Source organism: Oryctolagus cuniculus, chromosome 13, assembly GCF_051225735.1.
Source record: "Oryctolagus cuniculus isolate XC-2025 breed Fujian yellow rabbit chromosome 13, ASM5122573v1, whole genome shotgun sequence".
NCBI classification, from domain to species: domain Eukaryota; kingdom Metazoa; phylum Chordata; class Mammalia; order Lagomorpha; family Leporidae; genus Oryctolagus; species Oryctolagus cuniculus.
In genome coordinates this window covers 19392243-19462001 of record NC_142879.1, presented here as the reverse complement: position 1 = coordinate 19462001, position 69759 = coordinate 19392243, and the positions used below count along the sequence as shown (strand labels likewise).

Below are 69759 nucleotides of genomic sequence, written 5' to 3'. Positions count from 1 at the left end.
GCTGCCCCTCTTCCAGGCCAGCTCTCTGCTGTGGCCCGGGAGTGCAGTGGAGGATGTCCCAGGTGCTTGGGCCCTGCACCCCATGGGAGACCAGGAAAAGCACCTGGCTCCTGGCTCCTGCCATCGGATCAGCGCGGTGTGCTGGCCGCAGCGCACCAACCGCAGTGGCCATTGGAGGGTGAACCAACGGCAAAGGAAGACCTTTCTCTCTGTCTCTCTCTCTCACTGTCCATTCTGCCTGTCAAAAAAAAAAAAAAAAAAAAATCTTAATAAAATAAAATAATATTTTAAAAAATGCCACCTTCTGATCACAGTGATAAGATTCACAAAGATCTCACGGTAACTCAAGGAGACTACGGAGGAAATACTGGAGCTTCCAACCACCCTCGATCCATTTTGGTTAGAAACGCTAGCACCCAGAATCAGTACTGATCGAAATATACAGTAATGTGCTGGTCTCACTTAGTCTACACAGCCCTCCTCCTCTCCACCACCAAGATCGGAAGCTACCTGTCAGACCTCCCACTCTGCCTCCCTCAGGCATCTACAGGTCCAAGCTCTGAGAAAAACAAATACTCAGGGCAACTGCCACCCCCAGAAACTTGAAACACCAACAGCTAACAGCACCACTGAGGAAAAGGTCTCTACCACTGGATAGAAAGAAGCAAAGTAAAATTTTTAATAAAATTCCCACTGTATTTATTGTCTTCTTGTAATAACATAAGGGTAATAAAAACAACATGAACAAGTGTTTTGGAACTACACTCGCAATGAAAGGGCACCTACAAAACAAACCAAAACACACAGCATTGCCTTCTCAGTATTTTCTCACTTCATCCATCATTTCTAGTTGGAGACACTTTGTAGCAAAGTAATATTATCTCCTTTTAGCATGATCCGACCTGCAACAAAAAAACACAAAAAAGCTTTTAGGAGTCACCCGCTGGGACATACAATCATCTGTTAGCCTGACTTTTCTATCCAGTTTTTGAACAATATTTTGAAAGCGTTTTCTCTTGGGAAAGTATGCATCCATATTCTTCTGAAAGGCCCTCCAGCTCCATTAGCACCCATGAATCTTTCCAACAGTAACTTAATAAAGAGATTTATTTTATGAAAAGTACAATTTCTACAGATGAAGTCAACTGAACGTAACTTCACATTTCCCAACACTGAAAATGAAAACATCTGTAAACGTGTAGAAATGAGCTGAATGTCAAGTTTGGGAAATGCAGCATATTAGCCCATTCTTTGAGCTCTCAGTACACTAAAAAAACTATCCTGCAATAAATTTATCTATTTATTTGAAAGACAGAGTGACAGAGAAGGACATATCTTCTATCTTGTGGTTCACAATCCCCAAACAGCCGTAACTGTCAGGGCTGGACCAGGCCAAAGTCAGGAGCCCAGAACTCCAGTTGGGTCTCCCACTTGGTACTTGGGCGTCTTCCACTGTTGCAAAGCACATCAGTGGGGAGCTGGATCGGAGGTGGAGCAGCAGGAGTCAAGCCCGTGCTCTGATGTGGAAACGCTGGCACTGCACCAGGTGGTTAACTCGGCACAAGACTGGCCCCTTTACCCAGTATTACCTAAACTTCTTTGAAAAGACATTTTTTTTTTTTCTGAAAAACATCTATAAACATCTTTAGGCACAGGTAAAACCTGTAGAAATGCTGATCAACTCCAACAGAAATTAAACTGTGACCCTGGGACTGGCACTGTGGCCATGTGGCATCCTATACGGCCAGTGGTTCAAGTCCTGGCTGCTCCACATCTGATCCAGCTCCTTGCTAATGGCCTGGGAAAGCAGTGGAAGACAGCCCAAGTCTTTGGGCCACTGCACCCACATGAGAGATCTGGAAGAAGCTCCTGGCTCCTGGTTTTGGACCAGCTCAGCCCTGGCTGTTGTAGCCATTTGGAGTGAATCAGCGGATGGAAGTCTTCCCTCTCCCTCAATCTGTAACTGCTCCAACTCTTTCAAATAAAATAAGCAAATCTTAAAAAAAAAAAAAAAAAGAAAAAAAGAAAAAGAAAAAGAAAAAGAAAAGAAAAAAAAAGAAACCACAAAACTCTGTTTGGGACTTTCCCAGGCCTCTACAGGAGGTGTCAGTCTATTTTACATGGACAATACCACGGGAATTTAACATTTGGCAAATAATTTATAAATAATATGACCTCAAAAAGGTTGGTTTACCCTTCTTCGTAAGACAAAGATCTTTAAATATGAAAAAAAAAAAAAAAAACAAGCTTTCATAAAAATAGCTTAACCAGGAAGAAGCACAGCAAAACATGCCAGCACTTCTCAGAATCTACTGTCCTCTTATCCCGTAGAGGTTCAAGAGAATCCTTGAGGTCTGGCACACAGACACCTGAAACCCACTACTGATGCACCAGTGAACTGTGGATGAGCATTTAACGGACAAAATGCCAAATTAACTTCATGGTGATGGGCTGCGGGGACAAGCCATTCTGTGTCTCCACATAAAATCATTAGTCTTCAAGACTGCACTAACGGTTAAGAAACTGCATCGGGGCCAGTGTTGCAGTACAGCAGGAAAGCCACAATCTGGGCCCTGGTTCGAGTCCCAGCTGCTCCACTTCCCATCCAGCTCCCTGCTATGGCCTGGGGAAGCAGTGGAAGACGCCCCAAGTGCTTGGGCCCCTGCACCCACGTAGGAGACCCAGAGGAAGCTGCTGGCTTTGTTCTGGCCTAGCCCTGGCCATTGTGGCCATTTGGGGAGAGAATCAGTAGAAGGAAGATTTCTCTCTGCTTTTCCCTCTCAAATAAACAAATCAACCTTAAAAAAAAAATCTTTTCTAGAAAGGAAAAAAAAAAAAAAAAAAAAAAAAAAACGGGGCTGGCACTGTGGCGCAGTGGGTTAACGCCCTGGCCTGAAGCGCCGGCATCCCATATGGGCGCTGGTTTGAGACCGGCTGCTCCACTTCCTGTCCAGCTCTCTGCTATGGCCTGGGAAAGCAGCTGAAGATGGCCCAGGCCCTTGGGCCCCTGCACCCACGTGGGAGACCAGAAGAAGCTCCTGGCTTCAGATTGGTGCAGTTTCAGCCGTTGCAGCCAATTGGGGAGTAAACCACCGGATGGAAGACCTGTCTGTCTGTCTGTCTCTGCCTCTCCTCTTTCTGTGTAACTCTGACTTTCAAATGAAATAAATTTCTACTACGTACGAGCCATTTAGTTAGGTACAGAGCATATCAGGGACTGAGAGAGACATGACTCGGGCACTTATGGGCCATCTAGTCTGATGGGAAAGATATTAATAAATAATCCCATCAACGCATGTTTTACTACAGACTCAGAGAGCATTATCACTCCCTACCCTCTCCCCACCCCCAGCAACACCAAATTAAACCCTGAGTTTCTTAGAGGAAGTGATTTTTCACTTGAGTCCTAAAAACACAGGAACAGCATATACAGAATGCATGGTGAGGCAAACCTGCAGACTCAAAGACCTGAAACCTCAGAAAAATGAGGCCGAAAACGATGCGAGATAAGCAGAGCGAGATCAGGTGAGTCCCGGAGGACTCTACAGAACATTTTAAGACGTTTTATTTATCTGAAAGACAGGAAAAGTGTGGGGCAGAGGGAGCCCAGGGAGGATGAGTGAGTCCCGGTCACACGGCAGGAATACGTGACTACACTTCACAATGACCTACGTGTATGAAGAACTAGGAGGAGATGACCTCAAAGACTCCAAACAGAAACAAGTGATAAGGAGGGGGCAGGTGTTTTGCTATCTGTTAAGATACCCACGTACTGGGGGAAAAACAAACAAACAAAGCTACCCAGTTGCTATACTGGAGTGCCTGGGTTCAAAGCCTGGCTCTGGTTCCTGACACCAGCCAGCTTCCTGCTCATGCAGACCCTGAGAGGCAGCAGCGCCGGCTCGGCAGACTGGGCTCCTGCCACCCACACGGCACACCTAGACTGAGCTCCTGCTTCCGGCTTTGCCCCATCCTGGCCATCGAAGGCATCTGGGGAATGAACCCGGCAGATCAGAGCACATTCAATGTCTGAAATTTAAAAAACCTTAGCAGATAGCACTGTGGCACAGTGGGTTAATCTGCCTGCGATGCCTGCATCCCACATGGGCACTGTTTCAAGACCTGGCTGATCCACTTCCAATCCAGCTCCCTGCTAATGCACCTGGGAAGGCAGCAGGCGATGGTCCAAATACATGGGAGTCCTCAGTGTGAGTTCTAGGCCTCTCCCTGGCTTCAGCCTGCTTGGGCCACTGAGGCCGTTTGGGAAGTGACCCAGCAGAAGGAGGATCTCTGTGTCTCCTCTCTCTCTCTCTCTGTCTTCCAAATCAATAATCTTTAAATGAAGAGACAAAGGGGCAGGCTTTGGCACAGCAGTGCCAGAGATGATGCCTATGTTCCACAGCAGAGAGCCTGGGCTTGAGCCCCGGCTCCGCCCTCAATTCCAGTTCCTTGCTAGCGTACTTGCTGGGAGGCGAGAGGTGAAGGCACAAGTACCTGCGTTACCACCAAAGTGGGAGACCTGATCATGCTGCAGGCTCCTGGCTTCAGCCAGGCCTGCCTCAGGCTGTTGGGGCATCTGGGGAGTGAACCAGTAGATAAATGTCTGCTTCTCAAACAAAAATAAATTGAAAAAAGATTTTTTAAAGAGATGGAAATGTCGGCCAGTGCCGTGGCTCAATAGGCTAATCCTCCGCCTTGAGGCGCCGGTACACCAGGTTCTACTATGGCCCAGCAGTGCAGTGGAGGATGGCCCAAGTGCTTGGGCCCTGCACCCACATGGGAGACCAGGATAAGCACCTGGCTCCTGGCTTCAGATCAGCGCGGTGCGCCAGCCTCAGCCAGCCTCAGCACACCGGCCGTGTCGGCCATTGGAGGGTGAACCAATGGCAAAGGAAGACCTTTCTCTCTCTCTGTCCAAAAAAAAAAAAAAAAAAAAAAAAGATGGAAATGTCAATTACTCTGACTCAAACAGTACACGTACACGCTGTATACATGTGCTGAAATCATACCGTATGCCATAAATGTTTATTATGTTAATGAAAAAAGGAGTTAAATGAAGTCTGATGTTGACCATCAGATTTCAAAGTACTTTTGTTTTGATGGTTACTTTATTTTCTTTACTTAAGAGACAGAAAGCTCCTGTCCACTGGTTCACTCCTCAGATTCTTCCATAGCAGGGTATGGGCTGGGCCAAAACCAGGAGCTGGGAACTCAATCCAGATCTCTCCTGTGGGACTACTTGAACCATCAACTGCTGCTTCTGGGGTCTCCATTCAGGAAGGAGAAAATATAAGCGGGGCGGGGACATGAATCGAGGCACGCCAATGTGGGGTGCAGGTGCCCCACCAGTGTCTTCACTGTTAGGCCAAATGCTTGTCCCTGGCCACTCGATTTACTGTCACCAGTCTTTGACGACCTTCACAAAAGCTGAGTGAAAGCTGGCGCTGCGGCTCACTAGGCTAATCCTCCACCTGCAGTGCCGGCACCCTGGGTTCTAGTCCCGGTTGGGGCGCCAGATTCTGTCCTGGTCGCTCTTCTTCCTGTCCAGCTCTCTGCTATGGCCCGGGAGTACAGTGGAGGATGGCTCAAGTCTTTGGGCCCTGCACCCGCATGGGAGACCAGGAGAAGCTCCTGGCTTCGGATCAGCGCAGTGCGCCGGCTGCAGCGGCCATTGGGAGATGAACCAACGGAAAAAGAAAGACCTTTCTCTCTCTCTCACTGTCCACTCTGCCTGTCAAAAAAAAAAAAGAAAGAAAAAAAAAGGCTGAATGAAGAAATACACGCAGAAATGACAGGGTAAGGAGTAAGCAGCAGTGTGTAATACTCTCCCAAATAACTTCTCCAAAGTAAACTCAATTCAAACATGAACAGGGCTGGAGTTCATCCAATTCTGCAAGTAAACGACAGTAGAATTCCATAAAAGCACTGAGATCTTACCCAGTTGTTTTCTTGACTTTGTTTTAGAATGAATCTCTTCTGCATCATCTAATACGAGGTTCATGTATTCATCAAAACCCTAGAAAAGGTCAACTGACAGTCACCTTCAGGTAAAATCACACCCAAACCGTCCTATCAAAATGCAGAAAGCCCAGCCTTAGGAAGTTCATCCCCCTCCCCGCCCCCGTGCACGTCCAGCTCAAACGCCCCTCCCCTGAAGCCCCTGTGTGGACAGCAAAGCCAGAGCAGTGTGAATCACTTCCTCCACACACGCACGCACGCGGGACTTCATTAGACTCGGCAGTACCCTCGCCTCACCCCTTGAAGCCCAGCACAGAGGACGTGTGCACGTGTGGGTTACCCCAAGCCACCCTTCTGCCTCCCACAAACCATCCTACCTACACACTACCACACCTGTCAATCACTCACGTCTAACTGGAACAGCAACGCTGCCAGCCACGCTCTTCCTTTCTTTAAAACACACTCGGGGTCCCCTGCTATCCCGAAGTCTCACTGCCTTAGTCCACCGGGCTCTAGTCAGGCGCCACCCACACGGGGAGCCACGCCCTCCGCTCCTTCCCTCCCCCCACAGGCTTCCGTGCTGTGGGTGGGATTGTCACAGCTCGAGTTCCCTTCTGGTTTTAAAATAATTCCCACCGACTTGAACAGTGAGCAAAGCGCCACAGCGGGCCCTGAACACCTCCCCGGGCTGGGCTCTGGCTGCCATTCTCGGTGCCTGGGCTCCTGCCAACCAGCGTCCGCGGGTACTCACAATGATGCAGCCCTCTATCCGCATGTTCACTTGTTCATACAGCCACACCTGAATGCGAGACCGCTGAAACGACCAAACACAGAAACGTTACGTGACCCAACCAACCCCAGCGCTGCGGTCCGAAACCAGCAACACAGCCCCTAAGAACCACTTCAGCGAGTACGTGCCGGGGCTCCACTCGTCAGCGAAACCTAAGCAGCGTAACCCTTGCTAAGCAATATTTTCGTTTAGCAGACACTCTATTCCGCGTACCCAAGCTAACAGATCTGCCGGTGGTCAGGAAACTCAACCCCACTTCTCACTGCGTCCGGTCCCGACGCACGCAGAGCGACACTGGCCGCGGCGCAGCGCGGAGACGCAGCGGCTACAGACAACGCTTTTTAGAAATGTTCTTGTCTGCTCCCAACCCGACTGTCCCTAGGCTCCGCTGTGCGCGCGCGTCACACGGCTGAGCACCAGCCGCGGGGCCCTCAGCTCCGGGGAGCCGAAGCTACACGGGCTTACGTCGCTGTGCAACCGTGCTGTCCGGCTCCCACACCGAGGCTGCGCACCGCCACGCGCGTCCTACGCTCGCGCTGTCACCACGCGGCGCAGGTTCGCTTCCTCCGAGAGCAGCAGGGAGCGGAGAGGCTCCAGGGTCCTGATCACCATCGAAAGGCCGCGCCCGGCCGCCGCCGTCCCGCCCGCACCCCCCGGCCTCGCCCGCACCCCTTCAACGACAGACAACTTACGTACGTTTTGCAAGTATCTGAAGATGAGGTTCTGCACCACAGCGGTTAAGGAAAAAACGCAGGAACAGCGCGGACTCCGCCCCCCGGCTCCGCTCCGGCTTCTGCTTTCCGAACGCGAGCTCCGAGCCCACCGGCGACCCAGGCCCGCCGGGAGCCCCCCTCTCACTCCACAGCGCCCCAAAGCTGCCTGCCCGCGTCCCCCACGCACGGCCGCCCGGCCCGCCGCCCCTCCGCCGCCCGCGCTTTCTCCCGGGCTCGGCCGCCGCGGGGGCTCACGGGATGCGAGCCCGCCGTCCCTGCCCTCAGGCCCGCTCCCCGCCCTCTCGTGTTCTGGCCCGAACCTCCTCGCCCCGCCACGCCGCGTAAGATACGATGGGCTGCACCATCACCTTCTGCACTTTCTGGCCCTGGCCACGGTACGCCATGGTGGAATCTCACAAAGACCACACCGGACGCACACGCCGCCTGGGAAAGCAACTTCCGGAATTAGGGACCGGACGTGGAAGTGCGCGTGGTCACGTGGGCGGCTGGGCGGGGCCTGGGAAAGACCTCTCTAGCCAGCCGAGTTGCCTCTCTCTGTTTCCGAGCATCCGAGGCGGCTGAGCGGGCGCTCTTGGGAACCTGGGTCGGTCCGGCAGCGCCACCTGGGGGCGGTCGGGGCAGGCGCCGAGGGCCTTCGGGGCACGTTCATTTTGAGTTCACTTCCAAGACCCTAGAATTGCGTCACTGCAGCCTCGTAGAATGTAGTGACGCGCGTTCCCCGAGGCCCGCGCTTTCCTGGGCGCGCTGCGGCAGAAGGGGCAGCGCGGCCCCCGACGCAGGCCTCCCGCGTGCCTTCCAGCGCCCCGCGATGGCGCCGAGCCCGCATCCAGCTCCCGAGCGCTCAGCCTCGCCAGGCCCGAGCGTGGCCGGTTCCAAATGGAGACGAAGATGCACACACGCGCGCGCACACACACACACACCCCGGACACACCCCAGGGTGCGTGGCCGGTTCCAAATGGAGACAAAGATGCACACACACACACCCCGGACGTGCACACACACACACACAGCAGACACACATACACACCCTGGGTGCATGGCCAGTTCCAAATGGAGACAAAGATGCACACACACACACACACACACCCTCTCAGGGCACACACGGAGACGAAGATGCACACACGCGCACACACACACCCCGGACGTGCACACACACACACACACCCTGGGTGCATGGCCAGTTCCAAATGGAGACGAAGATGCACACACCCTCTGAAGGCACACACGGAGACGAAGATGCACACACGCACACACACACACACACCCTGGACACACATCCCAGACGTGCACACACACACCCCGGACACACCCCAGACACACACACACACACACACCCCGGGGTGCGTGGCCGGTTCCAAAATGGAGATGAAGATGCACACACACACCCTGGACACACACACCCCAGACGTGCACACACACACCCCAGACACACACCCCAGGGTGCGTGGCCGGTTCCAAAATGGAGACAAAGATGCACACACATACACACACACACCCCGGTCACACACACACACAAAGACGCACACACACCCCACAAACACACACACACACCGGTCACACACACACCAGACACACACATACACACATGGAGATACACACATCCCGGACACACACACACCCCGGGTGCGGGTGGCGCTGATGCTCTGTGAAGTCCTGGTCCACACGCGCTGCTCGAACCGTGTTGGGGCCATGGCCGGGTAGACCATGGCACCTCGGAACTCTCCCTCTGCCTGCGGACCCCGCAGCGGCTCAATCCGCCGCCCACCTCCCGGAGAAGATCCTTAAAAAAAAAGATATATTTAATTTTATTGATTTGAAAGTCAAGAGTTACAGACGTAGGGAGGGAGAGACAGAAAGATCTTCCATCTGTTGATTGACTCCCCAGATGGCTGCGATGGCTGGGGCTGGGCCAGGCTGAGGCCAGGAAACAGGAGCTTCTTCCCGGTCTCCCACGTGGGTGCAGGGGCCCAGGTGCTTGGGCCATCTTCCACTGCTCTCCCAGGCACAGTAGCAGGGAGCTGGATTGGAGTGGAGCAGCTGGGACTGGAACTAGTGCCCACATGGGATGCTGGCATCACACGTGGTGGCTTAACTCACTAGGCCAGGATGTTGGCTCCTAAAATTTTTTTAACATTTATTTATTTGAAAGAGGGACAGAGAGAAAGGGAGAGGTGGTGAGATCTGCCATTCCTGGTTCACTCACCAAGTGCCCCAACAACCAGGACTGGGCAAGGCCGAAGCCTGGAGCCAGGAACTCCATCTGGGTCTCGTGTGGGTGTCAGGAACCCAAGTACTGGGACCATCACCCACTATCTCCCATGCACATTAGCAGGAATCTGCATCCAAATTGGAGTAGCTGGGCCTGAACTGGGCACTCTGATGGGGGATCTGGGCAGCCCCCCACAGGGCAGCTTACCCCACTGTACCACAATGCGCGCCCCTGTTTCTAGATTGTTATTGTGATTATATTAAGCTCTAGTATAACTTACTTTAGAATCCACGCACAAGCTTTTTGTTTGTTCAAAGTTTCCTTTAAATATTTCAAGTTTATAGAGTTTTGGGAGGCAGAGACAGAGAGGCAGATAAACATCTTCCATGCCTTGTTCAGTCTCCAAATGTTTGCAGTTGCTGGGGGTGGGCCTGGCTGAAGCCAGGAGCCCAGAACTCTCTGGGTGACAGGGACGCAAGTACTTACTGCCTCTGAGGTGCCCATCGTCAGGAAACTGGAACTGGAAGCGGAGTTGGGTCTGGATCCCAGGCACATGGAATGCAGGTGTCCCGGGCAACATCCTAACTGCTGTGTGTGCCAAATGCCTACCCCTCCTCTTCTAATTAAAAAAAATTTATTTGAGCTGGCGCTGCGGCTCAATAGGCTAATCCTCCGCCTTGCAGCACCGGCACCCCGGGTTCTAGTCCCAGTCAGGGCGCCGGATTCTGTCCCGGTTGCCCCTCTTCCAGGCCAGCTCTCTGCTGTGACCAGGGAGTGCAGTGGAGGATGGCCCAAGTGCTTGGGCCCTGCACCCCATGGGAGACCAGGAGAAGCACCTGGCTCCTGGCTTCGGATCAGCGCGGTGCACCGGCCGCGGTGGCCATTGGAGGGTGAACCAACGGCAAAAGGAAGACCTTTCTCTCTCTCTCTCTCACTGTCCACTCTGCCTGTCAAAAAAAAAAAAAAAATTTTATTTGAAGGGAGAGAGAGGGAGAATCTTCCATCTGCTGGTTCACTCCTCAAATGCCTGCAACGGCCAGGGGTGGGCCAGGCTGCAGCCAGGAGCCAGGAGCTCCGTCCGCGTCTACCACGTGTGTTTGGGCACTTGAGCCATCACGTGCCACCTCCCCAGGCACAGTAGCAGGAAGCTGATGGGAAGCAGTGCAGCCGGGACTGGAACCGGCGCTCTGACGTGGGAGGGGGAGGCCCCCAGCAGCAGCTTGATCCCCCGCGCCCATGCCGCCGTCCCTCCTCTGATTTTGCAAAGCCTTTAGTTTTCATCCTAGACTTTGTGAATTTATTCAGCTTAATTCTAGATCTCTCATCTCTGTTGTTCCTAAGAGTCTTTCCCTCAGGGACAGGCGCTGGCTGATTTTTAGAACAGAATGACCAATTTAGCGGCATAAAAATGATAAAAAGTTTTCCATGGCTAAGAAATGACCACAATAAATAAAGTGAAAAGTTCTAGAAACAAAATGTCTGTACCATGTCAGGTAAATGGCTGGTTTTGCTAATATATAAAGAGTTTCTTTGGGGCTGGCGCTGTGGTGCAGTGGGTTAAGGCCCTGGCCTGAAGCGCTGGCATCCCGTGTGGGCGCTGGTTCTAGTTCTGGCTGCTCCTCTTCTGATCCAGCTCTCTGCTGTGGCCTGGGAAAGCAGTGGAAGATGGCCCAAGTCCTTGGGTCCCTGCACCCACATGGGAGACCCCAAAGAAGCTCCTGGCTCCTGGCTTCAGATCAGCTCAGCTCCAGTCGTTGTGGCCAGCTGGGGAGTGAACCAGCGGATGGGGGACCTCTCTCTCTGTCCCTACCTCTCTCTGTAACTCTGTCTTTCAAATAAATAAAATAAATCTTTTTTTTTTTTTTTAAAGAGTTTCTTTCCAATGAGCGCTGTTCTGATTCTCTGTTGCTGTGTAAGAAATATCCCAAAGCTGGTCATAACTCAGGATTTTGTAGGTCAGGAACTTGAGAGGGGCCTGTTGGGGCAGCTCCCCTGCTCCAGGAGTGGCATCTTAGGTCTTGGCACTGATCCCTGTCACTCTGTAGCCCCGGGCGCTTGCCACATCGCGCCTCCAGCAGCTTTCTACAACCCAAGGCCTGGAACTAGCAGTGTCCACACACGGGGCCAGCCCTGGAACTAGCGTGGTGTCCACACGCCAGGCCAGACTCAACCAATGGCTGGAAGAGCAGGATGCAGGCTCTGTCAACTAATTTGCAGGCACTTTAAGTCTGCCACCAAGACCCCAGGTTAGTACTGGCAATGGACGTGAGCAGATGGTAGCCAAGAAGCAGGAAGATGCCACTCCACTCACTGACAGGAAAACTACACTGAGACACCGTGTCCCCCATGAGACTGGCAAACATAAAAAGTGGTGGGAAATCATTAAACTCTAACTTCTATGTCTTTATCCTCCAGGTAACCTCGCAGGTGTGTTATAGTGTAGTCATTGCACGTGGTTTAAAATAGCAACCCAGGAAACAAATGGGTATCAGTAGGGACTAGCTGAACTACTGCAAGTCCATAGTGTAATACTTACTGTGCAACTATGATCAAGATTGAAGAAGGCTGTGTATCTTCTGAGTCCTAACGGAACTGGTAAACAATATACGTGGAGAGAAAAGTCAGGGCTATGGTGTGCTGGCGATGCACTTCAAAGTAACAGTGGAGCTGCAGGGTGCGTCGCAGATGGGGCGCACCAAAGGATTTGAAAGGCAGAGAAAGAACCTTCCATCCACATCACCAGCACCCCCACCCGCCCTTTTGAAAAGCAGTGACAGAGGTCGAGAGCTTCCATCCACTTTCACATTCCTACGTGCAGATACAAACCCGAGACCGAGCACCCCTCAACTCGTGCCAACCAGCTTGGTTGCTTCTTCACTCCAGTCCCACGCCCAGGAACCCACAAGAGTTGGTATGGGAGCCGGTGCCGCGGCTCACTAGGCTAATCCTCCGCCTGCGGCGTCTGCACCCTGGGTTCTAGTCCCGGTCGGGGCGCCGGATTCTGTCCCGGTTGCCCCCTTCCAGTCCAGCTCTCTGCTGTGGCCAGGGAGTGCAGTGGAGGATGGCCCAAGTCCTTGGGCCCTGCACCCCATGGGAGACCAGGAGAAGCACCTGGCTCCTGGCTCCTGCCATCGGATCAGCGCGCCGGCCGCAGCGGCCATTGGAGGGTGAACCAACGGCAAAAGGAAGACCTTTCTCTCTCTCTCTCTCACTGTCCACTCTGCCTGTTTTTAAAAAAAAAAAAAATTGGTATGCATCTAGCTGAACCAGGCTTGGCCATGAATTTGTAATTCGTGAAGCTGGAGACTACGCGGGGCTTATGACACTTCTCTGCTTATGTCCGAAGTGTTCCCTGGCAACAACGAAGTGAGGCGCACCTGGTGTTTTTGCTTATGGCTGCCTAAAATCTCTCTGCAGAACACTGAGACACTCGTCACCTGGGCTTTGGAGAACTGGGTGGTTGGGGCAGAGGCTGTCTTTTACTTTTTGTATATTCTCACATACAAATATATACTTATATAAATATTTATATATATGGTACATGCCTTATATATTCTTATACAAATTCTGAAGTGTGAATGAATGTATCACCAACTCAATGAATTTGTTACTACATCGTGGACAGGCACTAAACCCCATTTTGGGGAGGGAGCAGGGCATTGGGGTGCAGCCCGGGGCTCGCAGGTTAGGTAGGAGTTTGCCAAAAGGAAAGAGGAAGGGGCCCTAGTGGCTCGGCGGTTAAGCCGGCCCCAGAGTAAACCTTCTGAATGCCAAATCTTTTCAAAACCTGAACTTAGGGTATTGCTTATTTCTACCTCATTTTATGTACAGTGTGGAGAGAATGGTGAAGATCAAGTATTCTTGTTTTGCTCTTAACATCATTTTGCAAATTTAAAATAAAATCGCAGTTTGGTGACGATTTTTAAGGCAGTCAGATGTCTGGATTGAGGGAACTTTCAGCGATTTACTGCATGGGTTGCTAAAGCCAGGTTCTTAAAAAGAACTCTTGAAAGTTGAATCAGTCAAAGCCAATGGTACTGAAGCATGCTTTCTCGCTGTCAAATCTGAGCACACGGTGCAGGCGGTATAGGATGTGGTGGCAAAATGGCTGTGTGGAATGAAAGACACACAGCAAGCACTCAACAAACGTTAGTTTAAAAACCTGCTGGGGGCGAGGTACGGCGTGGTGGTTAAGCCACCCTTGGGGTCACCTGCGTCCCACACAGGAGTCTGGGTTTTTGAATTCATGCTCCACCTCCGATTCTCGCCTCCTGCAGAAGTGCAGCCTGGGAGGCAGCCAAGTGATGGCTCAAGTACTCCAAGTCCCTGCCACCCAGAGGGGAGACCCAAATTGAGTTCCGGGCTCCTGGCTTCAGCCTGGCCCCGCTTGGGCTGTTGAGGAGGGAACCAGCAGTTGGGAGATACCTCTCTCTCTCTCTCTGCTTTTCAAATAAATGCAAGTAAACTAATAAAGAACTAGAGGTGGAGCTTGGTGTGTCAGTTAAGCTGCTGCAATGGACATCCACATTCCTCAGATGCCTGGGTTCTGGCTCTTTTCCCACTGCAGCTTCCTGCTAATGCACCCTCTGGGAGGAAGCAGGTGATGGTTCCAATACTTGGGTCTCTCACTCATGTGATACCTGGATTGAATTCTAGGCCCCTAGTTTTGCCCCGGTCCATCCTCGGCTGTTATGGGCTTTTGGGGAGTGAACCGATAGATTTCTACTTCTCTGCCTTTCAAATAAAAATAAAAATTAGAACAAAATTAGTCACCTATTTAATACTTTTTTAAATTTACTTATTTGACAGGTAGAGTTATAGACAATGAGAGAGAGAGAGAAAGGTCTTCCTTCCGGGTTCACCCCCAAAATGGCCACTACAGCTGGTGCTGTGCCGATCTGAAGCCAGGAGCCAGGTGCTTCCTCCTGGTCTCCCATGCAGGTGCAGGGGCCAGGGCCCAAGCACTTGGGCCATCCTCCACTGCCTTCCCGGGCCACAGCAGAGAGCTGGACTGGAAGAGGAGCAACTGGGACTAGAACCCGGCGCCCATATGGGATGCTGGCGCTGCAGGTGGAGGATTAATCAAGTGAGCCAAGGCGCCGGGCCCTGGAGTCACCTATTAAACAGCAGAATCCATGCATTTCTTGACGTTTAACTGCCAAATTCAAAGCAATCAAGTGTACACTTTAAAAGATTTATTTAAGTCAAGAATTAACACAGATAGGGAGAGACAGGGATCGTCCATCCACTGGTTCACTCCCCAAGTGGCTGCAAGGCCAAAGCTGAGCCAGGAGCCAGCAGCCAGCTTCAGCTGGGGCTCCCATGAGTGGCAGGGGCCCAAGCATCTTTGGTACTTCTCCCAGGCCAGCAGCAGGGTGCCGGCTTGGCAGCAGAGCAGCTGGCACACAAAAGGAGCCGACCAGGGATGCTGGTGGCAGCTCTACTGGCTCCGCCACAACGCCAGCCCCACAATCAAGTATTTTTAAATGGCAGAATCACCTTGGCAAAATACAGCTACAAGTTTAGCAAAGGTTCACACAACTTTAATCATCAGATTAGTTTTGGGGCTGGCCTGCAGCATCGACATCCCATATGGGCACTGGCTGGAGTCCTGGCGGCTACACTTCTGATCCAGCTCCCTGCTAATGTGGCTGGGAAAACAAAGGAGGATGGCTCAAGTCCTTGGGCTCCTAAACCCCTGTGGGAGACCCAGCAGCTCCTGGTTCCGGATTGGCTCAGCTCCGGCTGTTGCAGCCATTTGGGGAGTGAACGAGCAGATGGGAGACCTCTCTGTTTCTACCTCTCTCAAATAATTAAAATAAATCTTCAAAAGAGAAATCAAGGTTTACTTTTGCAACTACCAGACACCAGCCTTACCACCAGGTAGTTTCAAAGACTGGTTGAGGTGAAAATTCACTACATCTTGGTGTATGACACACCACCCACCGGGGTTTAGGGTCAAAGTCAGAACTTCCGGGATGAACCCGTGAACTGTAAAACTATCTTCATGTTTCTTGCTATGGCCAAACTACAACATCTGGGCCCTTTCTATATAGTTCAAACTTAAAACCATCATCAAAACTATGCTTTGGGGGCAGGCTCCGTGGCTCACTTGGTTAATTCTCTGCCTGTGGCACTGGCATCCCATATGGGTGCCGGGTTCTAGTCCCGGTTGCTCCTCTTCCAGTCCAGCTCTCTGCTGTGTCTCAGGAGGGCAGTGGAGGATGGCCCAAGTGCTTGGGCCCTGCACCCACATGGCAGACCAGGAGGAGGCACCTGGCTCTTGGCTTTGGATTGGCGCAGCGCGCCGACCATAGCAGCCATTTGGGGAGTGAACCAATGGAAGGAAGACCTTTCTGTCTCCATGATTCTGTCAAATAAATAATAAAACAAATTTAAAAAACTAGGTTTTGCTTTGCTTGTCAAAAGCTGACTTAACCTGTTAGAACTAATTTTATACTAATAGGAAAAATCTGTGTTCTTTGGTAGCTGACAAATTTATATGTATCCCTACAACAATTAAAATCTGAAAAATCCGGCTTCTTTGGAGCTGATTTTCTCACGTGCTACATGTTTATGCTTGGAAACTCTCACTTGCTGAATCTAAGATTACTTTCAGGGCTGGCATTGTGGCACAGTGAGTTAAACTGACCACTGAAAAGCTGGCATCCCGTATCTGAGTGCTGCTTCAAGTCCTGGCTTCTCTGCTTCGGACCCAGCTCCCTGTTCATCTGCCTGGGAAGGCAGTGGATGACAGCCCAAGTTCTGCACCCACGTGGGAGCCCCGGAATGGAGTTCCTGGCTCCTGGCTTCAGTCTGGCCCACCCTGGCTCTTGCAGAATGTACCAGCAAATGGAGGTTCTTGCTGCCTTTTCCCCCTGCCATAAGACATTTTAAAAAAATCACTTTGTAAAAAAAAGATTTATATATTTGAATGGCAGTCAGAGAGTGGGATCTACTGCTGGTTTAGTCCCCAAATGCTCCCAACAGCCAGGAGCAGCTCTCGCCAAAACCAGTAGCCAGGAACTCCACTCAAGTCTCCCATGTGGGTGGTGGGAAGCTGGATCAGAAGTGTGGGCGAGCTGGGACCTGGACTGGCACTGTGACACGGGATGCAGACGGCCCACGCGTGGCCTAACCCACTGCACTACCATGTCCACCCTCTCTCAGGATCACTCTCAAACCTCTCCCCCTTTTAAAAAAATTACCAGCATCACTTCAGTTATGAGAAAGACTAAGCCTCAGGGTCAGGAAAAAAAAAATCCTCACACAGAGTAGCCTGCAGTCTCACCTGAGGCAAACGGAGCCTGCAGGTGAGCCGCGTGTGGGGAGGTCAGGCGATGCACCCTGTGAGAGGCTGCCGAGGTCAAGTGATGTCCATGGACCTGGGGCACAGAGGCCACCAAGTCTGACGGGGCCCTTGGCTAACGTGATACAACACGACTTAGTCACCACACTGAGCCTTTCCTACACCAGTTTTATTTTAAAACACATATGAGTCTTTCTGTAATGGCAAATAGTTCAAATAATGCGAAACATGAATCATTGACTAATACAAGGGGTTTAAATATGAAACAAATTTTTTTTTTTAAAAGGCAAAAGAAAGAGGTTATATACAAAACAAGGACCTGGAATCTATAAGCTGATTCCAAAAATGAAATGAACAGAAATCTGTGGTGAAGCCAGAACATTGCAGCCCTGCTGCAGAGGAGGGCGTCACACAGCATTCAGCCGGCTGACGATGGACTGGGAGAGGTGTGTCTGTACATCAATGCCAAGTCGCGGTTGTCTGTGCAGTCACCCAGCTCTTCCCAAGACTGAACGCGCAGTCCTGTGGCTTTTTTCCTTTTCCACATTCTCAACAAGGCTACAGAAGTTCAACTCTCGATGAGCCGTTCAGAACAGCAGTTCCTTAGGAGCCAACGCGACAGGTGGGCCAGACTGCCGTCTGAGCAACACAAGCGGCCACCTGCAGCCGAACAGCAGAGTGGACACGTCGTCCTCCTTCCAGCGCAGTACCCCATCCCATGTGGTTCCTTCCCAAGTCAAAACCTTGAGGTGAGATGAAGGAGACGAACATCAAGAACAGAAAATCCGTCCAGAAACGAAGGAGCTGGAAGGTATCCAATACACCCCCGAGCGTCTGGGCGCCCTGCCGCAGCACAGCGCGCCGCCACGGGCCACAGACGTTCCTGGCAGCTTCAGGAAGTTCATTTCTCTTTTCTCTCAGCTGGTTAAAGGGCACCAAATAAATACTGGGCAAGGAGAGTTTGCTGGGAAAGTTAGAAATAAAAAAGGTAACCAATTTTTGTCCCTGGGATAATTCAGTGCCGGTAAGAGGCAAGTACTAGAGAAGGGACCACGTCCATACTAAGAAATAGCTCCTCGGACGTCACGTCTCTTACAAAGAATCCAGGGCATCCCAGAAATAGAAAATTAGTTTCAGGGGACCCCGAGGCACTTTAAAGCCTTAAAAAATTACAGTAATAATAAGTTAGCTATTGCTCTTCAGAGGCTCGCGGGGCAGCAGGAGCAGCCACACCAGGCTCAACGAGCCGCTCCGCCCTCTGGAGCTCGGCTGAGTCCCCCGACGCTTACAAAGACACACAACGCAGCACGGACTCCGCGGGCTTTCTGTTCAGTGGCAGCAGGGAATTTGGTCCTCAACGGTAGCAGCTGTCCTCATCCATTTCCAACTCAGGTGCTATCAAGTACATCAGACAATACACAAAAGAAAGGGTACGACAACGGGCAAAAAAGCCAAAGCTGACGAACACCTCAAGGAGCCCCCAGGTCCTCTTGCCCCCTTCCGCGTGGATTCCCCGCTCAGCCTCTTCTGTGGAGTAGGGTACGACAGAACTTCTCCTCAAAGATGCCAGACAGTGGCATCAAGCGGACAAAATGGTTATCAAGGGACTTTAAAAATCTGACCCCAAGGAATCCAGGACACATACAGGTAATTCAGAGGTATACTTCTGATTCGGGGCAAATTCTAGACTAAAGAGATAATCATTTCAGGTAAATATTATAATAGATGAAACTAAGTCCAGTTTTTTGGTGAGTTTTTTTTTTTTTAAAGTGTTCTCACTGCCGACTTCAGCTATCGATCATTTCCGACAGCTCGAGAAGAAGGTCATCTTCATCCTTCCCTGGGTCCAGGTCAATCTCTGCTTCCAATTTGCCTCCTGAAATCTCCCATATGAGCTTCTCGAAGTCGTCCTCCACAGACAGCGGGGGCCTCCCTGTGGAGGCAGAGCTGAGCCGGCGAGTTTTCGTGGCCACCTGGGATGAGGAGGGGCCAGAGCCTTCTGGGGGTGGGGGCTCTGAAGAGGACTGAGCTGGAGGCAGCGCAAGACTGCAAGGAAAAGACAAGACAGATTCTGAGAAGACCAGCCCCTCCAACGGTGACTGAACCCCCAGTCCCGGGACACACAAGCGTGAGCAGTCGCTCTGTCCGAGGACACACGTACAGAACTGTTCTAATGGTTGGAACCCAGCATTTCCGTAACTTACATTCAGCCAGGTATTAAAAACATCTTTTACATAACATAAGCAAGACATGAACAATAGTATAAAAAACAAACTTGAATTTCATGCATTCTGGCAATTACTCTGAAAGTCCAGCAGATTTAGAGGTAGTAGCTGAACAGTACCTAGTTAAAGCTGTTTATTAGTTTTATTCCCGAGACAGCAGACACAGCAACTGTCCCAGAGCTTGGTTAAGAAGAATACGGTGTTACCTGTCTCCAGGCTCTTCTGTCCCAGGCAGGGTGACTGATGTGTCCTCCGTGAGGAGTGGGACGACAGCCTATAGAAGAAAGTGTTACAGGGACTCAGCCGGAGAGCCAACTTTTTCATTTGAGCACATTCAGTTTCTTTCTTTTCTTTTTTAAAAGATTTTATTTATCTGAGAGAGACAGAGTTACAGAGAGAGGGAGAGGCAGAAAGATCTTCCATCCACTGGTTCACTTCCCAAATGGCTGCGATGGCAGGAGCTGGGCCAATCCAAAGCCAGGAGCCAGGAGCTCCTTCTGGGTCTCCCACATGGGTGCAGAGGCCATCCTCAGCTGCTTTCCCAGGCCATTAGCAGGAAGCTGGATCAGAAGAGGAGCAGCTAGGACTTGAACCGGCGCCCATATGGGATGCCAGTGCTGCAGGTGGAGGCTTAGCCTCCCAGGGCACCACAAGGCTCACCTTGGCTATTACTCGTTCAGCCTGGCAGTTTAAGCATCAATAATACAAAAGTTGTTTCGCGACCGGCACTGTGGCAAAGCAGGTTAAGCCACCACATATGATGCTAGTACTCCATACTGAAGTACCAATTCAAGTCCTGGCTGCTCCACTTTCAGTCTAGCTTCCTGTGCACACACCTAGGAAGGCAGTGGGCAATGACTCAGGTTCCTGGGCCTTTCCACACACGTGGGAGACCCAGATGGAGTTCCTGGCTCTCGGCTTTGGCCTGGCCCAGGGGACAGAAGATGTCTCTGTCTTTCAAATAAATATATGAGCGAGTCTTCCGACAGAACCCAGCCCCACTACAGCACTCCTCTCCTTACCACAGCCGCCCTCTTGGCGGGGCTGTCCTCCAGGACACTGCTGGCGCTGAGGGGCTTCACGGCCGCCACGACAGCAGGGTGCATCTCCAGTGCCTTGCGTTTGGGAGCCAACTTGGAGGAGGAGACAACTTTAACCACGGATGGCTTCACATTCACTTTGGGTTTAACTACAAAGGTCAGAAAGTATTGGCTGTAATAGTCTCTCTCTGACATTGACAGTAACTCACAATATCAAAATTCCATCAAATTAGAAATACTACAAATAAAATCAAAACCTATCAGAAGCACACAGACTGAAAACGACCCCCAGCCTTGGTGACAGGCGCTCTCACACACAGGCTCTCCTAAGGCTCGGTACTTCACCACTGTTGTCCCCTCCCTGGGGTTTCTCTTCCTCAAAGCCAGAGGGAAGACAGCCTACCGCACTTTCAAAACAGCGATGCTAAACAGAGAGGAACTCAGCTAGCTCTGCCTTTCTACAGACGCTACAGCAAGACGCGACACACGCATGCAACACTCACCTTTACCTCTTTTCTCCAAGGTCTGTGCTGTACATTTCACATTCAATATCGAGTCCCCAGTCCCTAAGGTTTCCACCTCCACCTTCTGGGCTACCTTTGTGGGAAGCCGCTTGGCCAGGTGCCGTGGGCCCCCGGGCACAGCAGGGAGCACTGGTGACTCCACCCCTTGCGCAGCTCCCGGAAGCGGCGCCAGGACTGAGTTTTCCTTCTGTGCTGCTCCCTTCTCCGGCTGTTTCTGCGTGTGCTTTTCTTTCGTGGTTTCACATCTCTTGTCCTGCATTTTAGTGCTGTCAACTCCAATGGTCTCATCTGAAGCCTGAGGGCAAATCGTACAGGACAGAATTCACATCGAGTCCCTCGAACAGCCTATTTCCTTTCACTGAAGGATGGAGGGGCAGAGAGAGGGAGACAGGAGGGACACAGAGATCGTCCATCTGTGGGTTCATTTCCCAATGACACCAACAGCCAGGGCTGGGGTAGGCCAAAGCCAGGAGCTTGAAATTCAAGCTGGGTCTCCTGTGCGGGTATCAGGGACCCAGCTCCGTGACTCCTCCTCTGCTGCCTCTCACGGTAGGCCCCAGAAAGCAGCCGGGCTGGCACTGAAGCAGTCAGGACTCCAAATCAGGGTCTCTGGTAGCACTGCACCAAAGGCCCACCGCTGATTACTACTGATCAAGTAGCAAGCTAAGATCTAAGTCAGGCAGTCAGACACGACCCAGAACCTCAGGGAAATGTTCTTTATTTGATGTTAATTACATATAAATTATACAGGGCCAGCGCTAGGGTGCAGCAGGTTAATGCCCTGGCCTGAGGTGCCGGCATCACATGTGGGCACTGGTTCTAGTCCCGGCTGCTCCTCTTCCAATCTAGCTCTCTGCTGTAGCCTGGGAAAGCAGTAGAGGATGGGTCCCTGTGCCCATGTGGGGGACCCAGAGGAGGCTCCTGGCTCCTGGCTTTGGGTCAGCACAGCTCCGGCCGTTGTGGCCAATTGGGGAGTGAACCAGCGGATGGAAGACCTCTCTCTCTGTCTAACTCTCTAATTTTCGAATAAATAAAATCCTTGAAAAAAAGTATAAATTATACTTTTAAAGATGAAAGATTAGGATTAAATTTGTGTGGGAAAATAAAACCCCGATTTTTACAGGCTAGACAACCATGGCTCTAAGTCAAACATTAATTTCTAAAAACTTAAGACATAATTTTAAAAAAAGATTTATTTATCTGAAATGCAGAGTTAGAGAGAGAGGGGGCTTCCATCCTCTGGTTCACTCCTCAAATGGCTGCAACGGCCAGGGCTGCACCAGGCCAAAGCCAGGAGCCAGGAGCTTCATCCGGGCCTCCCACATGGGTATAGGGACCCATCCTCCACTGCCTTACCAGGTGTGTTAGCAAGAACCTGTATCAGAAGTGGGGCAGCCAGGACTGCTTGAATCAGCGCCCATATGGGATGCCAGCATTGTAGATGGCAGCTTAACCTGTTACACCACAATGCTGGCCCCTACACAGAGGTTTATGTGAAGATATTTTTTACAGTGTAAGAAAAAAACCTTAATGTTCAGGGGCTAGGTAAGTGGTGTAGCAATTAAGGCATCATGTGTGACGCCTGCATCCCATACTGGAGTGCCTGTTCAGGTTTCCAATGCAGCGTCCTCTTGCTGTGCACGTGGGAGGCAGCAGGTGATGGCTCAATTCCTTGAGCCACTCACATGGGAGTCCTAGATTGAGTTTCAGGCTTCTGGCTCCAGCCTGGCCCAGCCCTGGCTGTTGCAGGCATTTGGGTAATGAACCACAAATGGAAAATCCCTCTCCATCTGTCTGCTTTTCAAATAAAACGGAAACCAAAACCCCCAATGTAGCGCAACAGCTTCAATGTCAGAAACACAAATATTCATATTAATAGAGTATTATGTGGAAGGTAGAAATATTTAAATACCAGAAGGAATTACTATTACTTTCTCCGTTTTATGTATTTATTTGAGAGGGACAGAGGGAGTAAGCACGAGCAATCATGCTGGTTTCCACGTGCTGGCTCATTCCATAAATGCTCCCAACAGCTCAGAGCTGATGCCAGGATCCTGGCAATCAATCCAGGTGTACCTCACGGGTGGCAGGTGGCTGACCGGAGCCATCCCTGCTGCCTCTGCCTGGTCGGCATTAGCAGGAAGCTGGCACCAGGAGCTGGTGTGGAGAACTGAGCTAAGGTACTCTGATGTGGGAAGCAGGCATCCTACCTGACAAGCTTAAAGGTTAGGCCTGACACCTGCCCCCTGAAAATTATAAAGTTAAAAAAGGCTCCAACACGATACGTTGTGAAGTTCTCAATTATGTTCTAAACATGAATTAAACAAGTTAACGTGCATGCATGCATAAACAAAGAGTTTAACGGAAATCCCAAACAAAAACCCCAACTAATGGTGGCTCCACTGGGGTTGTAGAACTAGGGAGTTTGTTCATTCTTCACCTAGCCTTTGTCTGGCGTGAATAAAACCATGTGATCATTAAAAACTCACCTCTTTAGGCTCTGTTCTACTGAGGCTCCTTTGAGAGGCAACTTCACTTCCTTCCTGAAGTTTCTTCTCTTCTTTCACACCTATGTTTACATTAAAGACAGCACTGGCTGTTATTCCTTTTAGGCTACAGCATCACAACAGAGGAAGTTAAACAAACCTTTTCGTAATGAAAATAAGAAGTCAAAGAAAATGAGAAAAAACACTGGCCCTCACAGTCCTGAAATGCACATTAAACACCAAAGGCCCACAGGGTGGTGTTATAAAGCAGCAGCTTATACTGCACTTGATCTAGTTTACAAAATTAGCTGCGTAAGTTCTCCAAGAAGTCCCCGGGAGACGCCCTGGCACGCTGCCCCTCGGAGTCCGACTTGGGGAAGAGGTCCTTCGGATCAGCTCTCCTTACCTGCTCTCTTGGTGATCCGAAGCAGCCGCCGGGCCCCGGGGGTGGCCTCAGGCGGAGGCTGGGAGCTGGTACTGCTCTCGCAGCTCTGCTGCACCCTCAGAGCCTTCTCCAGTTTAATTTCCTCCAGTGTCTTGATGTGCACCTCCTGCATAGACTTGGCTCTACTCGCAGGCTCCTCGGATTGTCCTTTGCTGACAACTACGGCTGGCAAAACCACTGTTTTTTTAGTTTCACTGTCAGTCTTTAACTTGATGCAGGCTGTATCCTTTTTGCCTTTCTGTCTGTCAGCTTCCTGCTGCCGATGTTTTTTCTCAGCCAGGACCTCAGAGAAGGTTTTAATTCGGACAGTGGAGGAGCCTCTTGTCCCTGAAGGAGAATCATCGGCTTTTGAAGGGCCCTCTGTCTTGAGCTTGGTTTGCAATTCTCCACGTTTCTGACTGGCTCTTTCAAGAAGAATTTCTTCTAATGTCTTCACGTGGATCTCACCAACTTTATTAACTCTCTCTGTTTTCATGAGGGAAGAACATGTCATTGGACTTGGAGTTCATATTTTTTTTAATTTTATTTGACAGGCAGTTAGACAGTGAGAGAGATCGAGAGAAAGGTCTTCCTTTTCCGTTGTTGGTTCACCCCCCCCCCCCAAAATGGCTGCTACGCCTGGCGTCCTGCGCTGATCCAAAGCCAGGAGCCAGATGCTTCCTCCTGGTCTCCCATGGGGGTGCAGGGCCCAAGCACGTGGGCCATCTCCACTGTCTTCCCGGGCCACAGCAGAGAGCTGGACTAGAAGAGGGGTGACCGGGACAGAATCCGGCGCCCCAACCGGGACTAGAACCTGGGTGCTGGAGCCACAGGCAGAGGATTAGCCAAGTGAGCCGTGGCGCCGGCCTGGAGTTCATCTCTTACTGATTTACCATTTCTCTTCTCTTGGATCATCACATCAGCCCAACAGAGAGGAATCTTGCAAGCAAGCAATTAAAGTGACAGACTGTAGAATTTGTTTTGTTCTCAATTTTGGATTATTGCATATTTCTGGTAGTGGCCCAGCAAGGAAAACTCTTGAAGAGAAAATTGATTTGTTTGACTATTTAGTTGCTTGGTTTTTTTTTTTTTCTTTTCCTTTTAAAAACATTTTGCTTAAAAAAGAAAGAGAGAGATCTTCCATCTGGTACTTCACTCCTCCAATAGTCCAACAGCTGGGACCGGGCCAGCTGGAAGCCAGGAGAGGGGACTTGATGTCCAGGTCTACCATGTGGGTGGCAGGGTGCTAAGTACTTGAGCCATCACTTGCTGTCTCCCAGGGTGCACATTAGCCGGAAGCTAGAATTGGAAGTGGAGCCAGGACTTGAACCCAGGCATTCCAATGTGGCTTAACCCACTGCTCCATAATGCCTGCCCCACTGAATTATTTCTTTAGGTTTTAAATAAGAAGTCAAGTCCTTGATGTTAAGATGGCAGACTCATCTTGAAATGAGCACTCTTAAGAAAATACATGCTTAGTCACAGAAACCCTGTTTCCCTCCCCTACCAAAATTTTATCAAACTGACAGAGAAGACATTAAAAAATGCAACAAGTAAGGGCCCGAACTGTGGCGTAGGAGGTGAGCCACTGATTGCAATGCTGGCAGCCCATATGGGCACCAGAACTGGCTGCTCTTCTTCCAACCCAGCTCCCTGCTAATGCACCTGGAAAATCAACGGAAGACCCAAGTGCTTGGGCCCCTGCACACATGTGAGAGACCTGGATGGGGTGCCAGGCTCCCGGCTTCAGCTTGGCTCAGTCCTGGCTGTTGCTGCCATTTGAGGAAGGATGCCACTCTGACTTCAAATAAATAAATAAATCTTAAAGTGCCACAAAAAATTCATTTGAAGGACTCAATATTGAAGACAAGGCTGTCCCAAATCAGGTGTTTACAACAAGGCAAGAAAACTACAGCCTGTGGAGTTAATGTGGCCACCACCCAGTTCTGTTAAGTAGACTTTTGCTGGCACACAGCCAACTCATTCATTTACATATCACATATGGTGGCTGTCACACTATGACAGCAGAGTTGACTAGCTGCAACAGACACTGTGAACAGCAAATCTAAAATATTTACTATCTGACCCTTTAGAGAAAAAAACAAAAACCTGTCAATTCCTCATAGAAAACAAAGTTCATAGAAAGGAAGGCCGGAGCCGGCGCTGGCGCTGTGGCATAGCATCCCATATGGGTGCCGTTTCGAGACCTGGCTGCTCCACTTCTGATTCAGCTCTCTGCTATGGCCTGGGAAAGCAGTGAAAGATGGCCCAAGTGCTTGGGCCCCTGCACCCACATGAGAGACCCAGAAGAAGCTCCTGGCTCCTGGCTTCGGATCAGCACAGCTCTGGCCATTGCAGCCAGTTAGGGAGTGAACCAGCGGATTAAAGAACTCTCTCTCTCTGCCTCTCTTCTCTTTGTATAACTAACTTTCAAATAAATAAATAAATCAAAAAAAAAAAAAAAAAGAAAGAAAGAAAGAAAGGCAGGCAGGCAGGCAAGCCAAAAACAAAGGCCAGGAAAGTATAAAGGCAAGGTCAAGAGACATGGAGTTTTTTATTTTTAAAGATTTATTTATTTTATTTGAAAGAGTTACAGAGAGAGAGGAGGAGAGGCAGAGAGAGATAAAGAGAGAGAATAAAGAGAGAGAGAAAGAGAGAGAAGTCTTCCATCCACTGGTTCATTCCCCAATTGGCTGCAAGGGCCGGAGCTGTGTCAATCTGAAGCCAGGAGCTTCTTCCAGGTCTCCCATGCAGGTGCAGGGGCCCAAGGACTTGGGTCATCTTCCATTGCTTTCCCAGGCCACAGCAGAGAGCTGAATCAAAAGTGGAGCAGCCAGGACTAGAACTGGTGCCCATGTGGGATACTGGCACTGCAGGCGGCGGCTTTACCCGCTACGCCACAGCACTGACCCCAGTGCTCCACTTCTGATCCAGCTCTGTGCTAATGAGTTTGGACAATCAGTGGGAGATGGTCCAGTGCTTGTGCCCTTGCATCCAGGTAGGAGACCTACAAGGAGCTGCTGGCTCCAGCCCAACCCAGCCAGGTTGTTCACGGCAGCCATTTGGGGAATGAACCAGCGGATGGAAGATCTGTCTCCCCTTCTCTCTCTCTGTAACCCGGCCTTTCAAATAAAAAAAAAAAAAAAAAATTTCTAAGAAGAAAACAAAAATAAAGGTGAGGATATCTACTTATAGAAACATGAAGAATGTCTGCTAGAACCGAAGGAGACAAGCACTCAGATTCAGAGGTCACTGACCCTAGGCAGAACGAACAGAAGACCTACAGGAGCAGGCGAGGGCTGGGCGCAGTGGGTTAAGCAAAGGCTTATCCAAGGAGAAAACCTCGGGTCTTACCTGTCACCTCCTCGCTGTCTGGACCAGCTGACGTGCCCAATCGCTCCTTCAGAGATTTGGACACTTGAACTGCAGAAAGAATTTCAAAAACCAAAAGCTGGGAGTGATGCTGTGGTGCAGCAGGTTGAGCCCCAGCTTGCAACTCCAGCACCCCGAATCAGAGTGTTGGCTCGAGTGCCACCTGCTGTGCCCGCACACCAGCGCTCTGCCAGTGCCCTGGGAAGGCAAGACAGCCTGAGCACAAACCAGCAGATGGAAGATCTCTGTGTATCTCCCTCTGCTCTCTGCTGCTCTGCCTTTCAAATAAGTCTTTTATTAAAAAAGGAGCCGAACCAGAGGTTTTAAAAAAAATAGGTCAAATATCTTTTTCAAAATTTACAAATTACACTATACTTCTCTTCCAATAACAACAACAACAACAACAAACCACTCACAAGGTCTTACATTTTTCTTCCCCACAGAAAAGATTTTTGTGAATCAGATTGCCTAGCGCACTCTGGAAAGCTTTAAAAAACCCTACTCTTTAGATCTGAAAAGCAGCAATTACCGAAACCAGGGAAATAATTTTGTTACTGTACAATCTCCTAAAATGTTACTGGCATCAAACAGTTTTTTTCCCCCTAAATCTATTTGAAATATACTCTTCAGCTGTACGCATCTTCAAATCAATAGGCAAGGAGGAAGGGAACTTGGCAAAGAATTAGAATAACTTCTGCTTGCTCCGAGAACCCACGAAGGCCTCCAATACAAACATCTATCCATTAAAGCCTTTTGAGCTAAAGGCAAAGCACAAAGAAGGTTCCTATGTTCAAAGCCAAAACACAGTGAGAGGGGAAAAAAGTACCTGTTTATTAGTAAACAATTCCAATATTTGCAGGTCACACAGGGAGGAGCAAAGCCCTAGCCCTTGACTTGTTTCTCTCTTTCAACTACAAATCAGCAGAACTCCCGAATATCTTGATTTAGTCCACATCAATTTATAACACAAAATTTACACCACTACTCCCTTTACTCTGGCTGGTCCCAATAGTCCGTTAATCCATATCCTGATGAGGATGCTTGTCCACTTCCAACTATGCTCACATTTCAGGCAGGGTAATGGTTCTAAAATGCAAATCTGAGCCTTTGATCTCTGTTTACCACCTTTCAAACTCCAAAGCGGCTACAAAAGCTCTGTGTGATCCTCTGGTAACCAAGCTCTTCAGCCCACCCCCATCCTCCGAGTCTTGAGCACAGCGTGCTCTCTGAACTTTGTGCCTCCGCAGGAACACTCTCTGGAACACAGGCCCTGGCCCTCCAACCTCACCTAGCTCTAACTCCTGTCAGTCGCAGGGCTAAACTTCCTCCTCTGCGAACTTTCCTAGCAGGATGGCATTAGGTGTCCTTCCTTGAGCACCAGGTGCTTTTCCCCATCACAACATGTACCATGACATTCAAAGTATTTCCGTTTGCCATTATTCACAAGCTCCCAAGAAACACAATGCCATTCACTTTGTTCAATACTCAGAATCCAGCAGAGTAACTCAGAGTAACGGAATGAACTTAAACCACCAGAAAATAATGGGCTACTTTACTTAAACAGAGGAATGGCAAGCCACAGCTGCCAACATGACAAGAAACAAGCGTTCTGCTGCACACACTCACAAACTGCCTTTACAGCAAGGTACCAACCTCTCTTTGGTGTTTTGTCAGTGTTTGTTTCCGGAGCTTCAACTTTCTTCCCCAGCCTCTGAGCAAGGCTGCGCTTTAAGGGAGGGTCGCTGTCACCACCTACAAATAGGGGAACTTAGTTTATTTCAAGTCAATCTTGAGCAAGGCCAAGAAATACCAGCAAAACAGATAACGCAGAATAATACTGCAGTGTTCATTCACTAGCGTTCCTGCAACTCAGCGTTACAGAGGAATATGTCCCAAAAAGAAGAGGTAAGAAAAGGGGTGAAAAACTAGAATGCACAAGTAAGTATTTCCTAAATAACTGATTAAACTACAAATGAAGGATCGTAAGCACAGGTTGAGGATGACGTTCACTTAGAAATGTGAAAAATCTTCACATACAATTAAATCTTGCCAAGTCTCACCAGAGTTACTGACAAAGGAAACACACAAAACCTTAACCAGCTAATTGCTGAATTTGTGCTAAATGTACTGGGGTGACACGGAGTACAGAAAAAGACTCGTAAAATTTCAAGTTTTCCTGCAATATGAAGACTCTGAGGGTCACACAGTCCCTCTTCAATACCAATTCTGAAAGACTCTGTAACTTGCGCAGCCACCAATCACTTACTGCTTAGTGACAAGCCAAGACCCAAATCAAATTTCCTGACTCCTACTTATTAAAGCTGTTAAAATGTTTAACACAAGTTGTAAACCAGTTTTTAAAGATGCTTTTGGATTGCTTGATTGAAGTGATAGTCTTCACAGAATATGACTGTCACCATTTAAATTTAAATATAAAACACCAAATTGTAAAATGTGCATGTATGCTGATATCACAATAGTTTACTTCTATTTTTATTTTAATCTGAAACTTCTAGGGCCAGCATTGTGGCCTAGTGGGTAAAAGCCTCTGCCTGCTATGCTGACATTCCATACAGGTGCCAGTTCATGTCCCGGCTGCTCCACTTCCGATCCAGCTCCCCGCTAATGTACCTGGGAAAGCAGCAGCAGATGGCTGAAGTGCCTAGGCCCCTACTCTCCATGTGGGAGACCTGGAAGAAGATCCTAGGTTTGGCCTGGCCCAGTCCTGGCCATTGTGGCCATCTGGGGGTTGAAACAACAGATGGAAGATTTCTTTCTGTCTCTCCCTCTCTCTTTCAAATAAATCAATCAATCTTTAAAAAAAAAAAAAAAAAAAAAAAAAGTCTAAATCAGTTTCACCCAAGCTCCCAAGCTGAACAGTTTCATTTTTGGAACCCTGGCTTGGTTTGTGCTCTAAATACACAGTGACGTAATCAAATACTGCTCTTAAAATTGAAGATGGCATTTTCTTGAAACAGAGATTTCTAAAGGTTGCCTCATTTCTAAGTTCTCTTTTTGGAAATGACTACACAATCAATAATATATTCATTTAAAGATAACTTTGGGCAAGTTACTTAAACTCCACTAAGTCTGAGCTTAATCGTCAAGCTGTTTATTGTTATTTACTGAGTGCCAGGTACTACGCCCAGCTTCCACACAGCTGCTGGGATTAGTGAAAACGCATATAAAGCACTGACACACAGCAGATACTAGTAATCCTACATCATTCATAGGTATGATTTCTTCACTGCGAGTTTTTCTTTTGTTTTAAATTACTTGCTGCAATAATGGCCTAGCTGATTCAGTAACACATTCACATTCTCCAACCATCTGCAAACTTGAAATGCCACCAGTTCAGAACAGCTTTGAAGTTACAGCACTAACAGTGTCAAAGAAAACAAATGGAGATTAGATTTTAAGTACATTTAAAACAGTATTTGTTAAGGGACCTATTAAGTCAAAAAATTTTCAAAAAAATTCTTTGAGATGGACACACTAGGGCAGGTATACAATAATTTAATAACGATAAGTATTTCTATAAGCATAAAACAGCACCACTGAATTAATTAAATCACATAAGACTTTTTTAAAAAGATTTGTTTTATTTGAAAGACAAGAGTTACAGAGAGGGACAGATAGAGGTAAGAGGAGAGAGATCTTCATCTGGTGGTTCACTCCCCAAATGGCCACCAGTAGTCAAACCGGGCCAGACTGAAACCAGGAGCCAGGAGCTTCTTCTGGGTCTCCCACATGGGTGCAGGGGCTCAAGCACCTGGATCATCTTCCACTGCTTTCCTAGGGGCATTAGCGGGGAGTTGGATCAGAAATGGAGCAGCCAGGACTTGAACTGGCACCCAATATGGGATGACAGCATTGTAGGCCAGTGGCTTAACCCACTATACCACATTGCTGGCCCCATAATTTTTTCCTAGGAAACTCATGCTTAAACTATCCAAAGAGAAGAGGTATTCTTTATTGTTTTTTAAATCTAGTAACTTCCAAAAAGGTTGCTATGGTCATAATGTAATCAAATTGAAGCACTTTACATTTCCACAACTTCAGGGGCCAGAGTTGCAGTGTAGCAAGTTAAGCAGTCACCTGTGATCATGGCATCCCATATAGGGGGCCAGTTCAAGTCCGGCTGCTCCATTTCCAATCCAGCTCCCTGCTTTTACGCCTACACAAGCAGTGGAGGGATGGCCCAAATACTTGGGCCCCTGCACCCATGTGGGAGACCAGGATGAGGCGCCTGGATCCAGGCCTTGGCCTGGCCCAGCCCTAACCATTACAGACATATGGGGAGTGAATCAGCAGATGGAAGATGCCTGTCTCTCCCTTTCTGTCTGCACTTTTGCCTTTCAAGTAAATAAATACATTTTTTAAAAGATTCTACAACTTCAATGATGCATACAAGAATAACACAAGGGAATCTGTTAAGTGCTTCCAGCCAAGTGTACAGGAGAAAACTGACAAACAGCATGCATGGATCTGTATAGAGTTTGGAGACAGTATGTGTCAACTCACAAACAAGCAGAAAACAGGATATACACAAAACTTATCTCACCTGCAGAGAATTTTCGTTTCCCAAGTCTCTCGGTAAGACTCAATCTAACCAACGGTTCTTCTCCTGAAACAGCAAAAACAGAATTCCTCTACCATTAGCCAGCATTGCTGTATTCAGCAACTACTATGGGTACAAAGTATGTTCTGACTTTAGTACAAGCCCACCCAAAAAGTCCTCTGTAGACCAGGTCTGTCTTAAGGAAGACTGTCACAGTAAAGAAACAAACCTGTGACAATTCACACGGCCCCAGCAGAACCAACAACACAGCAGTAAAGTGTAAGAAGATAAAGTGCTTTTAAACTGGTGATAAAAACCCAAGCTGTACTTCCGCTTATGTACTTGGGCATTAAATAAAATTGTACTCTACTCCAATGCTAACTCTTCCTCTTATCATCCCAGCAACAAGTGAACTCTCCTTCTTCCGATTCTTTGTTGTCTGAATGGCAAAAGCACTTCAATGTAATGACACACTACAGTTAACTTGTGTTGTATAGGTTTAAAACTAGTGAAAAGACTTTTACGGTTTTCTATAATTCAAAAGTTTCTTACAATTCTTTACAAATAATGTAAAGTCAATACATGTGCAAATAAACAGGACATAAATGTACGTGCATCAAGGGCTTAAACAGTGGAGTCAAGTGCACTGATTTTTCTTTTCATCCTTATATCCAATCAACATGCTAAAGTCTTTCTGCAAGTCCATCAAAGCTGAAACACAAACACGGGTATCTTCCAATCATACGAAAGCAGGAGTCTGACAGCTCTGAGACAAACTAACCAGCCCTTTACCTTGTTTGCTGGACAGAGTCACTGTCCTCACCACAGTCCGCACATTCTCTTTTTCAGGACCTGGAACGGACTGAGGTTGGAGTAAGAGACCGGAAACTCCCGAAGAACCTTCTGAATGAAGCAAACAGAAGAACAGTAAGTAAGTGATGGAGAACACAGCTGTCGTAAGTCAAGAAATTGTTTTTGTGACCACATAAACCCAATGCAGCCTGCTATACGATTACAAGCCAGTTAGCCTCTCTGTTTCTTGTCTGGCTACAGGGAAATGCTGCCATTTTGGGGGAAGCCATGAGAATGTGAAAACAAAATATAAAATTGTTTTGAGGACTTACGCACTCAATCACCTTTATCTACCAGTATTATTCTAAAGTTAACCTCAGGAACATAGCAGCCATTCAGGCATCTGCAAAACCTCTCACAGGTTCCTGTAAGAAAGCTTTAACAAGAGGGTTCTTGGAAGCAGCCATTAGCCTTTTTCTCTATATCACATTTCACAGTTTTCACAATTTTTATGATTGAGAACATTAATCAACCAGGCTGAGGTAAGCTCCACAAAGCAATCCTATAGGAAGATCTCTGCTATACAAAATAAGAATTCCCTCTTTTTATGGTTCTTTTTGTTAAGACTTATTTATTTATTTGAGAGGTGGAGTTAGAAAGAGCTATCTTCCATGTGCTGATTCTGCTCTCCAAATGGCCACAATGACTGGGGTAGGGACAAACCAAAGACAGGAGCTTTTTCTGGATCTCCATGTGGGTGCAGGGGCCCAAGGACTTGGGCCATCCTCTGCTGTTTTCCCAGGCACATTAACAGGGAGCTGGATTAGCAGTGGAGCAGCCAGGACTCAAACCAGCACCCATATGGATGCCAGTGCTGTAGGCCACAGCTTTAACCTGCTAAGCCACAGCACCAGCCCCTGTTATGGTTCCTAGATGGTGCTCTTTAGAGACAGATGGCTTTTAGGTGCCTTATTTATTATATGTACTTAGCTGAATCATTAGGAACCAAAACAATTTAAAAAGCAAACACAATTTAAGTAAATCTGTTTTACTTCAAACAGGCCACAGAAATCAAAATTGATACGAGGACTTCAGAAATTAGAAAACTGAATTAAAAGGTAAATTTATTTTAGTGCAAAATGTTTTTGAAATTCATGCAGTTTCTTCAGAAAGCACATTCCCATGGACTTTCTTGAAGACGCCCACTTGTGCTCATGATGGCTGCTGCTTCCAAAAAGTGCCCCTAACATCCTTCTCCAGCCGCAGGCTGGGGCCAGACTGTGGGCTGACTTACCGCCTTGCTTCTTGGATTTTTCCTTCATCTTCTTTGATTTAATTTCCTCCAGAGTTTTTATTCCAAAATTCAAACATTCACCTGAGAAACCCAAATGAAAATCAGATGAGCAACTGCAGCCTCTTTGCCCTTGCATTTCACCTGTACATAGCAGATATTGGAGTATTTTTGGAATAAATGATTAAAACAAAGTACAGATGAGCACAGCATGGGGGAGGGAAGGGACTGGTGAGTGAGTGACTGTGAGCTAAACTTCAGGCAGTCGAAGTGATCTGGACACATCAAAAATAATGCTGAGACTTAGCAACCACGCAGTCTTCCGCTTACCTTGCTTTAAGTTCACCCCAGGTTTCCGGGCAGAAGCCACTCGTAATCCATTATGAACTTCAGGAGTTGGCTGTAGGGTGGGCGTTTTGGTTTCATCACCCTCCTCAGAAAACTGATCTGTCAACATTTAAGACACAGCAACGATTAAACACTCACGTGGAGCTGCAGTTCAAGGTTCCACCCAGCAATGCTGACTACCCATCTGCCATAAGAAAAGAACTATCACTCACCATCATCATCTTCGTCATCATCTGCAGCATTGATTACAACTGGGGGGTGTGTGGGGCTGGGAACATTTTCAGAGCTCTCTACTTTCATGACACTCCGCAGCTGAGGGCAGGGATTGGACTGGACGGACAACTTGTTCTGCTGAGCTGTGAGCTGGCTCGTCTTCACTTCCTCTTCTGGAGACTCGGTTACAGTGGGCAACACAGCTGGACAAACAAAACAGGCGTAAGTCAAAAGCAGAAGATATAATCTCAATTCATCAAAAATCTCCGTCCATCTTCCCACTTAAGTTCCAAACTCTCAGGAAGGGAAATTTTTTTTAGATTTATTTATTTGAAAGGCAGAGTTACAGAGAGAAACAGAAAGAGACAGAAAGAGATTGTCCACCCACTGGTTCACTCTCCAAATGTCTGTAACAGCTGGGGCTGGGCCAGGGCCAGTCAGAAGCCCATAGCCAGGAGCTTCATTCCAGTATCCCACCTGGCAGGCAGGAGCCTAAGCACATGGGCCATCCTCCACTGCTTTCCCAGGCACATCAGCAGGGAGCTGGATCAGAAGTGGAACAGCTGAGACTCAAATCAACCCAGTGCTCATACTGAATGCTGGTGTCACAGACAGAGGCTTAACCTGCTGTGCTACAGTATCAGTCCCAGAAAATGTGCTTTCAATAACTCTTCATGGTACAAAAAGGTTCAAAACAGAATGAACATAGGGCCAGACACTCAGTATCTATTTGCACATTCCAAACATTTACTCCTGGGCGGTTTGCTCAGCAAAGATGTAGCTTTTACAAGTCAGCAGTTGGTGCCAGTGTTGGGGCGCCGTGGGCTAAACTGCTGTCTGTGACACCAGCATTCCACATGAGAGCACTGCAGTTCCAGCTGCTCCACTTTTGACCCAGCTCCTGGCTAACCCACCTGAGAAAGCAGTGGAGGATGGCCCAAGTACTTGGGTACCTGTGACTCACGTAGAACCAGACGGAGTTCCTGGCCTTGGCATGGCCCAATGGCTCTGACCATTGCAGCCAGGTAGGAAGTGAGCCAGCGGCCTCTGTGCCTCACCTTCTTATTTTTTGGAAGATTTATTTATTTATTTGAAAGGCAGATTTGCAGAGGCAGAGAGAGACAGAGAGAGAGAAAGGGTCTTCCATCCACTGGTTCACTCCCCAAGTGGCTGCAACGGCTGGAGCTGTGCTGATCCAAAGCCAGGGGCCAGGCAGGAGCTTCTTCCAGGTCTCCTACATGGGTGCAAGGGCCTAAGCATTTGGGCCAACTTCTACTGCTTTCCCAGGCCATTAGCAGAGAACTGGATTGAAAGTGGAGCAGCCGGGACTCGAACCGGCACCCATATGGGATGCTGGCACTGCAGGTGGCGACTTTACCCACTATACCACAGCGCTGGCGCCTCCGATTCTCTTATGGTCACTTTGCCTTTCAAACAAAATAAACCTAAGAGACAGAGAGAGAGAAACATTCACTCCCTCTTTGGTTGTTTGAACCAAAGCAGAAGAGTGAGCCTACATTTCCCTCCTAGAGGTCAAAGATATGGCATCAAATTGTTATCACATAGATGTGGCCTTTAAATGGTGAAAAATCCCAATAGGAAATTGTTTCAAAGGGATTTTACAAAGAAATAATACTAGTTTTGTATAGGGTATATGTTCTATTTTAGCCCAGAGCAAGTCTGGCAAACTTTCCTGCCACATTAATATTTTAGGCCTTGTGAGCCATAAAGTGTCTGTCTCAATTACAGAATCCTGTAACAGTAGCACAAAACTGACTGTAAAAATGTGTAGATGAAGGGCAAGGCCATTCCAATAAAACTTTATTTTGCAAAATAGGAAGAGCACTAGATCTGCCAACTCCTGGTATGGAGAAACAAGTTTCTCCTGAAAATCTCTGGTAAGAAAATGAAAAAAGAAGTAAGCTGCATGATCTGAGTCAGCATGCTAAGAAATACTTGTTTCCAGGGCCAGCACTGTGGCATAGGAGGTTAAGCCTCTGTCTTCAGTGCCGGCATCCCATATGGACACAGCATCAAGTCCCGGCTGCTCCACTTCCAATCAGCATCCTGCTTATGCACCTGGGAAAGCAGAAGATGGCCCAAGTGCTTGGGCCCTTGCACCCTTGTGGGAGACACAGGTGAAGCTCGGCAGAGCTCTGGCCACTGCAGTCATTTGGGGAGTGAACCACTATATCTCTCTAGCCTCCTCTTTGTATCTCTACCTTGCAAATAAATAAATCAAAAAAAAAAAAAGAAGAAATATTTGGTTCCATGGCCACATGCAAGTCATCTGACTTTCACAGGGTTCAGTTCACCCTTTTGTTAAGTGGAACTACTATTCTCCCATTAAACAAAGATTTCACACAGTACGCATAATAGGTATTCACTAAATATTAATTATTCTTTTAAAATTAAAAAGTGATCTCACTTTTGCTTGGAGGTAGGAAAAGGCCATCAACATAACGTCCTCTGTTGTGGTGGAAAGCGCAGTTTAATTTTTGACATCCCATTGGCTGGTTTTCCCAATAACAAGGAATTTCACTGCGTTTTTTCTGTAAGAGGGAAGAGCATAGTTTTCAAATAAGGTGTGAAGTGAGACCTATATTTTTTCAACAATTCGTTTTGTGGTTCAAAGCCATTCTATTAGAAACAGCTCCAAAATTCTGCAAACAACCAAAACTTGTATCAACACTAGAATGCATAAATACATTGTATTCACACAACATAATGTCCTCCAGTAATTAGAAGGAATTAACTATTGTTACACACTATCACTATCACACAAAGTTACAGAGAGAAAGGGAGAGACAGAGTTTTTCCATCTGCTGGTTCACTCCCCAAATGGCCGCAACAGCCAGGGCTGGGCCAATCCAAAGTCATGAGCCAGGAGCCAGGTCTCCCATGTGGGTGCAGGGGGTCCAAACATTTGGGCCATCTTCTGCTGCTTTCCCAGGCCATTAGCAGGGATCTGGATTGGAAGTGGAGCGGCCAGGACTCAAATCAATGCCCATACAGGATGCTGGCACGGCAGGCAGCAGCTTTACTCGCTCCGCTAAAGCGCTGGCCCCCAACTTCATTTCTGACCCAGTTTCCTGCTAATACACATCCTGGAAGACAACAGGTGACAGCCTGGGCACCTGGACCCCTGCCCCCACGTGGGAGCCCTACACGGAGTTCAGGGCTCCTGGCTTCGGCCTGGCTCAGCCCTGGTTGTTGTAGGCATTTGGGATTTAAACCAGTAGATGAAAAGATTTCCTCTCTGTCCTCTGCTTTTCAAGTAAAGTGAACATTTAATAAACAGAAATTCAAAGAGGCCAATGCCATTAAAAACAAACGCCAGCAACAACAAAAAGTTCAAGTCTGCTTCTACCTGCTGTTCTTCACTAAAAGGAACCAGAGTACACTGGAGAAATGACGGACTCCAGAGCAGGAGCAGGACAAGTAAAAGCCTAGAAAATCTTGTCAGGCCAAACAACAAAGAAGTATTCCAAGAATGATGGATGTCCCATTAATTCAAATAAATAACTGGAAAAAGTTGAAAGAAATGGTTCTTTACAGTTTCGAAATAGTCCTTTACAAAGTAATTATTAAATACAAAAAGAAAAACTTTATAATGAAGCAATCTGACAGATATGATGTTGATCCGGTGATCAAAGGTCATCACCAGTAATGAGCAGGCTGGCCTTGCGGTGCAGTGGGGTAAGCCTGCAATGCCAGCATCCCATGGGGTGCTGGTTTCTGTCCTGGCTGCTTCACTTCCAATCCAGCTCCCTGCTAATGTGCCTGGGAAAGCTGTGGAAGATGCCCAAGTGCCTGGGCCCCTGCACCCACGTGGGAGACCTGGAAGCTCTTTGGTTCAGCTTGGTTCAGCACTGGATGCTGCCGCCACTTGGAGAGTGAAACAGCAGATAGAAAACCAGCATCTCTTTCTCTCTACCTTTCCATCTCTGTAACTCCGCTTTTCAAAGAAATAAATGTTAAAAAAAAAAAAAAAAAATCTGCCTGACTCTTCCAAATAGAAGAGGAATCAAAAAAAGAGTAATGAGAACATTAAAATCATGTCATCTGATGGTGTGTAATCATAATTCTGCTACAGACACAGTCTTAATTTAGTAATGAGGAGATATAGGCAAATGCTAATTTAGGGACATTTGACAAAGTAACTGGGCTATCACTACCAAAAATATCAAGGTCAATGACAGGCAGACACAGATGGATCCAATGCTCTCTGCTGAAGGCGCCTGAGGCGGCAGGATGACAGCATGCAGCACCTGAGTCTGGACTTGCTCCTTCCACAGCACAGACACTGCTGGGACAACTGGCGACTCCGCTGGGATCAGGATTCAATGGAAGTAACACATCAATATTCATTTTCTAATTTTGATGGTTGTACTGTGACTATGTAGGAGAATGTCCTTATTTGTAGGAAATGCTCAAAGTTTGGAAGTGACAGAGAATGGCATTTATTCCCAAATCCCTTAGAAAAGAAATTTTATCCTGTATTGGCAACTTCTGAGTTTAAAATTTTTAAAAAAGGGCCGGCGCCGCGGCTCACTAGGCTAATCCTCCGCCTAGCGGCGTCGGCACACCGGGTTCTAGTCCCGGTCAGGGCGCCGGATTCTGTCCCAGTTGCCACTCTTCCAGGCCAGCTCTCTGCTGTGGCCAGGGAGTGCAGTGGAGGATGGCCCAAGTGCTTGGGCCCTGCACCCCATGGGAGACCAGGAAAAGCACCTGGCTCCTGGCTCCTGCCATCAGATCAGCGCGGTGCGCCGGCCGCAGTGCGCCGGCCGTGGCGGCCATTGGAGGGTGAACCAACGGCAAAGGAAGACCTTTCTCTCTCTCTCTCTCTCACTGTCCACTCTGCCTGTCAAAAAAAAAAATAAAAATAAATTTAAAAAAAAAATGCAGTTAAAAAAAAAAAGGGACGAATTTTCCCAAATTTAAATATACACAACATTTTTAAGCTTACATATACTACCCAACTGCCTTCTAGAAAAATTATACCAATTCCAGTTCCTTACCATTGAGATATTAAGTGAGCATTAATATCATAGGCAGTTTCACTGGATCATTAAAAAAAAAAAATCAACCTCCATGTTACAACATATAAAGCAAAGTATAACTTTGTCCTTTTTTTATTTTTTAAATATATATATTTTTTTGACAGGCAGAGTGGACAGTGAGAGAGAGAGACAGAGAGAAAGGTCTTCCTTTGCCAGTTGGTTCACCCTCCAAAGGCCGCCGCGGCTGGCACGCTGTGGCCGGCGCACCGCGCTGATCCAAAGGCAGGAGCCAGGTGCTTCTCCTGGCCTCCCATGGGGTGCAGGGCCCAAGCACTTGGGCCATCCTCCACTGCACTCCCTGGCCACAGCAGAGAGCTGGCCTGGAAGAGGGGCAACCGGGACAGAATCCGGCACCCCGACCGGGACTAGAACCCGGTGTGCCGGCGCCGCTAGGCGGAGGATTAGCCTGTTGAGCCGCGGCACCAGCAACTTTTGTCCTTACAAGGCCCACCATGACCCCAGACTATTAGTATATTATGATGATGCAAATCGAAACCTACATCAATCTCCATGTGCCGAAACCTGCACACTTGTCGAAAGCAGCGCCCTTCTTGCCATAGCGTGCAAACAGTTTCATTTCCTAGTGCAGCTTCACAGTGACGGAACGGGCAGCTATCACCCTGTAAACAAAGAGTGGACTCAGAACAGAACTGTGGTACTCAAACACAACCCAGTAAAATGCCCACACATTTCCTGCAATCGAGAGAAGCACAAACTGGTAAGGAGCAAAGTAGATGGGATGACAAGGACATGCTGAAAGCAACAAGCTTCCTACAGCATATTCCTTGCTAGCACCTTTCATCCACTCTGACATGAATGACACTTCCCAGTACTCCTGTAAAATACACACACACACACACACATCTTAAAGATGTATTTATTTATTTATTTGAAAGGCAAAATTACAGAGACAGAAGCAGAGCCTATAGAATATATTTTTAAAGAATACTAAGGGGGCCGGCGCCGCGGCTCACTAGGCTAATCCTCCGCCTAGTGGCACTAGTCCCGGTCGGGGCGCCGGATTCTGTCCCGGTTGCCCCTCTTCCAGGCCAGCTCTCTGCTGTGGCCCGGGAGTGCAGTGGAGGATGGCCCAAGTGCTTGGGCCCTGCACCCCATGGGAGACCAGGAGAAGCACCTGGCTCCTGCCATCGGATCAGCGCAGTGCGCCGGCCGCAATGCACCGGCCGCGGCGGCCAATGGAGGGTGAGCCAACGGCAAAGGAAAACCTTTCTCTCTGTCTCTCTCTCTCACTGTCCACTCTGCCTGTCAAAAAATAAATAAAAAATAAAAATTAAAAATAAAAAAAGCATACCTAAGGGGCCGGTGCTGTGGCATAGCGGGAATAGCCACTGCCTGCAGTGCCAGCATCCCATATGGGCGCCGGTTCGTGTCCCAGCTGCTCCACTTCCGATCCAGCTCTCTGCTATGGCCTGGGAAAGCAGCAGAAGATGGCCCACATCCTTGGGCCCCTGTGCCCACATGGGAGACCCGGAAGAAGCTACAGACTCCTGGCTTTAGATCAGCCCAGCTTCAGCCACTGCTGCCATCTGGGGAATAAACCATCGGATGGAAGACTTCTCTCTCTCTCTCTGTGCCTCTTTCTCTCTATAACTCTGCCTCTCAAATAAATAAATCCTTAAAAAAAAAAAAAAAAGACGACCTGAAGGGCTGGCATTGGAACAGCGGGCTACACTGCTGCCTACTGCAATGCTTGCGTATCAGAGATCTGGTTCAAGTCCCAGCTGCTCTACTTCCTATTAATGCACAAGGAAGGCAGCAGGTGGCTCAGGGGCGTGGACCCCTGCCACCCTACATGGGAGGCCTGGATGTAGTTTCCTGGCTCCTGGCTTCAGCCTTGCCAGACCTGGCTGCTGTGGCTATTAGGGGAGTGAACCAGTAGATGGAAGCAGGTAAAAACAAATAAATAATACACATCTAAGGAGCTAAGTATAATTAGCATATAATTAACATAATTATGTTCCTCTATATACTTTATACAGCGGCAATATCTAAAACAAAATGCTACTGCTGTGCAAAGTGCTAATAAATGAAATTATCAGGACATGGATGACATGGACTTTTGAGCAAAGCAAAATGATTTAAGGAAGTTTTTAACAGCATAAATTTATAGAACTAGTCAAAAGCAACAGAAAATAGCAGATATACACAAATAGTGTTATAGAAGTGGGGAAAAAAAAGTAAATGTTGACAAAGAAAAAGCAAAAAAGCAGCCAAAGCATATTTAGAAAGATGGCTTTATACTTTTGGCAGCAGGAAATCTGGAAAAAGAGGAGGTCAAATTCAACCCAAAACAGTTTCTAGAAGTACAATACAATTTACCCACCCAACTGAATAAAATCATATAAAATTAAAGTTAGCAAGGTGAAAGGTCCCATTTCATAGGACTCTAAACAAGCCACAGGGAAGGGTCCCATTTCACAGGACTCTAAACAGGTAACTGTGGAAAACACACATGCAGTGCTGACTGCCCGTCATGGGCTTTCTCTTCTGTAGAACTTGAGAAAATTAGTTAAAAACAACTTAGGATTATCTTACTTTGGTACATGTAGAATAGAAAAAAAAATAGCAATCTTCTCCTTGATTGGGCATGCTGGGTAAATTCTCAGACCAGGAGTGGCTTCTTCAAACAAGCCACTGCTTCCTCAAGGTGAGGACCAGCTCCACGTCCTCTTGCAATGGGTTTATTCTTCCAAATGACAATTCACTCACAGAAATCGTCTTTACAATGTAATCCTAAAATGAGAAGACAATCAATTAAGTATTTCAGGGAAATTCTTCCAACTTCTTCCTCCAAATCACCTCGACTAATGAGACACTGCTAAAATCAAATTTTAATTATACTAACGCTTGGTTTGCCTTATACAGAGTCTTGCAAGCATGCTGAACATGAAGACTGAATACCGTATATTCCAATTGACAAGGTAACACTTTTGGTAAGGACTGCAATACGTTCCTTTCTTTTATTTCTCTAGGTCTTTTTTTTTTTTTTAATTTATTTGACAGATAGAGTTAGACAGTGAGAGAGAGAGAGAGAGAGAGAGAGAGAGAAAGAGAAAGGTCTTCCTTCCGTTGGTCCACTCCCCAAATGGCCACTACGGCCAGCACTGCACCAATCCAAAGCCAGGAGCCAGGTGCTTCCTCCTGGTCTCCCATGTGGGTGCAGGTGCCAAAGCACTTGTGCCATCCTCCACTGCCTTCCCGGGGCCACAGCAGAGAGAGCTGGACTGGAAGAGGTGCAGCCGGGACTAGAACCTGGCGCCCATATGGGATGCCGGCGCTGCAGGTGGAGGATTAGCCAAGTGAGCCACAGCGCCAGCCACCTCTAGGTCTTCTTAACATTGCTTCAGCAAACAATTAAGCACTGCTAACTAAACAAATGATCTGTAGTTTAGATTAGATTATGCCCGCTTACATTCATTTACACATGATACATGCTAAATTTATATTCCTGGGGACCGGCTCTGTGGCACAGTGATCTAAAGCCCTGGCCTGAAGCACAGGCATCCCATATGGGCGCCGGTTCTAGTCCTGGCAGCTCCTCTTCCAATCCAGCTCTCAGCTATGGCCTAGGAAGGCAGAAGATGGCCCAAATCCTTGGGCCTCTGCACCTGTGTGGGAGACCCAGAAGAACCTCCTGGCTCCTGGCTTCAGATCGGCGCAGCTCCGGCCATTGTGGACATCTGGGGAGTGAACCAGCGGATTGAAGACCTCTCTCTCCCTCTCTCTCTGCCTCTACTTCTCTCTGTGTTTAACTCTTGACTTTCAAGTTAATAATAAATAAATCTTTAAAAATAAATAAATAAAAAGAAATTTATAGTTTTGATAAAGTAGTTTCATTAAAATGAAAGAATTCAAATGCCTTCATAAAAGTATTTTTGTGGGGCTGGGGCTGGGGCATAGCGGGTAAAGCCGCCGCCTGCAGTACTGGCTGGCATCCCATATGGGCGCCAGTTCCAGCTCTCTGCTGTGGCCTGGGATAGCAGAAGAAGATGGCCCAAGTCCTTGGGCCCCTGCACTCGCACAGGATACCCAGAAGATGCTCCTGGCTCCTGGCTTCGGTTCGGCACAGCTCCGGCCGTTGCGCCTAACTGGGGAATGAACCAGCGGGTGAAAGACCTCTCTCGCTCTCCTTCTGTGCCTATCCTTCTCTCTCTATGTAACTGTGACTTTCAAGTAAAATAAATAAATTTTTTAAGAAAAGTATGTTTGTATTTAAAAAGTATGTAATTATGAGGTGGGAAATCCTATTCAGATAGAATACTCATGAGGCATCTTCTAAAGCTAGCTTCGAGAAGAAGCTGGCTGAAGAGCTGCACCCCAATTTCAATCAAGGAGCAGCTTCAATCTTCCTGGTTCTTCCCATGGAACAGTGACTCAACAAAACAACCAAACTCGGCCTACTTCCTGCCATTTCCTGTTCTCCACACCTACAGGATCTCAGAGAGCTTCTATGAAAGCGAAAACACTAACAAAACACACAAGAGAATCTGGAAGGGTTTCTACAAAGTCATATACCAAAAGATTAGGTTTCAGAAACACTGACCTACAAACTATACAAAATCTACAGAAATCACATAAAATTCCACATGTCTCCCACTAGGAATTCCTCACCAAGAAGAGTATGCCATGATGATGAGTACCAGCCTTGAGTCAACAGTCTGGATTAGGAGGAAGAGTCTGCACCTAAATATGTACCCAAATTTTTAACACAATTCCATTTCTAGAATTTATCCTGGGGTAAAAATACTGACAAATATTCAAGGTTATAATGCCTAAGTTTGTCACTATGTTGCTTCTACTCATGAAACAACAACCCATAAAACCAAATGCTCAAAAGTTGGAGACTGTTTAAAAAATTTATGATATAGGGGCTGGCACTGTGGCTGGCCTGCAGCGCCAGCACCCCATATTGGATGCGCAGGTTCAAGTCCTGCCTGTTCCACTTCTGATCCAGCTCTCTGCTATGGCCTGGGAAAGCAGTGGAAGATGGCCCAAGTCCTGGGGCCCTTGCACCCATATGGGAGACCCTGAAGAAGCTCCTGGCTCCTGGCTTTGAACCAGCCCAGCTCCAGCCATGAGGCCATTTGGGAAGTGAACCACTGGATGGAAGACTTCCCTCTCTGTCTCTCTCCCTCTGCCTCTCTGTAAATCTGCTTTTCAAATATATAAATAAACCCTAAGAAAAAAACCTTATGACATATACATATAATATGACAATATACAGACATTTCAAGGTTTGGAACCAAAAATGGATGCTGCAGGGAAAAGAATACCTAGAAATGCGGAGTAGCTTTGGAATTGGGTGATGGATGTAGCCTGAGAGTTTTGAGGTCCTGTCCTTGCTGCTTTATAAGAAAATATAAGGGGATGGGGCTGGCGCTTAGCGTAGTGGATAAAGCTGCCACCTGCAGTGCCAGCATCCTATATGGGCACCAGTTCAAGTCCCTGATGCTCCACTTCTGATCCAGCTCTCTGTTATGGCTTGGGAAGGCAGAAGATGGTCCAAGTCCTTGGGCCCCTGCACCCGTATGGGAGACTCAGAAGAAGCTCCTGGCTCCTGGCTGTGGACAGGTGCAGCTCTGGCCATTGCAGCCATCTGAGCACTGAACCATATGGAAGACCACCCCCTGCCTCTGCCTCTCTGTAATTCTGCCTTTCAAATAAATAAATAAATCTTAAAAAAAAAAAAAAAGAGAGGAAAATGATACATAAAAAATGAACTATTAAGAAACCAGAACTTGGAAAAATTCGTAAAATTTCAGCCTTTCAATACTGCAAAAAAACCCTAAGAAGCCTGTTTTGTAGAGAATGCCAAGGATGTTTGCTGAAGAGATGAGCTGTGTGACTATGGATCCAATCAACCACCCCAGCAAAAATCCCTGCCAGCTCAACGCAGCAGCTGAGATGCCCTAAGGCACGCCTGCATCCCGCACCTGACCGTGTGGTTGGAGTCCTGGCTCCTCTGCCTCCAATCCCAGCTTCCTGCTAACGCACAACCTAGGAGGCAGCGGACGACAACGCGAGTACCTGGGTCCCTGTCATCCATGTGGGAGACCTATACTGTCTGGCTCCTGACTTTGGTGTGGCCCAGCCCTGTTACAGGAATCTAGCGAGTGAATCGGTGAATTAAAGACCTCTGTCTCTCTTGCACACCGCCTTTCAAATCGGGGGGAAACACATGCTGTCAGTTTGTACGGAAAGGGACAGACGTGCACATGAGGAAGATGATGTGAAGACACACAGGAAGAGGACGGCCATGTACCTGCTGTCAAGGAATGCAAGAACACCAGAAGCTACAGGAGGCAAGGATGCCACTACCAGTTTTAGAGGGAGAATGACCCTGCTGACCTTTTCAGGAAAAAGATTCCACAACTGTGATGTTACAAATTTCTATTATCTAAAGCAAAAATGTCAATCTAGAGAAAAACCTCTGTCTTTCTCAAAAGTTCAAATGGATTACAGATCTAAATATAAAATACTAAACTACAGAACTCTTACAGACACAAGAGACAAGTGACCCTGAGAATGGTGACGACTCTTCATATTTAACACTGAAAGCAAAATTCTTGAAAGAAAGCTCCTTACTGGACATCACGGAAATCACAAATGTTGGCTCTGTGAAAGCACTGCTAAGAGAATGAAAGGAGCCACAGGCTTTGAGAAAAAAATGTTGCGAAACACTTATCTGATAAGGACTGATACCCAAAATCCACAAAGAACTCTTAAAACTCAACAAGAAAACAAAACGCCAGATGGTAAATAAGCACATGAGAAGATCCCCAATTTTGCCGCTGCCTATGACACCAGCATCCCACATGGGCATCCCAGCAGTTCTGCTTCCGATCCAGCTCCCTGCTGATGACCTGGGAAAGTCAGCAGAGGATGGCCCAAGTGTTTGGGCCCCTGCATCCACGTGGGAGACTGGAATGGCTCTGGATTTCAGGCTGGCCCAGCCCTGACAGCTGTAGCCATCTGGAGAGTGACCCAGCAGATGAAAGATTTCTGTCTCTCCCTCTCTCTCTGTGACTCTTTCAAATTAAAAAAATAAATAAATAAATAAATAGGATCCTCCATTTCATCTTAATAGAGACCGCAAATTCCTTTTTAAAAGGCTAAAACTCAAATCACTGACAACAGTAAATGAGAATGAAGATGTAGAACAGGGAAGTACCGAGAATATACACTATAACGTTAGCAGCAGTTACTGCCATGGTGGTAAGAGCATAGGGTATTATTTTGACAATCAGAATAACATGATGCTCTGTCTGTAAATGCCCTTCCAGTAAAATAAATAAGTCTTTAAAAAAAAAAGGAAAAAAAATAACATGGGTTTGGGATTGCGGTATAAAGGGTTCAGCTTAGCTGCCTGCAATGCCAGCATCCCACATCAGCACTGGTCTGAGTCTCAGGTACTCTACTTCTGTCCCAGTTTCCTGCTAATGCACCTGGAAAAGCAGCAGAGGATGGCCCAAATGCTTGGGCCCCTGCCACCCACATGGGAGTTTCAGACTCATGGCTTTGGCCTGATTCAGTCCTGGCTGCTGCAGCCATCTTGGGGAGTGAGTGTGGACTGAAGATCTCCCTCCCTTCTCCCCCGTAACTATGCCTTTCAAATAAATTCATAAATCTTTTTTTAAAAATTAAGTTTTCTTTTATTTTATTTTTGACAGGCAGAGTGGACAGAGAGAGAGACAGAGAGAGAAAGGTCTTCCTTTGCCGTTGGTTCACCCTCCAATGGCCGCCGCTGCAGCCGGCGCACCGCGCTGATCCGATGGCAGGAGCCAGGATCCAGGTGCTTTTCCTGGTCTCCCATGGGGTGCAGGGCCCAAGCACCTGGGCCATCCTCCACTGCACTCCCTGGCCATAGCAGAGAGCTGGCCTGGAAGAGGGGCAACCGGGACAGAATCCGGCGCCCCGACCGGGACTAGAACCCGGTGTGCCGGCGCCGCAAGGTGGAGGATTAGCCTATTGAGCCACGGCGCCGGCCCAAAAATTAAGTTTTCTAATATAATATATAATAAGGATTTAAGCCTGCTCTAGTTGGTCTGACCATTATTGATTTGCTATAGCTTGGGACAAGGGCTGGACCTCACTGATCCACTCAGTAGGGCTCCCTTGATCTGAAACCCAGGGAATCCATTCTAGCATGTGTCAAAAGGTAACTTAAAAAACCACCTCAGGCCGGCGCTGCGGCTCAACAGGCTAATCCTCCGCCTAGCGGCACCGGCACACCGGGTTCTAGTCCCGGTCGGGGCGCCGGATTCTGTCCCGGTTGCCCCTCTCCCAGGCCAGCTCTCTGCTGTGGCCAGGGAGTGCAGTGGAGGATGGCCCAAGTGCTTGGGCCCTGCACCCCATGGGAGACCAGGATAAGTTCCTGGCTCCTGCCATCGGATCAGCGCGGTGCGCCGGCCGCGGCAGCCATTGGAGGGTGAACCAACTGGCAAAGGAAGACCTTTCTCTCTCTCTCTCACTGTCCACTCTGTCAAAAAAAAAAAACAACAACAACAACAAAAAACCACCTCAAATAATCCTGACTCTAAAAGATATCCAAATAATTACAGTGACACATGTAAAAGAGAAAAGTGTTCATCTGAAGAGAACGAGCAGTATTTTTTAAAGGGAATGAAAAGCCTCAGAGGTGAATCTCACTCCTGAAACCAAAAAGCCAAAGAACATATTTGAAACTGCTTCTGGCTCCAGGAATACAGCAGCTCTGAAACAGCAACAAAATAGAATGAGCTAGCAATTTTTTGGCAATTATTATTTTTTTAAAATATTTATTTATTTATTTGAAAGGCAGAGAAAGACAGGGACAGACAGAGTTGCCATCTAGTTGTTCACTCCCCAAATGGCCACACTGCCAACACTGGGCCAGCCAGGAGCTAGGAACTTCCCCCAGATCTTCCACATGGGTGACAAGTGCCCAAGCACTTGAGCCATCACCCACTGCTTTCCCAGGTGCCTTAGCAGGGAGTTGGACTGGAGGCAGAGCAGCTGGAATACAAACCAGTGCTCATTGGAGACAGTGGCACTGCAGGCGACGGCTTAACTCAGAATGCTACAATCGTCACCCCTTGGGCAATTATTTGCAATTTACACCTTCTGAAGCTCCCTCAGTGTCAGGCAGGTGTGAGAAGACTGATTCTGAGTGGATGGGCACCCTTTCACTAATGTTTCCAGAGAAAAGTTCCTCCACAGACCTGTTTTACACACTGTGTTTTTCTAACTTTCACTAGGAAGGAAAATCTAACTGCTATTCAACAAAAATGGCTATTTGAAAGTAGGACGCCAAGATGAATAACTCCATTCATTCAACTCTGGCCTGAGTTAATTTAAGAAAAAGAAAAAAAATTTAAAGATTTATTTATTTGAAAGGCAAAATAACAAAGAGAAACAGAAAAACAGAGAGAGAGAAACAGTGAAGAACAAGATCTACCCACTGGTTCCTTCCCCCAGGGGCTGCAATGGTGGCCAGGGCTGTGCCAGGTCAAAGCCAGGAGCCAGGAACTCCATCCAGGTCTCCCAGGTGGGTTGCAGGAATCAAGCACTTGGGCCATCTTTAGCTGCTTTCCCAGGCCATTAGCAGGGAGCTTGATGGGAAGCAGAATAGTCAGACTCCACTGGCTAGCACTTGAAAATGGGATGGCAACATGGCAAGTGCTGGCTTAACCTACTGTACCACAACATCAGTCCCACAGGAGAAATTCTTTTAGAACTTTATGTTCAGGCCGGCGCCGCGGCTCAATAGGCTAATCCTCCGCCTTGCGGCACCAGCACACCAGGTTCTAGTCCCAGTCTGGGTGCCGGACTCTGTCCCAGTTGCTCCTCTTCCAGGCCAGCTCTCTGCTGCGGCCAGGGAGTGCAGTGGAGGATGGCCCAAGTGCTTGGGCACCTGCACCCACATGGGTGCAGAAGCACCTGACTCCTGGCTTCAGATCAGTGCGGTGCGCCGGCCGCAGCGCACTGGCTGCAGTGGCCATTGGGCAGTGAACCAACGGAAAAGGAAGACCTTTCTGTCTGTCTCTCTCTCACTGTCCACTCTGCCTGTCAAAACAAACAAACAAAACACAACTTTATGTTCAGGGCCGGCACTGTGTAGAGGTGGGTAAAGCCACCACCTGCAGTGCCAGCATCCCTTATGGGCACTGGTTCGAGTCCCAGATGCTCCACCTCCAATCCAGCTCTCTGCTATGGCCTGGGAAAGCAGCAGCAGATGGCTCACGTCCTTGGTCCCCTGCACCCACGTGGGAGACCCAGAAGAAGCTCCTGGTTCCTGGTTTCAGATCAGCGCAGCTCCAGCCGTTGTGGCCAACTGGGGAATGAACCAGCAGATGGAAGACCCCTCTCTGGCTCATCCTCCATTGCTTTTCTCAGGCACATGAGCAGGGAGCCGCATCTCAAGTAGAGCACCTGGGGCTCAAACCAGCGCCCCTATGGGTTGCCGGATGGTGCCAAGGGGTTGGCTTTACCTACTATGCCACAACACTGGCCCCAGGACTTAATTCTTTAAAGGGATTGTTACATGCCAAACAGAACTTTTCTCTGAAGACTTCTCTACTATTCACAGAGGAATTTTTGAATTCCAGTGATGATACAAACTTCCAGGGGGGGGAAAAGACTGATAACAAAATTACATTTGACATTATCAGTTTTTTCCATTTGAATAATGTCAAAGATGTCTGCCATACACGCAGCATTTAAAACACATTATGGGGGCTGGTGCTGTGGCACAGCAGGTAAAGCCACCACCAGCTGTGCCGGCATCCCATTTGGGCGCAGGTTCAAGTCCAGGCTGCTCTACTTCCAATCCAGCTCTCTGCTATGGCCTGGGAAAGCAGCAGCAGATGGCCCAAGTTCTTAAGGACCCCTGCACCCATGTAGGAGACCTGGAGGAAGCTCCTGGCTTCCTGATCGACACAGCTCTGGCTGTTGTAGCCAACTGGGGAGTGAACCAGCGGACGGAAGACTCTCACTCTCTCTCTCAATTTCAAACAAATAAACCTTTAAAAAAATAAAAAAAACCACATTATGACCTTTTATTTAGATTTGTCCCCAAAATAAGAATGGCTTAACATTAGAAATTCATTATTTTAGGGCCAGTGCTGTGGCATAGCAGGTTAAAGCCCTGGCCTGAAGCGCCGACATCCCATATGGTTGCTAGTTCGAGTCCCAGCTGCTCCTATTCCGATCCAGCTCTCTGCTATGGCCTAGGAAAGCAGTAGAGGATGGCCCAAGTCCTTGGGTCCCTGCACCCGCGTGGGGGACACAAAAGAAGCTCCTGGCTCCTGCCTTCGGATTGGCGCAGCTCTGGCTGTTGCGACCATTTGGGGAGTGAACCAGCAGATGGAAAACCTCTCTCTCTGTCTCTACCTTTCTCTGTAACTGTCTTTCAAATAAATAAAAATAAAAGAAATTAATTATTTTAACAGTAACAGGGGATTAGAAAAAAATTAGAAAATATACCAACTATTAAAAAAAAGAAAATACACAAAAAGCAGTAAATTTCCTCTATTCCAGCAACCATCATTCAGGTAAAACACAGAGTCTCATTCAAAACAAAACTAGAAATCATAGCGCAATAGTGTAAGAGCCACATTACAAAGAAAAGCAAAAAACTATGAAATTACTACTAAAGCACAGAAAACCTGGATAACACACATAAATGGAGTAGAGTTTTAAAGTACCACCTCTCCCCCAAATATATGTTGAACACATTTCAAGTCAAAATTACGATACGAGTTATTACTGGAACCTGACAGACTGTAAAATCATCCAGAACACGTGTTTGAGAACACATTAAAAAAGGAACTGGGGCCGGCGCCGCGGCTCACTAGGCTAATCCTCGCGCCGGCCGTGGCGGCCATTGGAGGGTGAACCAACGTCAAAGGAAGACCTTTCTCTCTGTCTCTCTCTCACTCTCCACTCTGCCTGTCAAAAAAAAAAAAAAAGGAACTGGAGAGTCTTACTACAGACAGTGAATCTAACAATGTTCAAATATAACAAATAAATAAGTACACGGATCAGCAGAATTCAGGGGAATTAAAAGTAGAGTTTGCTAGTGAGAAAGAGTCTCAAGAATTCATGACTGCACTCAGCAAAAAGGCACAGCACACCTGACACTGTCTCCTACGCCTGTGGGAGGAAGAGAGTAACACCTGCTCTCCAGACAGCACTGTTCACACACGATACACAATCATCGGAGCACTGGGAAAAGTGCATCAGCTCAGGGTGAAAAACCTTCCAAAGCCAGAGAGATCAAGAGATAGAGAAGATGCAAAGCATTCACACAGCAAGAGATCCACAAGCACCATGGCCAAAGATGACTGCACCTACTGAAAGGGGCCCAAAGGCCTCAGGAGTGGTTCGGGAAAACTGATGCAGCCCCTTTACAGATTAGCTTAACAACTGTAAACATCAGCACCCAAGAGCTGCTTCTCAGGCATTCACAGAGGGGTGCTGAAGGCTGCTACTCTTTTTGTTTGTAATGGTCAAAGTTCACCGGTCCCCTAAATCCTGATCCATCCCCACAACAGGAACGCTATGCAGTCATGGAAAAGCAGATGCAGAGCAAAGCCGTGCTGTGAGCAAACATGACCGGTGTCTTCCCCGAGGAGGTGTGACTACAAGGAGATGTCTCCAGGGCTAGTCTTATTTTTCTTTTACAATATGCATATATAGGCCACCTAGCGGCGCCGGCACACCAGGTTCTAGTCCTGGTCAGGGCGCCAGATTCTTTCCCGGTTGCCCCTCTTCCAGGCAGGCTCTCTGCTGTGGCCAGGGAGTGCAGTGGAGGATGGCCCAAGTGCTTGGGCCCTGCACCCCATGGGAGACCAGGAGAAGCACCTGGCTCCTGCCTTCAGATCAGCGCGGTGCGCCGGCCGCAGCGCGCCAGCCGTGGCAGCCATTGGAAGGTAAGCCAAAGGCAAAGGAAGACCTTTCTCTCTGTCTCTCTCTCATTATCCACTCCGCCTGTCAAAAATAAATAAATAAATAAATAAATAAATAAATAAATAAATAAATACATATATAGTCCAAAAAGGAAAGAAGGAAAAATGATGAAAATCTAAAAGTCTGTATACAATCACAAGGAAAAAAAATGGACAACCTTTTAATTTCTTACTGATCCAGGAAAATTAGGCCTGAAATTATAAACATTCACTCTTTTACTGATGAAAGATCCCACTTACATTAGCTGGTTGCTCTCAACAGGAACGTCTGTGTCTTCACTGAGTCCAATCTATCACGCCTGTAGGTCGAACCAACACTCAATCCATGAATTAATAATAATGAGGCAGAAAGAATTTTCCTCCTCACATTGCCAAGGAAACCTCTCATCCACAATTGAAACACAGGATGTGTTTTAAAATATCCCCCAACTACTGGGAGATTAAGTCCATTCGAATAACCTTTGTCAGACTGGAGACAGCTAGGTTTAGTTATCTCCTCAAAGCCAAAAAACAACAAGACGAAGAAAAAAAGAGTTCATTTAAGGATGAACTTGAGGTTAAAAGTTATATATATATAAAAAAAAATCCATCTTCCATAGCCGAACAATGTAATTTTAAAAAGAAAAAAAAAAGAAAAAAAAAAAAAAGAAAAAGCACACCAAAATTCAATAAGATCCAATTTCTGGTCTTCAAGATTTCTTCACCTATTAAGAAAAAAACAGAAACCTTCCCCCATCTTTATTATCTGTATAATAAAAGCATAATTGTATGTAAAAATAAAGTGTTTTATGTATAAAATATACATATACATATACACTAACTGGCTTAAACACACACATACATATACACAAAGGTGTAGAAATAAAACATCTGGGTAAGTTTCCCCTTTTAAAATACACTGTAAAAGCCTTTGGATTTGGGTTCATTGTAAAAATAGTGAACTTACATCAAAGCACCATGAAGTTAACATTACACTAAATTTTGCACAGCCCACAAAATTAAGAAGGGAAACCCCTTTCTATAGTTTGAGGTGTATAATATAGATGCATGTTTTATCATCACCATCAGGGAGTGTTTAACCAAAAAAGATAGAAACGCAGAGTTACAGAGTAACTGCAGAGCAGTGCAGCGAGCTGTGGGAGGCAGAGCGGCGGCAGAGCCATTCCGACCCGGCCCGCGCTGTCAGAGCAGCGCCTACGGGGAGCTTCGCTTCTCACAGCAGCACCAGAGTCGCCGGCAGGACAGTCAATACCGGCCCTGCAAAGGCTTGCTCATGCGGTCTAGTTCCAAATTCTTTACTAGTGACGGCCAAGGCTGAAGACTTTGTTATTATCCATTTGTTCTGCTCAGTAAAAGGGTAAACTTTTGGGAGTTGAAATTTCATTTCACAATGGTACAGTTACCATTTAAGAAATTTTAAAAAGACAAAATTAAAAAAAAAAAAAAACTTTCTTGATACATAAAATGAGTTCTAAATTTTTGAAAACAGCCCAGTAACAAAGCAATTTTGATTTTTACGTAATAAATACTACATAATTTCTAGGCTAAATCTTGCCAAATACTATCCAAGACAAAACTAAAATCAAAACTTAAAAAAAGTGGACACCTTTTACTCACACTTAATACTAGTCAATTTTCCAGGATTTTTTTGGGCAGGGAATATCCCCAAATCTAAAATGAAAAAAAGGAAAAATTGGGATCTTACATTAGTTATTCAGTCTGAAACTTCTAATAGACTTTCACTAAAATTTCCTGGCCTCCCACTCAATCACTGAAACCTATTTCCAGGGTGGAAAGGAATCTTAAAGATCACTGCGATCGACTCACTCGCTTCATCAATGATTCCTGACGGAGAACACTGACTGCTTATTTTTAGTTAAGAATACAGCATTATGGATTATTAGGTATGTTCTTTAAAAGAGCACCTGAAGTTAGAGAAACATTCTTTGGGAAATGCATAATGGGTTTGTCAAAGTATGCTCGGAGGACTTTCATTTCAATTCCCATTCAATTCTTACAAGCTTCCTCTTATTTACCCATAAAGTATACAACGCACCTGTAAAATCTTATTGTTTTTATACTACTTTATAAAGGTTAAAAAAGGCAATTCCAGGACTAAACGTAATTTTTTCCTAACTGGTTTCTATTGCTTTCATTTCCCATAGATCCCATCCTAAACATAGAGGCTAACTATCACATTTGGTAATTTGAAATCATAAAGCTGACCAGTATGAGGAGGTAATTGTAAATTTCCAATCATAAAACAATTTGCGGATTTTCTTTTGGCCAAGTTGTAAGCACCAGGGTTTTAATGAAAGAGAAAAATGGAGGGGGGCGGGGAAAGGAAATATCATCTTAGTAGCCTGTTTTTTTCCCTCTCGTTTCATTGGTTTCTGAATAATCAAACTTCCCATACTGGGGGAAATTTTTACTTAAAACCAATTACTAGTAGATCAACCCACCAACCAGAAACAGTCTAAGGCTTTTCAATGCTGCACTATATTTTTTTTTAGTTAAAAAAATATATTTTCTCTCTCAGTCAATATAAAAATTTCAAGTGCTAGCTACACTGAGCTACAACTGTGAAGTCTTTCTGAGGTTAACTTTATCAATATCATATTGCCTCTGAGGAATTTTCAGCCCCTTCTGTGTTTTCAGGTTTCCCCAGATTTGTTTTATAAAGAGTGATTAGTATGACTATATGTAACAACTATAACAATAAGGATATGGTAACATAGCAAAAAGTTCCCATTTTAAATGGAGAAAGGAAAAAAATTAAGGTAGTATTTCTTTTTCAGTCCTTTGAACAGCTTCATTCTCAGGATCCCAACTCAGAACCAATGTAGAATAATCATAGTTAACATTTTTCAAGTTCATTTTCAGAAACATCAGCTGTTCTACATTGTCGAAGTCCAGGCTCATGATCTGCTTTGGATGAAAGTGGCTGTTGGTAGTAAAGATACATTCAGACTGCCAGCTACACATGGGGCAGCTCAGATACTGAACCGCAACTTGGGTCAACGCTGGCCAGAGGCTCACCTTCCCCTGCCAGTACACCAAGGGGTCATCGCCTCCCGCGGGCTCTGAGTACTCCTCCTGGAAGTACTCGTCCACTACTGCTGCAGCACAAGGGAACAGGGAGCTTCTGCTTCCAGCCGCAGCACCGCCTGCAGCTGCGCTCTCGAGGGACACTGAACTGGAGGCGCCTTCTTTCAGAGCGGAGCTAAATGAATCGGCCCCTACTGCAGCTAAGGGCCCAGAGCCTCCTGAAGAGGCAACCTGGCACACCTCTGGTGACGATGCCATGTAATTACAAACCTCTTCCGCAAGGATTTGTTTGTAGGTTTCTAAATCAGCACCTTGAGGGAAAAAGTCTTCCAAACTGTTTTTAAAGCAAGGATCTAACAAAGCAGCCAGGATACAGGGCTTGGATCTGAGCATGGCACTCAGCAGGGTGTCGGTCTCGAGTTTCAGAGATAAACTGTCCACCAGATTGAGGGCCTGAGTGATGCCTCTGAGCTGAAACTCCTCTCTGAGTCTCTGTAAGGAAAGCAGCAGGTGGCGGATCAGGGGCAGCACCTGATTCAGTCCTGTGGTCCTCACGCTCACTTTCTGCGTGGCCTCCTCAAAAGGCTTCAGAATATCACAGACGTAGGTCATCAGAGTCCACTGCAGGGAAGTCAGCACAACCCCACTGGCTCTCCCAAGGCTGTGGTGCACTGAGTAGCAATGCTCCAAGAGCCACTTTAACATATGGAAGGTGGAAATCCAATGGCCAGCTTCATCCTGCTTCAGGTTCTTCCATGGAAGTTGGTGATCATTTTGGAACTCCTGCAGTATCTGACGGGCCTTGACGGAATGGCTAAAATGATGACATGTTTTCCTAGCTGCCACTAACATATTCTCAATGCTTTTGTGCTCACAGAAAAAGTCCTGAATGACTATATTCAAGCAATGCAGGAAGCACGGCACATGGGTAAAACCGCCATCTCTGATTGCATGTACCACACTTGAGGAATTGTCAGAAACAATGAAGCTAGGGATAAGGAAATTAGGTGAAAGCCACAGACCGATCTGGTCATTCAATTCTTGTAAAATGTTGGTTATCAAACAGTCTTTGGCTAAACCTGTAACACAAAGCACCGCCCACTTCCTAAAACTGGGCATCCTGTCATCATGGGAAGAGGCAGTTTCCAAGGAGACCCAGTGTACAGTCACGATGAAGTAGTCAGTGGATGGGTCGTGGGTCCATATGTCAACAGTCAGGTGGATCTTTTGGCTCTGAACATTCTCCAGAGTCAAGAAAATTTTTTCTCTGACACAGTCGTACAACTGAGGCACAGCCTTAGTGAAAAAGTAAGTCTCTGACGGCAGTCTGTAGTCTGGGGCCACAACCTGCAGGAAGCGCTGGAAGGCCGGGCTCGAGAAGTAGCTGTAGGGGTGCATGTCCTCCACGATCATCTGAATGACGGCCTGACTGATCTGACTGGAGCCTGGGTTCTCACAACGCGCGGTCTGCTTCTCCGGCACGGGCTGCAGACTGCCCTGCTCGACGGCAGGAACAGGACTCTCGGGCCTATTCTCAACCTCCAACACGGGAGGTTCGTCTGAATCAGAGTCACTGAGGTCCTCGGCTGTGAGCTCCTGGCTGCCGGTGGACTTCTCTCCGTGCACAGCATCACTTAAGAGATCATTGCTTTCAGTCTCTGCCTCGTCTGAGCCGTTGCCAACAGCTCCACTGTCCTTGTTGGCAACAGCCCAGTGGATGGGGTGCGTGGCCTGCAGGTGTCTCTGAAGGGTTGAGGTTCCCAAGTGGGAGCCTGGCCTGCCCCGGCTCACACTCCTCTTACAAATATTACACACAGCTCTGGAAATGTGCTGAGGATCGGTGTAAAAAAAATTCCAAACTGCAGATGTCTTGGCTCGGGTTCCAGGAATCAAGGCATGCTTGACAATGTTACTTTTGATGAGAAATCTCCCTCTTTCTGCCCTCAGGGCATCAGACGCTGATTTATCACGTTTCTTACCCATCCTAGTATCATCTAATGGGTCGGTGGGAATATATTCAAAGCTTCCATTGCTTCCAGGAGAAGAGGGAGACAGAGATACATCCAAGCTGAAGTCCTCCTCCCCACTAGTGACTCCAAATTTGTTGGCCCTGGTCCAGTGCGGCGAATGCCGCGCCTGCAGGTGCCGCTGGAGCGTGGACGTGCCGAGATGGCTGCCTGGCTTGCCCCTGCTGACGCTCTTCTCACAGAGGTTGCAGATGGCTCGCCAGGTGTACTGGGGGTCCACGTGGAAGAAGTGCCACACGATGGAGGTCTTCGCTCTGGTGCTGGGTAGATAAATCTGTTTCTCTATGTTGCTCTCGAAAAGCCCCTCCTCATCCTGCTCAGGGGCACTGGGAGCCAACAAGGCAGGGGTGTCTGCAACAGGCCTCCCCGAGCCCAGGTCCTTACTGAACTTCTTAGCAAGAAGCAGCTTTTTTCGGCGCCTCTTCCCTTTGATCCGCAGCCCCTTCTTTCTCTTCTTTTTAGCAGGCAGTTTTGCCTCTCTGTCCACTGCCTCTGCCACCATCTTTCCGTCTACCACGTCATCTTCATCGGTGTTAGAATGAACAGGAACGCACCCCAGAATCCCAGCACCCCCGAAGGTGCTGCACCTTCTGCCAGGAGAGAGGGAGGAGACCGGCACACTGAGAGCACACACACTCATCCTCTCCACGCCAGGCTCGGCTCGCGGGTCTACCACTCTGGCTGGCGTGCAGGGCCTGTCCTCCGGCTTCTACGGCGGTCAGATTCCCTGCGGACCAATGACTTCCAAGCCAGCTTACTTGTGCAGGAAAACTGAGGGCAATGGAGAACATTCCCACACACTTCCTTAAAGGGCTCTAAGATCCCTTCTAACTTTCTGAGCTCTGAATTCAAATCGTTCAGTGTTGTCATGCTCCAGAAATCAGAGCTGAAGTCCACTCTCCCACAGGCACAGAGCTGGTGGCAGCAGCTAGAAGCCAGGTCTCCCAAATCCCAGGCTCGTGTTCCTTCTGCTTCATCAAGAACTCTGTCTGAAATGCCTTCGGCTTTCAAGACACGTGTTTTTATGATGCCTCGCCATAGCAAGCAACATCGACTTTCCCTTAACTCTGCAATTAATTATTTTCAGCAAATTTCATTTAAACAAAAACATAGTGCATCATTCAGCATTCATCAGAGGACTGAGATTTGCCAATGCAACCCCCAAAGTCAATTCTGGAAAGCTAAATCAGACTCCACATACTGGTCATTAACAGCAAATGCGCGTTCAGCTCTTTGGGCTCTAACTAAAAAGTAACACAATTTTTAAAAGTGCGGATAGCTGGAAAAAACGCTGTGATAGAAAAGCCAGGTAGCAAGGTGCATTTCTGACTCCCTGTTTGTACCTCTGGGGCGCAGGTGTGCTTAGCCCGGAGCAGCATCACAGCTCACCACCGGCCGGGGCTCCTGCACTCCTGCTGGGTGGCTCCCTCCCCGCCCAAGGCCTACGCACGTTCACCCTAGAAAGCATCGCTACCCCCTAGCCCCACCGCCTCCTCCTCCAGCCCAGAGCCAAGGCCTGGAAGCTGTCAAGCACAGAGGCCTGCCCGCTAAGAATCCGCACCGCTTATGGGAGCCTAGGGGCGCTCCTCAGCACGGTCCCAGCGACCCCTCGGGGAGACCGGCAGTGTCCCTGCAGCTCCGGACTCCGATGCTGCGGGCGGGGGCGGGAGCGTGCGAGCGTGGGGAATGGGGGTAGGATACCGGAATGCGGTCGGTGGCTTTCTGTGTGTGGAGTTTGAGAAAACCTCCAAAGTGCTGGGGCCCTGGAGAGGAAGGAGAGGAGGTAAATTCAGCTCCCGGCACCCGGCCTGACGGAGGCGGGGAGGCAGGAAGCTCGCCGGTGTCAGCTCACCCCCCCCGGAGCCGCGGGAGCCGGCCAGCGGGGCTGCTCCCGGGTGCCCGAGTCGCCGACACCGGATGTGGGGGAGGGGAGGCGGCCGCTCGGGACCGGAGCAGGCGCCGCAGGGAGGGTGGGGGCGGGGAGACGGAGAAGCGAGCGGGAGCCCGGGGCTCCCCGTGCGGGCCGCGGCCGGGGGATGCGGGAGGGTCGTCCCGGCGGGGCTGAAGGACCCCCGCTCTGACTCCCCCGGCTAGGCCGCGACCCAGGGGCGAGGGGAGGCCGCTGCCACTCCCCTCGCCCTCTCCCCCACCTCCCCGGCCCCGAGCCTCCCGGGAACGAAAAAACGGGTCTAGTTACCAGAGAACAGAAACTTTACCGAACCGATGACACTATCCCCGACTCCTGCTCGCTGCCACGTCTTTCTTCTTTCTTAAGCGCTGCCGCCCGCCGTCCGCCCAGCAGCAAAACCAGCAGAAATCCAAGACTGCCAGCGTCAAAGATGGCGCCCGGCTACAGACTCGACTCTAAGGCCCGGCTAGTGCAAGTGCCAGCGCGACGCCGCGCGCGGGGATCCTGGGAAATGTAGTTCCTCTGTGAGGCCGGAGGCCTAAGATGGCTTCCTGGGTCACAGAGTCACGTGAGGGGGCGGGGCGAGGCGGCCGTGCCCGCGCCCGGAGTGCACGTCGGGAAGTCGCTGGGCTCCTGGAGTCGGTTTTTGGCGCAGTTCGGGTTTTGTTTTTCTTCTCACATCAGCTAAAGCAGGGAACTTCCAGAGCCGTGTGGACGCGCGTCTTAGTCTCACGAAAGTGTGCTGCAGGAACGAACCGTCTACACCGTGGCGCGTTTATTTGCAGCAGTGCAGTTGGGCCCTGGGGGAATTTAGTTCTGAAGAGCGGGTTTGTCTTGCTCATTAAGACGTCCATGAGGACGGGGAGGTGTGAAAGGCAAACCTCCCCTTCGCTGTTAAGTCACCCCGTGGTTTCCCATTTGAGGGATTTGTACTTTATTTTTTTTCCTAATTCTAAAAGTGACACACAGGCGGCTTTTAAAACATTTAAATAATGCAAAAGTACCTAGAGCGGAAAGCTAGTCTCCAGTCCTCTCTTCCCCGAGACACAGCCCTCTCTGCGATGGGTCCTAAGTTTTTTTTTTTTTTTTTTTTTTTTTTTTTTTTTTATTTTTTTGACAGGCAGAGTGGACAGTGAGAGAGAGAGACAGAGAGAAAGGTCTTCCTTTGCCGTTGGTTCACCCTCCAATGGCCGCCACAGCCGGCGCGCTGCGGCCGGCGCACCGCGCTGATCCGATGGCAGGAGCCAGGAGCCAGGTGCTTTTCCTGGTCTCCCATGGGGTACAGGGCCCAAGCACCTGGGCCATCCTCCACTGCACTCCCTGGCCACAGCAGAGGGCTGGCCTGGAAGAGGGGCAACCGGGACAGAATCCGGCGCCCCGACCGGGACTAGAACCCGGTGTGCCGGCGCCGCTAGGCGGAGGATTAGCCTAGTGAGCCGCGGCGCCGGCCAGGTCCTAAGTTTTAAAAGGCGAACACACTTGGCTAGCTTTCACGGATGTCACAGGAGCCCAAGCCCCCGGCCGGGGGCTCCGCAGACCCGGCTTGCGCGGACCAAGGACAGGCAGGTGGGAGCCCAGGCACCTGTTTCCAACGCGGTCGGCCCTCGGCGGCGCTGGGTGCGGGGCCAGGCAGCGCCCCACGTGGACCTTTCTCTCCTTGTAGCTGAGAAGCCGCATCGGAACCCCGGCGGCCTCCGTGCCCTGCAGGACAGAGCTCTGTGATTGCCATGTCAACCACACCAACAAGCAGGTTCCTGGTAACCGGTTTCCATGCGGGCCGAGCCCCGGAGGTTATAAAGGGCTCTCAGAACCTTCTCCCAGGGCAGAAGGGCCCTGCCTATTTATAGTTCAGAGCTGCATCACATTTCATCAGATCTAATCTGTCCTGGATTTCGTAAGGTACACTCAACTCGCAGACGTCTAAGGGCAGAGAAAACACACGCCTGCCAGTTAACCCCCCCCCCCAGGCCATTGACTGATGGGAGCCCTGCAGCGTAGCATGAGTGAGCAAGACCAGGCTCAAACCCCGCATCGGCCACATCCCTCATGTCTGGCTCCACTCCACACGCTGGAAGGCTCCTCACGCGGTGTTTCACCAGTCCCTTGTTGGTGGAAATCATTGTATGGGGGAAAGAAAGAAAAATAATAGGGTCATGGGGACATTGCGAAGGCGGACGTTCAAGGCCTGGGGCTGTTCAAAGAGGGAGAAGGAGTTGGGCAGCACCGGCGAGTCCAGGCAGGAGGCACACGCGTAGCACTCGGGCGGAGGCCGCCCAGCCACTGTGTGTTTCAAGATGTAAAGTCTCCCCACCAAGGGCACTTTTTTTTTTTTTTTTTTTTTTTTTAAGATTTACTCATTCAGTTGAAAGAGAGAAGGAGAGGCAGAGAGAGATCTCCCATCTGCTGGATCTCCCATCTGCTGGTTCACTCCCCAAACGGGTGTTATGACCAGAGCTGGGCCAGTCTAAAGCCAGGAGCCAGGAGCTTCATCCCGGTCTCCCATGTGGGTGCAGGGGCCCAAGCAGTGGATTGGAAGTGGAGCAGCTGGGACTCGAACCAGTGCCCATAAGAGATGCCTGTGCTGCAGGCGGCGGCTTAGCCTGCTGCACCACAGTGCAGGCCGCAATGTTGCTTTTAAGTTTAAGATTTATTTTTATTTATTTGAAAGGCAGAGTTACAGAGAGAGGGTGGGGCAGATAGAGAAATCTTCCATCAGCTGGTTCACTCCCTCAGGTGACCACAACAAAGCCCGGAGCCTGAAACTCCATCAGTCTCTCATGTGGATGGCAGGGGCCCAAGCCCTTGGACCATCTTCTGCTGCTTTCCCAGGCACATTCGCAGGGAGCTGGATTGGAAACAGAGCAGCCAGGACTGGAACCGGTGCCAATGCTGAGGGAGGCTCAACCCTATGGCAATACTTTTGTAATGTAGGCTATAAGAGAGTGTGAAAAGATAATCCCATCTTTCTTCTAATGTGTTTAATAAGTTTATCAATGATAAGTTAGAGGAGTTTCTTTCAACGTCACAAATGCAAATGATGAGATTGTTGCAAATCTGGGAAAACTTCTATGTGGTTCCTTACATGAATAAGCCTGAAGGCTTTGTTGAATTAGGAGGGGATTATTTCTTAGATGATCGACCAAGAGAGAACTACTGTGGGCAGCCACAGGTAGTGGCTCCCTTTGTTTACACTTAAACATATGAATGGAGACTTCCCGGCACAGACAATTAGGCTAGGGGAGATTCCGGGAAGAGGCAGGGAGAACCTAAACCTTTCACAAGAGATGATACAGATAATCAGTCACACCTGTAACCTGCATTTATCACCTCAGTGTTTTATTGTACCCTTGTAATCAATAATTAAGAACCTTATTGGGAACTCTTTGTAACCTTAAGAGCCTTTTTGATATGTAAATCTTTTGTGCTCCTTCTTGTAAACAACTGGTCATGTTTAAATACTACTGGATTTATTCAATAAACGAGCCTTGATCAGGACTTGTCTTGGCTCCATTCTTTGCGTCCTTGTCCCCGCATTCCCACTCTGTTTCAGGAAGACCCACTTCATTGTGCCGCAGGCCGGCACAAACTACCATTATTACTGAGTGGGTTAGTTGTGCCTCGCTGTAGAACCAATCGACCCTCCTGTCGCTCCCCCTCTTCGTGGAGGAACGACACTAAACCCTGCCTAGGTTTCCTATCCGAGTCACGGCACCATTATGTCGCTCCCCCTCTTCGTGGAGGAGCCACACAGGACCCTGCACTGTTCTTTTGTCTGCTCGGTCCTTCCTGGGTTTGCTGCTGGTTCTTCCCGGGTTGGCTGCCGATCCTTCCACCTCGGTGGAAGGGCGGTTCCCCCTGCCACTTTCCCCACTTCCGCGGGGGAGCGGCACACCGCCGGCCGGCTCTCTCGGGGGCTGCTCAGATGTCATCCGGATGTTCCTTCAGATGTTCCTGGTGCATGTTGTCTCTCTCCTCCTTTATAGTCCTCTTCTACCAATCCCAACTCTGCTACCCACACGCCGAGTACGCTGCTCTCCTCCAATCAGGAGCAGGATCAGCTCCTGCAGCTCAATCAAATTGGCGAGAGGCAGCTGTGTAGAAGCTGTTTACTCCTTTCTCAGCGCCATATTGTGGGAGAGCAGATGCATAGAATAAGTCTTAATTCCAGTAACTTAGTCTAGTCCGAGTTGCTCCCCACACCCTCCAATGCAGTAGCTTAAAGTGACATTCATTGGCTCACCTGGTGAGCCGGGAACTCCGAACAGCGAGGCTGTGTGCAGTCAGGTTGTCGGCTGGGTGTGTGTCCCAGGAAGGACTGGCCGGGTTGCAGGGGCCATTTCCAAGCTGCTAACAGGAGACCTCGTGCTTCCCCCAGAGTAAGTGAAGAGAAAGAAGAGACGGAGAGGCCCCAAGACGGAAGCTGGGGGCCATCGTGCCTCTCACGACCCGGCCTGGGAAATGGCCAGCAGAGCCGCAGGGCCACTGACGGGGCGGGGCCCACACAGGGCACTGGGGGCTGGTGTCCCTACCAGGTGTGAGTCATTGCTCAATGCTTCACCCGAAGAACTTTCCGCGGGCTTCGGGCCCAGTGCATATGAAACCTGGCCTCTGCTCCACCTCGTCCGGTCCATCCGAGTGCTGCAGGGCAGGTTGATGGCGGGCTACAAGTGTGGGTGGCCCAGTGGGGGAGTAGCTGCGTACATTCTACATCTGCGTGCCGAGCACTAATGTAACTGCAGAAAGTGACTGTAAGCCCTGATGGACCAAGGACATAAGCTGCAGCCATTCTCCCTCATTGCCCAAAAGAGATAAACTCTGGAATGTATTCCTTGCCCTTGAAACTCAATTGGGTCTCACACCCTATGGCCTTCATACCCCACCCTGCATTGTGTTCCAGGTTCCCAAGCCCCCACCCAGTTCCTGGAATTCCCCTCCCAGCTGCCCCCTACCCCTGCTCCCTGCCCTAACTCTCCTTAAAAAGGCCTGGTGGTCAGAGCCTTCTGCCACGTGCTCCATCGTGTACACACAGGCAGATGGTCACCCACCTCTGCAGATTTATTTTCTCTGAATAAATTCAGTCTGGCTGTAAATTCATGTACTGCCTCCTCTCTGTTCTGCGACTCTTTTCCTAACATTTTGGTGCCCCGTGTGAGGAGGCACAAATCTGCAGCCTTTTTCCTAACAAGCCCCCATGAGAACATTCCAGAATCAGCTTACTGGCGCTCAGGCTCCTCTAAGCTAGGTCCCCAATGCCCAATAAGAGAAGCTATTGGCGCATTCAAGTGAGGAGGAAAAGGACCCTTAATCTTTGCCATTAAAATCTTGCTTTTGCAAAAAAAAAAAAAAAAAAATTAGGACTGACACTTGGCAGTGCCAGCATCCCATATGGACGCCAGTTCGAGTCCTCGTTGCTCTACTACTGGTCCAGCTCTCTACTATGGCCCGGGAAAGCAGAAGGAGGCCCAAGTGCTTGGGCCCCTGCACCCATGTGCGAGACCTGGAAGAAGCTCTTGGCTCCTGGCTTCAGATTGGTTCAGCTCCAGCCATTGTTGCCATTTGGGGAGTGAACCAGCAGAAGGAAGACCTTTCTCTCTCTCTCTCTCTCTGCCTCTGCCTCTCTGTAACTTTGCCTTTCAAATAAATAAATCTTTTTTTTTAAAGATATTTTAAAAAAATTTTAAACATTTCTTTATTTGAAGGCAAAGCAACAGAGAGTGAAGGAGATCTTCAATCTGCTGGTGCGTTCCCCAGGTGCCCAAAACAGCTAGGGCTAGCCAGACTGAAGCCAGGAGGCAGGAACTTCACCCAGGGAGGAGGTGGCCCCCATGTGGGCAGCAGGGACTCAAGTCCTTGAGCCCTCGTCTTCTGCCCCCACTGAGTGTGCATTAGCAGGAAGCTGGATTGGGAACGGAGGTGGGACTGGATCCCAGGCAGCCCAATATGGACTACTGGTGTCCCAGCGACAGCTTAACCTGCCGCACTACAACGCCTGCCCCTGCTTCTGCAAATTGTAGAATGACCACCCTGCTAGGGTCCTGCCCAGGGCCTGGAACGTCCATAGATGCATAGATGTCCTCATGGCTTCTCCCCAGAAAGCTGCAACAGCCAGGGCTGGGCCAGGCTTCACACCCAGACCCTGCAACTCCAAGCCGCTGCTCACTCTTGACCCCACTCATCACGCTCTGTCTGTGAGCTCCCCTTGCTCCAATTAAAGGACAAAAGTCGGGACCGGCGCCGTGGCTCACTTGGTTAATCCTCCACGTGCATTGCCGGTATCCCATAGGGGTGCCAGATTCTAGTCCCGGTTGCCCCTCTTCCAGTCCAGCTCTCTGCTGTGCCCATGAGGGCAGTGGAGGATGGCCCAAGTGCTTGGGCCCCTGCACCCGCATAGGAGACCAGGAGGAAGCACCTGGCTCCTGGCTTCGGATCGGCTCAGCGCCCAACAGAAGGAAGACCTTTCTCTCTGTCTCTCTGTCTCTCTGTCTCTCTCTGTCTCTCTCTCTCACTGTCTGTAACTCTACCTGTCAAATAAATAAATAAAAATCTTAAAAAAAAAAAAAGGACAAAAGTCCCTCTCTTTTTCCTTCCAGACCCCCTGGCTGTCCGACCTCCGGTTTCTCCGCAGGTCCCCCGCCCCCACCCCGGATCCACACCTGGTTGTCGGTGTGGCCCAGGGTGCAGTGCTCGGCCCTCTCCATCCTCTCCCTGGGTGTCTTGTGCGTTTCCCCACACCAGGGGACTCCCAGGTCGTACCTCTGAGCCAGTCTCTGTTTCACTGCCTGCAGGTTCTCCAGTGGGCTGTGTCACAGGCACTTGGAATTCAGTATTCCAAACACTGATGTCATCGTTGTGTCCTGGACTCTCCTGCTAGCCCTGAAGTCTTTGTTTCCGTGCATGGTCACTGCCACCTTCGCTTCCAGAGGCCAAAGCCCTGGCAGTCACGAAGGTCCCCTCCCTTTCCCGCACTTCCCATATCCAAATACCCGAGAGCAGTTCTTAAATCGAATCACTTTGCCTGGCTAAGGCTTGTTTTCCCGATTGCTGTGACGGCCGCTCATTTATTGTGTGGCCATGGCTGTTGCCCTTTCTTTAATGGCCTTGCAATCTGCCATGCAATTTCTCTTTCTAAAATCCAAGTATAGTCTAAATACCACACACACAAGCTTGTGCATAGAGAATTTTCTGCAAGGATTACTAACCATGTTTGACTAAGGTGGAAGGAGACTTACTTTTTATGTCTTTTATTCTTCTGTGCCATTCAAATCTTGCTTTCTCATAGATGTGTTATTTTTATTATATAAAAGCTAGGTTTTTGGGTTCTGCGCTGTGGTGTAGTGGGTAAAGCCACCGCCTATAGTGCCAGCATCCCATATGGGCCCGATTCAAGTCCCGGCTGCTCCATTTCCAATCCCGCTCTCTGCTATGGCCTGGGAAAGTAGTGGAAGATGGCCCAAGTCCTTGAGCCCCTGCACCTGTGTGGGAGACCCAGAGGAAGCTCCTGGCTCCTGGCTTTGGATTGGCCCAGCTCCAGCCATTGTGGCCAGTTGGGGAGTGAACCAGCAGATGGAAGACCTCTCTTTCCCTCTCTCTCTCTGCCTCTCCTTTTCTCTCTGTGTAACTCTTTCAAGTAAAAATAAATAAATCTTTTTTTAAAAAAAAAGCTATGTTTTTAAACATCTCTACACTTTGATCCAGAATTCCACATCTAGAAGTTTGTCTTGTCTTTTTTTTTTGACAGGTAGTTATCGACAGTGAGAGAGAGAGACAGAGAGAAAGGTCTTCCTTCCGTTGGTCCACTCCCCAAATGGCCAATATGTCTGGAGCTGCACCGAACCAAAGCCAGGAGCCAGGTGCTTCTTCCTGGTCTCCCATGGGGTGCAGGGCCCAAGCACTTGGGCCATCCTCCACTGCACTCCCTGGCCACAGCAGAGAGCTGGCCTGGAAGAGGAGCAACTGGGACAGAACTGGCACCCCAACCGGACTAAAACCCGGCGTCCATATGGGATGCCGGTGCCGCAGGTGGAGGATTAACCGAGTGAGCCATGGCGCTAGGTCCTGTCCTGCCTTTTATACTCACACATGAACCTTTGGTGATACAGTTTAAATACTTCAGTTGTATGCCTGAAATTCTAGGCCATAATTAAGAATGTTGTGCTTTCTACTATGTATCTTGATTAATGCGTTAATGTATGACAATTGATGTATTAATATAGACAGGTGTGCAGAAACGTCTTATAAAATGTTGTATCTCACAGAACTGGAAGAGTGCACAAGAGACCTGAGCAGTAGTCGCATCTGGGGCAAGCCAAGGGGGTCAGGCAGAACCAGGTGGATGGGCTAAGCAGAGCTTGCCCCCCCCCCCCCCCCGCCTTGTGGTGCTTCAATTTTATACCGTGTTTATGTATTAAGTACTCAAGCATTCTAACACAGAGTTCAGTGTGTCTCAGAGGAAGAGGTGAGAGTCACCTGCATTGTCTGCCCCTGCCCGGAGGCCACAGATAAGCTAGCAAGCTTATCTGTCACTGACCCACAGCATTAGGCAAAATGAAGGGTGGTGGCTCTAGTCTTGTGTTTCCTGATGGGTGGGCCAACTACTGTTTTACGGAGGATAGACCCTGGCATATACAGTATAATTGAGTCTATGTTGGTCGTGTGTCTAGCTTTCCTTCCATGTCTGCAAACACACAATCCCTCTGTATTGCAATATCTTTAAAACACATTATAGACCTGGCCCTGAACTTGGACTTATCTATGAATCAAAGCATCCTGAATGTCTGTGTTAAAATTATAATTTACTACCCTATTAAAAACCCTTTTTATATATCCTTTGCCTTTAGGGTGGCTTTTAAGCTGCTAATAAAGCCCTTCCAAACCTTACTGCTGCCTGCCTGTTCATCCCAGAACCTTACTTCTTCACTCCCCTCCAGTTCTTCCCTGGGTCCCGCGATTCCCTCACCGCGTTTACCGTTTACCGTCTCAGGCCGCCAGGGCTCTGCCCTTTCTCCCAGACTGCTTATCTCTGGGTTCTGGCAGCGTGTGACGGTGTCAGGTGTCACGGTGTCAGGTGTCACGGTGTCAGGTGTCACGTGGGGTGGGGCTTGACCTACAGGTCCCTGGCTCCTCCAGTACTGTGAGCTCCTGGAGAAGAGCGGGGAAGGTCCTGTCATAGCCCTGGGGCTGAAGGCATCCCGTGAGCCCTGAAGGGTGACTGTTAAGATGGGGGGGGATAAGGGAGCAGGTTTGAAGGCCAAGGGGGTTACAGAGAAGCACCATTGTGCGGAAGGGAGTAACTCCTGAGATGGACCCAGGCCGGAGGGGAGAGATTAGTGTCTTAAAACAAAATGTCAACAAATCAGGTTTAATGAGTTAATCAGTCCATATTGGTGAGTCAGAAAGCGAGGCCAGAGGCCCATCTGTGGAACACAGGAGGTGGGCTGTGTACCCTTCCCCCACCCCCCAAAACACAAGGCTGAAGAGAGCAGAAACAAGGAACGAAAAGCAGAGTGGTCGTTTTTAATAATACACATCTGAAAGAAACATTTTTCTTTTCCATTTCCTTATTCTCATTTTATTTACAAAGACACAGATAGGAGCCCAGAACTCCGTCTGGGTCTCCCACGTGGGTGGCAGGGACCCAAGGACGTGGGCCATCACTTGTGTCACCACCCAGGGTGCACTGAGTGGGGAGGGGAATACCTCAGCAAGTGCAAGGACTCAACCCCGGCGCTCCAGAGTGGGGGAGCCCGCCCCAGCAGGGACCCAGGTGGGCCATCGGTAAATTCGGTAAATGGCCTTCCTTACAGGGCCAAAGCAGAGGGGACTCACTCTCTGGCGATAGTTGCTGTGAATGTCTTTTTTTTTTTTTTTTTAATTTTTTGGTAAATTTTTCGTTCGATTTCTCGGTTTAGTTTGCTTGCGTGGCACCTGCACAAGTGACCCCACTGTGGTTTAGTCTGGTCTGTCGGGGAGTGCCTGCCTCTGTTAGGACCTGTCAGGCCACCGAGGCCTCAAATCCCCAAAACAAAACTGGGCGCAGATCATCTAAGGATAGTGGGATGTCTGCTGCTTGAGAAAGGTGCTCAGCTGGACATTCCAAATGGCTGAGACAAGACATTGTGGGGGGGTGCGGAGAGGGAGAGTGAGGAAGAGGGAAGGAGAGGGAGAGAGGGAGAGGGAGGGGGAGAGAGAGGAGGAGAGAGAGAGAGGGAGAGGGATAGAGAGAGAGGGAGAGGGATAGAGAGAGAGGGAGAGGGAGAGGGGCAGAGGGAGAGAGAGAGAGGGAGAGAGGGAGGGGGAGAGAGAGAGAGAGGGAGGGAGAGGGCAGGAGAGGGAGAGAGAGGGAGAGGGAGAGGAGGAGAGAGAGAGAGGGAGAGGGAGAGGAGCAGAGAGAGAGGGAGAGGGAGAGGGACAGAGAGAGGGAGAGGGACAGAGAGAGAGGGAGGGAGAGGGAGAGAGACAGAGACCGGCC

At 48.7% G+C, this 69759-nt stretch overlaps 3 protein-coding genes across 24 annotated transcripts; all 3 read right to left on the bottom strand.

Annotated features, from left to right (window-relative positions):
• Positions 1-675: 675 nt before the first annotated feature.
• Positions 676-7928, bottom strand: SNRPE (small nuclear ribonucleoprotein polypeptide E). Of its 6 annotated transcripts, none has more exons than XR_016218839.1 (5): positions 7812-7928; positions 7441-7476; positions 6710-6772; positions 5938-6069; positions 676-902 (listed from the first exon to the last, which is right to left on the bottom strand). XR_016218839.1 is itself a non-coding variant. In XM_089311344.1 (5 exons), the coding sequence occupies exons 1-5, from the start codon at positions 7863-7865 to the stop codon at positions 847-849; spliced, it is 288 nt and encodes a 95-aa protein (XP_089167470.1). In that variant the 5' UTR covers positions 7866-7928; the 3' UTR covers positions 676-846. The 6 variants fall into 6 exon arrangements, 5 of the variants coding, with proteins under 5 accessions (XP_089167470.1, XP_002717622.1, XP_089167472.1 ...); XM_089311344.1 differs by having other exon boundaries at positions 5938-6016; XM_002717576.6 differs by having other exon boundaries at positions 5938-6016; positions 7445-7471.
• Positions 7929-17154: 9226 nt separating this feature from the next.
• ZC3H11A (zinc finger CCCH-type containing 11A) lies at positions 17155-59806 on the bottom strand. Of its 17 annotated transcripts, XM_089311341.1 has the most exons (21): positions 59599-59747; positions 58944-59145; positions 53925-53978; positions 52548-52606; positions 41896-42093; positions 40652-40886; positions 39840-39959; positions 36705-36828; positions 34276-34479; positions 34046-34162; positions 33719-33799; positions 32425-32535; positions 31636-31698; positions 28725-28823; positions 27054-27122; positions 23682-24185; positions 23279-23358; positions 20769-21084; positions 20248-20414; positions 19432-19499; positions 17155-19046 (listed from the first exon to the last, which is right to left on the bottom strand). In XM_089311341.1, the coding sequence occupies exons 7-21, from the start codon at positions 39849-39851 to the stop codon at positions 18788-18790; spliced, it is 2274 nt and encodes a 757-aa protein (XP_089167467.1). In that variant the 5' UTR covers positions 39852-39959; positions 40652-40886; positions 41896-42093; positions 52548-52606; positions 53925-53978; positions 58944-59145; positions 59599-59747; the 3' UTR covers positions 17155-18787. The 17 variants fall into 17 exon arrangements, with proteins under 17 accessions (XP_089167467.1, XP_089167461.1, XP_089167469.1 ...); XM_089311335.1 differs by lacking the exon at positions 40652-40886 and having other exon boundaries at positions 53914-53978; positions 59599-59776; XM_089311343.1 differs by lacking the exon at positions 58944-59145 and having other exon boundaries at positions 53914-53978; positions 59580-59764.
• Positions 54177-58851, bottom strand: ZBED6 (zinc finger BED-type containing 6). The gene has a single exon (XM_070055124.2). The coding sequence runs from the start codon at positions 58020-58022 to the stop codon at positions 55083-55085; it is 2940 nt and encodes a 979-aa protein (XP_069911225.2). The 5' UTR covers positions 58023-58851; the 3' UTR covers positions 54177-55082.
• Positions 59807-69759: the final 9953 nt, after the last annotated feature.

Excerpts from the sequence above, each read along its gene's own strand:
- ZBED6 (XM_070055124.2), bottom strand. The coding sequence starts at position 58,022 with ATGAGTGTGTGTGCTCTCAGTGTGCCGGTCTCCTCCCTCTCTCCTGGC.
- SNRPE (XM_089311344.1), bottom strand. The coding sequence starts at position 7,865 with ATGGCGTACCGTGGCCAGGGCCAGAAAGTGCAGAAGGTGATGGTGCAG. Across the intron at positions 7,477-7,811 it reads AGGTGATGGTGCAGCCCATC|TGCAGAACCTCATCTTCAGA; the intron begins GTATCTTACGCG and ends TAACCGCTGTGG. Across the intron at positions 903-5,937 it reads AAAGTCAAGAAAACAACTGG|GTCGGATCATGCTAAAAGGA; the intron begins GTAAGATCTCAG and ends TTTTTGTTGCAG.
- ZC3H11A (XM_051821153.3), bottom strand. The coding sequence starts at position 41,949 with ATGCCCAATCAAGGAGAAGATTGCTATTTTTTTTTCTATTCTACATGT. Across the intron at positions 39,960-41,895 it reads TCTATTCTACATGTACCAAA|GGTGATAGCTGCCCGTTCCG; the intron begins GTAAGATAATCC and ends CTTTGTTTACAG. Across the intron at positions 34,480-36,704 it reads TTTCCTACCTCCAAGCAAAA|CTGTGTTGCCCACTGTAACC; the intron begins GTGAGATCACTT and ends TTGTTTGTCCAG.